The sequence below is a fragment of the Benincasa hispida genome, chromosome 9 (genome assembly GCF_009727055.1).
Source record: "Benincasa hispida cultivar B227 chromosome 9, ASM972705v1, whole genome shotgun sequence".
NCBI lineage: Eukaryota > Viridiplantae > Streptophyta > Magnoliopsida > Cucurbitales > Cucurbitaceae > Benincasa > Benincasa hispida.
In genome coordinates, this window is record NC_052357.1 from 23,478,506 (window position 1) to 23,550,594 (window position 72,089).

The 72,089-nt window shown below is 36.3% G+C and overlaps 1 protein-coding gene across 1 annotated transcript; it reads left to right on the plus strand.

Annotated features, from left to right (window-relative positions):
• The first annotated feature begins 15,614 nt into the window (after positions 1–15,614).
• Positions 15,615–38,498, plus strand: LOC120084627 (protein HUA2-LIKE 2-like). Its single transcript, XM_039040436.1, has 16 exons — positions 15,615–16,047; positions 16,771–16,847; positions 25,302–27,419; positions 28,188–28,614; positions 30,415–30,523; positions 30,631–30,743; positions 30,837–31,024; positions 31,129–31,588; positions 31,678–32,176; positions 32,306–32,485; positions 35,649–35,770; positions 35,900–35,976; positions 36,084–36,145; positions 37,077–37,195; positions 37,829–37,996; positions 38,094–38,498. The coding sequence occupies exons 1-16, from the start codon at positions 15,925–15,927 to the stop codon at positions 38,124–38,126; spliced, it is 4,875 nt and encodes a 1,624-aa protein (XP_038896364.1). The 5' UTR covers positions 15,615–15,924; the 3' UTR covers positions 38,127–38,498.
• The last annotated feature ends 33,591 nt before the right edge of the window (positions 38,499–72,089 follow it).

Below are 72,089 nucleotides of genomic sequence, written 5' to 3' on the forward strand. Positions count from 1 at the left end.
ACGGTGCAAACCAATGAAGAAGACCACAGAACATGTTGACACATATCCTTCACCTACTTACTATAAATACTCTCTCCACCCACCTTGATATTGACTCATGCAAACACCATCCGAAGTGGGATGCTCCCAGGGCACCATGAGACCAAGCATGAATCTCACGGTGTGAACATTCAGGGAGAAACGTGAGTGGAATTGACATATCATATATATCTTTTCCTCCCACTAAGTATTTTATAACCTAGGGTTTAGTTTACTTATAAAAAAACACGGCTAATGATTTCAACTAAGTGACTTTTTAGGTTTGCCCAAAAATAACTCTTACTCTAGAAAGTTGAACAACTTTTGATCATGATTCATTAAATTTTTTAATGAAGTCTTTGATCAATTGTCGCATGCTTGTAGCAAATTTATTTAATTTACCTTTCCAGATAGGTTCCCAGGTAGGGGTGTTTCGTTTTCGTCAGCTTAAATACCCCAGCCTAGACAGAACCCGCTTTAGACAAAAGGTCCCTTATAGATAGATTTAATGCAAATTTAATCTTTTATGGAAATCAATTTAATCTTTTTAAACCGATTCAAAAGATTAAGCTTAGGTATATAATCTCATTAGAACTAGAAACTTAGGTCTATCTCAATCCAATTTTAAAATCCTTTTAAAACATGAGTTCACTTAAGTTCGCATGCAACTCTTTCTTATTGATTTTAGTTCTAATTTTTATTGTAACACTTATAACAAGAAATAACTAAAACCAACCACAATGCAAAGCTACACATACAAGGCATTCATAACTCTTATAAATAAGCCTAAGTGTCATGCTCCATGCATTGTTCATTTATTACTACAGGTATATAACACTTATATAACAAAGCAATGAACAAAGCATACATGCTCTCATACACCCTTATACTATAACTCTTATAATATAAAGATGATGCATGAATATGCTTAATGAATGCATAAATATAACTCTTATATTTCATGATGCATGAGCATGCTTTCTTGTAATTTCATCATGCCAATTACTATATTATAACACTTATAATATATGATGTATGAATAAAATGCATAATCTAAGGTGGGTTTTACATCTATATGTCATACACTATGGCATATAAACTAACATACATCTCATGTACATTAAATAAAAGTTTATGAACCGGGATAATTAGTCTCAAATCCTTAAAAAAACAAAGCTAACTATTACAAAGAGCAATAAGTCCACCGGTTCAAACAGGTGAACTGAGTCTTGAACCGTCCGGGCGAAGATCGTGTCTCCTTGATCGTGTAAATAAATATTTGTGATCGTTTAGCAATGTTGTATGAACATAAACGATCATTTAGCAACGATCGTGTACCTTTGACTATGCGATGAAGCATGAAGGTCACGTGATTGTTTAGTGCACATTGTGCAACAGATGCCTTAAACGATCAAGTAGACGACAACGATGTGGTGAAGCATAATCGTCTAAACGATCACTGAACAAGCATAAGGTATCGTATACCGGGTGATTTTGTAGTCATGACTATGCGATGAAGCATGCTGAAGTACACGATCGTTTAGTGTGAGCGCCTTTTATTAAACGATGAGTATCAAATACTCTATGCGATCGTTTACCTCAAGCGTCTACGCGATCGAGCAACCAACGCTACGTGATAGAGTAAACTCTTTGCCCCATCGTTTAGCATTAGCTATGTGATCGTTTAGTAAATATTATACTGATGGAATACGAGACATACGCAGTGGAATAAGGATCTAATTACACTCTAATTGCTTCTAATTAAAAGGAAATTAGCATGCAAATGTTAAAAAAAAAAAAAAAAAAAGAAAGAAAAAAGAAAAGAGAGAAAGAGTAAATTGAAATGGATAGTGTACAACCTATGTAGCTCCAGAAAAAAAACTTTTCCTCACTAAATCTCGATTCGAACTCTTCCGGACCACCACTAGAGTTTACTCGCTATTCTCTGGACTCAGAACCGGGTTGTGAGACCCGATGAATGAAGGAATGAAAATGGGAAGAAATGGTGGTTCAAGGTTAATGTGAGAAAGATAGGAGAATTTTTTGTGAGAATTTTGGAAACCAAAAATAGAAAATTTTTCCCAAGAAGAAAAGAAAACGATTTCAAAAACCTCTTTTTATTAAACAATTACATGCATCTAATGCATGTAAAAACTCACCAAAATTTAACACCTCACAAAGCATTAAACTAAAGTGGGCTATGTGTCATTCTATAATGTTTACACATAGTCCACTTAAGTTAGTGGGATTATCCAACAAAAATGTTGGATAATTCCACTAACTCTTAGTCAAGGGCAAAATCGTATTTTTCTATTTGGTAAAGTCAAACTTAGTCTTTTAGCTAAAAAGTCAACCCTTTGAATTTTTACAATTTTGACCCTCTTGACTAATTTTGACCTCTCGAACATGAATCTGCATTCATATTTTCAAAATTAAAATCACATTTGAATATAGAGCGTCATGCAAAAAGCCAATAGCGATATCGCATATACTTGTCGGTTTTAATCCATTTTCCTAATTCGAATAATTCGAATTAATCCAACATGCTGTTCTAAGTTTAATCCATATGAGCTAGCAGGGGGACTTAATGGACCTACAGATCATAGGTTCCAACAATCCGAGATTAACCGGTAAAGCACTTAAACCTAATTAATCAACATTTGTTAACTAACGGGTCATTCCACTAAAGCTTCATAGTTGCACTCCCCTCACTATAGATATATTTCTGTCCATCTGATATAACCATAATCAGTAGGTCAATCTTTCACAGGTTGTTCGTGGTCTAGGCTAGGTCAAAATACCGTTTTACCCCCGAGAACACTTCTTGTTCCTTCAGTCCCACTAAACCTCTAAAGAACAATTGATTTGTGGTCCAACCAACAAATCGAGTCCCTCTCAGCTAGTGAGAGGGTGGGGCCCCTTATTCTAATTCTAAAGTCAGCACTTAAGGGAATAACCTATCTACAACACTAGAGATGGGTAGGAGTGAAGTCCGTCTTGCACCCTATGTCCCCAACTATTTACTCGGTCTTATCCCTAAAATGGGAGGCTTATTGAGTCAGCACTGTTGAACTGCTCTCACCCATGCAAATCTAAGAATAATCCCGAATAAATAGAAGTTCAAAGTTAGCTCAGGATTGAGATCGAGTTACCTAGGTCAACAAATTCGAATTAGTCAGTTTTATATAATAAACGGTGTTATAAAGAAAAAGTGACTAAGTCATGGTCCAATCTTATTTAAAACTCATTGCGTAGGATGCCACCACTCACATATCTCTATATGGACGATTCAGGATCACATCGTTTGTACTAACTACAAAGTAACTGTAACACACCGCACATTTTTTTAGCAATAATGTAATTTCAGTAACTCTATTATTTGGAATTTCAGTAATTGTTATTAGTTGGAGGGTATTTTTGGAATTTTGGACTTCAAGTGTAAGTGCGGGAATTTAATTGTTGGCATGAAATTATTCAATTTGAAATTCAATTTCAAAATTAATGGCAGGAATTAATTTTCTTTTGAAACGGAAAGGAATTTAATAGTATAAAGTGAATAAGGAAGATTAAATATAAATCTTATTCCTTTTTAGTTTTTTTTATTATTATTATTTTTAAAACACACATCTCCCTTTCTTCCTCACGCATCTGTGTGTGCACGTCGCTGCACGCGCCGATGTCGGTGGCTGCGCCGCACCAAATCGAAAGAATTCTGTCGCTCGCCGTTCGTACGCACGCGTTCGCGCCTCCCGGATCTGATTCTAGTCTCCCAGCCAGCCGTTCTGCCGCTCGCCGTTCGCCGCTAACCGTCGAGCCACCCATCCCGTCATCCAGCCCGAACCATCTAGCCTAGGTTCGCTTCACCTCACCGTAAGATCTGCGTCGTCACGCCGGATCCGCTGCCTAGCTGTCGATTTCTTCTATCGCTACCACCATTACTTGTGCCAGAATCTCAAAGTCTTTGGGTAAGATAAAAGTTTTTAGAATTTTCTTTGGGATTTTAGATTACCGATTGATTTTGGCTAAAGTTGTGAATGACCATCATGTTTGGGCCATAGATTTGAGTGTTGAAAGAGTTCAAGGTCGAAAGCAGATCGTGCGGCGATGCAAAAGTTGTTTCGGGTTGGTCAATCAAACTTTTGGTTGTGGATTTGATCTTAGACCAAGCCACAACTTTGGTAAGTTAAATTGGGGTTCATTGGATTAAATGTGGTATGTTTTGATTTTGGCTCCAAAGATTGAATTCTAGTGTTTGTGTTTTGTGCTAGGGGAATTGATTCGAGAGTTACTTTATTGAAGATTAATTGCTTGAGTTAATTTTGGATTTAACTTTGAGGTAAGTAATCTTACTACTGGAACTACCCGCGGGCCAGACATTAGATATATGCTAGCATGACAGATGTATGTTATGGCAGAATGTTAGTATGATAGATTGGTAGTATAATATGATCAAAGTATGTTTTGGTACGAAATCTGAATTATTTATTTACACACATAGACACTTGAATGCTAGTATGAGATGGTATGTGCTTCAGTATGGTTGTATTTGATTTGATAATGTTGAGGTATACATGTATGTTGTAAAACCATGATATTGAGGTTTATATGTATGTCATAAATTCGTACAGTGATGATTATGATGTTGAGACTGTGCAAATGTCCTTACTGATTAGTTAGATGGCCATTAGACTTTATGTTTCCTTCAGGATTCACCAGTTTGTGTTTCCTTCGGGATTCACCAGTTTGTGTCTCCTTCGGGATTCACACGAGGTAGTGGGCATACTTAACTACAGTAGGATAGGACTCAGTTTCCTTCTTGTTTCTTGTGCATATGTGTCCTATAAGGACTAGAGCAGTTTATATATTTCACCAGAGGTGGGTATCTAGAGGACATAGATACCCAGCTTGACCCCAAGTAGTGGGGTTTACTTGCTGAGTATTTTATACTCATTCTTTCTCATGTTGTTGTTTCCGGTAAGGGTAGAGATGCACCAGCGATGGACAAGCGGAGTTCGTGATCGAGCCATTGGGACTAGTTTTTACGCTTCTGCATCATGAGATTTAGAGTTCTTTTCATGTTTCTCTTAACTTTTAGTTTTGATGTTTAAAAGTTACTTTTAAGAATTGCTTTTCAGACTTATTTATTATCCTTTATGATTTATAGGTACCCTACTATTATTTTAGTATTTAAATTTAATGAAAGTCTTTTGAACTTACCTTATTTAATTAGCATTTATTTTTCCATAACCGAGTGTCGTTTTAAGTTCCATGCATGCATGTATTTAGTAATGGCCTAACTTAAGTCCTAGGGGGTCGGGTCGTTATAGTAGGCCGCATCCATAGTGTCCCCAGAACAAGGCGCCCAACCTTATCCCTATACTATAGACCATTTTAGGCTATATACTTGAACTTGATCCATGTTTTATGTCGTCACATAAAGTTCACGTCTACATTAAATAGCCTCAAGACCTTAGTTTATTGGATTCAACATTACAATTTCAATAACAATTTTATCGAAAAACAAAACAGAATATGTTATCAATTTACAAACTACGAGTTTTAGGACATAAAATCCAACATATACAATTGGCTAGAACTTTTCTACACGATCGTTTAGCCAAATCTACGAGTTTTCTACACGATCGTTTACAAACTACTGGGCCGCATGTCCAAGTGTCCTTTCCTTACACTATTAATGCAACCTTGCGTCATCGCAATCCAAGGTGTCTTGCTCCCCTTTTTCCAATGTATAGTCCTCAAGTTTGCATGTCTTCTTGTGCATCCACCTCATTTGCTTAAGGCCTAAGATTTCTTCCTAACAAGCCACATGTTCGGATGATGTCTTTGAATGCGCCCATCCTTCATATGCGTTTATCCTTCATATGCGTTCATCTAACCACAAATGCGTCCATCCAAATGCCGCAGCATTCCTATGTCCGGACATCACCCATTGGTACATGCGTCCATCCCATGTTTGCGCCCTTGCGGTGTCACCCTTCAAGACATTGCCGTCTAGCACCTTTCCCCATATGCAACTCACTAACCTCGATTATGCCATTTCCAATTAACACAACCTTACCTTGTGCATCCCATTGACGCAACTTGGTCGCATATACTAGATGCTCTTCCTTGGCTGCATGCCTCTACCGCATGGCTTACCCTTACCATATGCACTCAACTAGGATTATGACCAATATTCTTCCACCGCATACTATTTGCTCAAGCCTTGTCCTATGCATTCACATGTCTCAGATGTCCAACGCATATAGCACATCTCCAACGCATAGTATAGCCGCATAACACCAACGCACAGTATCACCACATACCATAGGTTGCATACCTTCGGCCGCATACCATCAACCGGATACCTTCGGCCGCATGCCATCGACTACATACCTTCGGTCGCATACCATCGGTCATATACCTTCGGCTGCATACCATCGGCCGCATGCGTAGCATCGCCGCATCCATCGCATAGCATCAACGAATCCCATCGTCGCATTCAACGTAGCATCGCCGCATGCCTCTATCGCCGTATGCCTCCATTGTCGCATGCCTTCAATGCGTACTACTGCCCCTTGATCAACCAGCGCGTACACTCCAATGCCCAGCGCCTTTGTCCGCGTAACTTGCAACTGCTGCATGCATTTTTCTAACCTCTCAAGACATAGGCTGCCGCATGCTTGTCTGCGCATAGCCTTTCCTCTCGGCCATACTTCAGCCTCTTTCAATACCCAAATAACCTCTCAAATGTTCATGGCCAACGCATGGCACCACACCAACATTTAGCTCAAGGCCAACGCATTGTCTAGTACTTAAGCCATTTCTGCCTTGGTTTCCAATGCATAGTTCCTTTTTGGCATTATACTTAACCAAATTTTTACTAGTTAAAGCTTATCTCAAAGCTACTTAACAAATCTATTTAAACACTTAGAATTTTCCTTCACTTTAACATAGGATTTAACTTTCACCTAGTTAATCCCTTTTATTTCCTGCTTAAGTAGGAAAAATGGAAATCCAGGTTTCACATGGGCAGCGCAGGAAGCTGCTTCGAACCGGGTTTGGCAGGTGGGTCGTCGGGTCTAGTGGCTGAAACAGGTCTGGAATCAATTTTTTTCTTAAATTTTGAAACTGTCCACTCTCCCGGAACCGAGCAATTACAATCTAATTTCAACTTTAATGACTCTAACAAATTTACAGACCCTTTTCCACATATTAATGCTCATAAACATGTGAGAAATTACAAATTTCCACAAGAAATTTAAAGAAAAACAATGCCAAAACCGTAAAAAATCCACTTTAGTCCACATTTCATTCAACACTGAAAAGAAGGGGGGAAAATACCCACTAAAAGCAATTGAGCGTAATTAAAGCATGCTCTGATACCACATGATGGAATACGAGACATATACAGCAGAATAAGAACCTAATTACATTCTAATTTCTTCTAATTAAAAGAAAATTAACATGCAAATGTAAAAAAAAAACAGTAAACTAAAAGGGATAGTGTGCAACTTTTGTAGCTCCCGAAAAAAGCTTTTCCTCGCTGAATCTCGACCCAAAATCTTTCGGACCACCACTAGAGTTTACCCACTATTCTTTGGACTCAGAACCGGGTTGTGGGAGCCGGTGAATGAAGGAATGAAAAAGGGGAAGAAATGGTGGTTCAAGTTTAATGTGAGAAAGATAGGAGAATTTTTTGTGAGAATTTTGGAAACCAAAAATAGAAATTTTTTCCCAAAAAGAAGAGAAAAATATTTCAAAAACCTCTTTTTATTAAACAATTACATGCATCTAATGCATGTAAAAGCTCACCAAAATTCAACACCTCACAAAGCACTAAACTAAAGTGGGATATGTGTCATTCTATAATGTTTACATATAATCCACTCAAGTTAGTGGGATTATCCAACAAAAATGTTGGATAATTCCACTAACTCTTAGTCAAGGGCAAAATGGTCTTTTTCTATTTGGTCAAAGTCAAACTTTGACTTTTAGCGAAAAAGTTAACCCTTTGACTTTTTACAGTTTTGACCCTCTTGACTAATTTTGACCTCCCGAACATGAATCCACATTCATATTTTCAAAATTCAAATCACATTTGAATATAGAATGTCATGAAAAAAACCGATAGTGATATCGCATATACTTGTCGACTTTAACCCATTTTTCTAATTCGAACAATTCGAATTAATCCGACATACTGTTCTAAGTTTAATCCATATGAGCTAGCAGGGGGACCTAATGGACCTACATATCATGGGCTCCACAATTCGAGATTAACCGGTAAAACTCTTTAACCTAATTAATCAACATTTGTTAACTAACGGGTCATTCCACTAAGGTCACGTAGTTGCACTCCCCTCACTGTAGATATATTTCTGTCCATCTGATATAACTATAATCAGTAAGTAAATCTTTCACAGGTTGTTCGTGGTCTTGGCTGGGTCAAAATACCGTTTTACCCCCGAGAACACTTCTTGTTCCTTCAGTCCCACTGAACCTCTAAAGAACAATTGATTTGTGGTCCAACCAACAAATCGAGTCCCTCTCAGCCTAGTGAGAGGGTGGGGCCTCTTGTTCTAATTTCGAAGTCAGCATTTAAGGGAACAACCTATCTACTATCACTAGAGAGGGGTAGGAGTGAAGTCCGTCTTGCACCCTATGTCCCCAGTTATTTACCCGGTCTTACCCCTAAAATGGGAGGCTTATTGAACCAGCGTTGTTGAGCTGCTCTCACCCATGCAGATCTAAGGATAATCCCGAATAAATAGGAGTTCATAGTTAGATCAGGATTGAGATCGAGTTACCTAGGTCATCAAATTTGAATTAGTCAGTTTTATACAGTAAACGGTGTTATAAAGCAAAAGTGACTAAGTCGTGGTCTAGTCTTATACAAACTCATTGCATAGGATGCCCCCCTTCACATATCTCTATATGAACGATTCAAGATCACATCGTTTGTACTAACTACAAAGTAGGCCGCATCCATAATGTCCCCAAAACAAGGAGCCCAACTTTATCCCTATACTATAGATCATTTTAGGCTATATACTCGAACTTGATCCATGTTTGATGTCATCACATAAAGTTCAAGTCTACATTAAATAGCCTCAGGACCTTAGTTTATTGGATTCAAGATTACAATTTCAATAACAATTTTATCGAAAAACAAAACAGAATATGTTTATCAATTTACAAACTACGAGTTTTAGGACATAAAATCCAACATATACAATTGGGTAGAACTTTTCTACACGATCGTTTAGCCAAATCTCAATGATCGTTTGGCTTGGGCTACATGATGCGACCAACTTTTCCTCTCCTTCCTCGATGAGAACTGCATCTCCATGCTTTGAAACTTCATCACGAACGACTCAAAGAACTTCAAACACTTTAAATACAGACTCGATTGCTTGTTAATTATGCCAAAAAATGCAAGGATTTTTACAAATTAACACTTTGTAAACTTAAAGAAAGCTTTAAATAGAGGCAACCATCTTGTAAACATCCATCAACACATTTAACTCTTAAATGCATTGTAGAACACTTAAAACCCACCACGATTGTAAAAGAAGTTTAATACAGTAATGGAATTTGGAATATCAGAACAACCTGATTCTGATACCAATTGAAGGAAATCTAAAACGGGGGATCTCCATGAGTAGCGGAAGTGGATCGTTCCAAATTCCATTCAGATTGAACACAACCAATTACAGTCTAACTAGAAACTAACAGATTATGCATATATAGAAATTACAGCATGTTATAAGAGAACACAAGGGATAGAGTATGTGTAACTTTAAATAACCATTCTTCAAGTATCTCTCGATCAGTCTCCAATGCATCCAACAATGCACTCGAACACAACGACCGACACAACCAATAGCACGAACTCAAACAAAGCCTCCACGAATGTCGGAATGCTCCTCAAACCCAATCGAGTCCAACTCGATTCACAAACTGAGTTAGAACACTACCACAAGTGTTACCTTAGTATTCTCATTGTGAGGATCAAGGAGTTGTGGGCTCTGTATGATCTTGGCTTGAGAAAGATAGGAGGTGTGTGATCGAGTAGACAATCAAGTAAGTGGGAGATAAGAACACTGTCTATTGCATAGGCGATATACTCGATCGTTTAGTAAATGAAGTCTATCCCATAGACTTTGCTACTTAATCGTGTAGCAACGATCAGTTGAGTAACTATCGTATAGTCAACTCTAAGTGATCGTGTAGACTCTGTCAACGCTATCGCTTAGTAAAACTCCTTTTACTTTATAGCTTTTTTTGTGAGAATTATCCGAATGGATCAACTACTAATTTTGGAAAACAATTTTTCTTTTTATCTCACGGTAACCATAAAACTTCCAATAACTTCCCACTCAAACGGTTATTAGAGAAAAAGAAATTAATTATCATATAATCAATATATTATAAATAAATATGATAACTAACTTATCATATTATATTTATAACATATAGTTTTAATATTTCATCACATGAAACATATAAAACATAGTTCTTGGTACTTAATATAAATCATATTTATATTAATTCCTCCATTTAATGTATCTAATACATCACATCAATTATATCACATATAATTGAATTTCCTTTTGTTAATTTGAATACTTCAAACTAACCCCATAATCTGATTCCCATCTTGAACCCATTGAGTTACCAAGGGGGCCTCATGGACCTATAGCTTGAAGCTCCAACGGTATGTGAATAACTGACTAAACTCTTTAATCACGAGATCCACCATCTGTTAACTACCGGAGACTTCACTAAAGACCGACAGTTGCACTCTTCCCACTACAGATATATTTTTGTGTCCATATTAACCAATCAACAGTGCGATAACCCTTCACAAATTGTTCGTAAGTACAACTGGGCCAATTTACCGTTTTGCCCCTATAGTTACATCTAACTTATTAAGTACCACTGATTCCTTTAATGAACAATAAGTTATAATCCTACTATGACTGAGTCATCTCTTCCAAAGAGAGGGGGTGGCCACTATGTTCAAGACGCAAAATCAGCCTTTAAGGGAGAAATTTATCTACTTACCCCTGCTTCAGGGAAGGAGTGAATTCCATATTGTATAATTGAGTTCCCAGCTCCCCAATCAAACGAATCCCCAAAAAAGGCAGGCTCATTCAGTTGGTAATCTAGTCATTCTCACCTATACTAATAAAAAAATTGTCCTCATAGGCAAGAGTTTCCAAAACACTCAGAATTAAGGTCATGTCACCTATGGTCATTTTAGTGAAATGTAAGTCTCAATTATCAATGACGTTATATAAAGAGACTAATCGTTTCGTGGTCTGGTCTTATACAAACTCTTTATATAGGACACCCCCGCTCGCATGTCTCCACATGAATGGTCAGGATCAGACCATTTGTAACACTTTACAATACTTGTAAATATCTATAAAGCAAGCCGTATCCGTAATGTCACCAAGATAAGGTATCCCTCCTTTATCGTTATACTACATACCATTTAGGTTATTACTTAAGGCATGATCCACTTGTATGTCTCACATACATGCTTAAGTTACATGAAATAACCATGGATCTTAGTTTATTGGATATGAGTTAATGCAAATAAAATAACTTTTATTTTATTAATAACAATGTGTACAAGATGTTTACAAACTACGAGACCACTGAGAGAATTAGGACACCAATCCCAACACTAACATACTTTTATATAACATTATATAAATGTTCATTCCATGCATTAATATAACAACTTATATAAAAAACATGGAATCCTACACATGCATACTATACATTATAACACTTATAAGATACTTGCAATGCATGCTACATGCTTATCCTATGGTGGGATTTTAAATCTACATGGCATACAATATGCACACATTAGATAAATTATTTAATTCATACGTTTACAATGCATAATTAAATAAACACACTAAAACAGACCCATTTTGGCATCCTTAGCTAGCTAAGAGCTAAACTTATTATAATAATAAGTAGAAAATAGCCTCGAACCACCGAACACTTCAAACCAACTTGAATCGCTTGAAAAACGCTTGAACCGACCTCAAAAACCCAAAAAATAGAAGAAAAAAAATCACCCAAAATCGAATCGAACCAGTCAAACCGAACCAGTTTAGACCATGTGGACCAGTTGAACCACCAAATCGGGCTGCAGGTCAACGGAGTAGGTGCGGGTCGGACGGGTCAGCTGGAACGGAGGGTGCAGATGTTGAAGCGGGTCGGACGGAGGGTAGGTGTGAACCCTAGTGTGGTTGGAGCTGAGTGAGGGCATAAGGAGGTTAGGTTGCTAGTTGCCAGATCTAGTCTAGAGCGCCTACACGTGTCAAGCAACAACTCCGCGGGTTGGATCATAACTCCGGGTCTGGCAGCTGAATTCGGGTGTGGTAGTTATTTTTCACCAAAAATGAAGTTGTCCTCTTTCCAAAATCGAGCAATTACAGCCTAAAAACGACTCTAATGATTCTAGCAAATTTATAGAACCTTCACGACACATTAAAGTCCATTAAATACTGGGCAATTACAATAATCATTACAATCTAAGAGAGAATTAGGATGCCAAAACCGAAATTATCCATTTTAACACACAACTATTCATCTCATGAATCAATACCCACCATATGCAAAAATTAATCAAAATGGAATACTTTAAGCATGCTCTGATACCAATTGATGGAACGAACACATATGCAATGGAAGAAAAATAGATCTAAAGTACACTAATTAGATTAATTACAAAGGATAAACATGTTATTAAAACAAACAAAAGGGGAAAAAGAAATACAACCTTTAGAGTCTCTAATATTCTCTAAATCAGCTCCAATAACCTCTCAAACAGTTCGTAGACCACCATGAGAGTCTTCCTGACTATTCTCTAGCCTTAGAACGGGATGGTGAGATATGGTGAGTGACTAATTTAGAGAGGAAAAGGCTGAGTCTTTAAGAGAAAAAATTATGACATTATGACATAATCTCGTAAATTCCACTTTGGCCAAGAAGTTTAAAATTTATTAAACTCTTCCTTTTAAAAACCATTACATGAAAAACATGCAACTTTTAGTTTGATGATAATTTGACACTAAAAAATCCACTAACTCAAAGTAGGATTTAATGGGAGCAAGTGTCTTCAAATGAAGACAATACTTAGCAATGCAAAAGTTGACATTTCCCACTCACAATTGTTAGATCTTTTCACTAACTTGGTCAATGGTCAAAGTTTGACTCTCAATGTCTAAAGTCAATAAATTTGACTTTCATTGCATTTTTGACCTAATCAATAATTTTAACTTTTAATGTAATTTTGACCAATTCCATTTATTCCAAAATTTAATTCTAATAATCAATTTTAAAATTAATTAATATTAAATAAATAATAAAAAATTTAATTTAATATTAAATCCAACATTAATCCCAATCAATATGAATTTCTATTCATAATCTTGATATTTAAATATTTTTTAAATATCTCATATTTTCTCTCTCTTTATGTTTAATTCATAATTAAACATTAGGTTAAATATATCGTATATATTTAACGCTTTGCTCCAAAAATCGAATTTGAACACTTCAAATTCGTTTGTCACACTGTTCTAAGGTTTAGTTCGATATGAGCTAGTACGGGTCTTCATGGAGCTATAAATCATGGGCTCCAACGATCCGAGATTAACCAACTAAACTCTTTAACCTAATTAACCACCATTCGTTAACTATCGGGTCACTCCAATAAAACCCAGTAGTTACACTCCTTTCACGGTAGATATATTATGTCCACTCAATATAATCATGATTAGTAAGTTAACATTTCACAAAAGATCAAAGGCCAAAAGTTGATCATCTAAGAAGATCATGTAAGAAGATCATCAAGCCCAAAAATTGATCATCCAAGAAGATCAACAAATCGAAAGGCCGATCATCCCATAAGATCATCAAGCTCAAAGACTGATCGTCGAAAAATAACAACAAGCCCAAAGGTCGATCATCCAATAAGATTAATAAGCCCAGAGGCCGATCATCTAAGAAGATTAAGCAGCTTAAAGATTAAAATTTATTTTGAAAACATCAAAAGATTATGTATTGGAGATTGTATTTACTATACTAAAATTAATACAAATACAAAAGTTCACCAATTCCACAAAAAAAAGTTTATCCGAAAACTTCATGCGAACCGGTATTATAACTAATAACATTTTACCCATTTTTTTAAAAACTAACATAAAACTTTGGAGAATAAATAATCATATTAAAATGTTCATTAAATATTCACACCTTAATTAAGATAAATTTTGCATAAGTTTAACAAACATGTGTTGTTATAACAAAAAAGAAATAGTTATATATATATATATATAATCAAGAAATTTATTTGTATCGACTAAAATTAAAAAGTATGATGCAAAATTATACATTGCCGTAGTAAGCATACTTTCGTAGGAATTACATGTACTACTTTCCTAAGCATAATCATAAGAATTATAACATGTGAAGTAAAAATAGATTAAATATATACTTAAGTATACAATGTGTGGGTACTTTTTTAAATGATTAATTCTATTACTAGTAGTTTTAGTCCTTATGTTTAAACACTTTTCGATTTAGTCCACCAAGTCAAAGCATGCATGGTTTACATATAGTTCATGTTAGTGATCAAGAGGTTCATGGTCCAAATCTTCCAACTTATGTATTACAGACAAAAGGTAGTCTCTTAATGTTAGAAGTGACTAATAACAAATAGGTACAATATAATATTTAGTTTTTAACGGGACAAAAACTTGAAATTTCTTCAAAATTTCTTAAAATTTGGAAGATAATATAATATTTAGTTTAAAGGAGTAAAAAGTTTGAAAAATTTTCAAATCTCTCAGAAATTGAGGAAAAATTAGAAAAATTTTCTCATAGACGGGCTTTTTTCTCCTTTTTATCTTATTATGTCAGGTAAGCTTGTAGCCAACTTTAGTATTCTCTGAAACTGAAAAACTCAATAAAAAATGTTAAAACGAACTAAATTGAAAATATCAAAATCATGTAGACTAAATTGCAAAACAATCAAACTCTAGGGGCAATAAAACATATATATTTATCCACAAAATATTCAAATTAAATAAGAAGAATATATAAAATTAATCTCAAGTAATTTTTTTAAAAATAATTATATTAAATAATGTTTAAAAATAAATTTTTTTAAAATTTATATGTGCATTGCACGTGATAAAGCATTAAGTATTTAAAAAACTCTGAAACCGAACAGGTGGAAATTTGGACATTAAAAAAAAAGGTACAAAATTGTTTCAACTCTCAATTGAAAATCCTGTTTGGTTATGTGGGCCATAAATCATTCGGCTTCAAATACCGGCCCACCCAAAATCCTGGAAAAAAATGGGCCGAGCCGGGCCGGGCCGAAGGCGAATGATTGATTTGGTGGGTCACGTGTTATTCACACAGTATCTAAAAGTAAGATATTAATTCACACAAAAAAGCGCACATTAGAATAATCAACAAACTTATTTCTTATTATACGCACCGCGTATTTTAGTATCTCGCTCACCTAACAAACTCATATCTCTCTGTGTGAAAGCGCTCCTTCCACGAACCAAAAAACCTCTACAGTCTGTTTTTCCCTTCGCCTCTCTTTCTCTCTCTCTCTCTTGGTGTGGAATTTTAGGGTTTTTTGTCTTCTCACTCTTCTAGTTCGTCTTCCCATCACTGCAACCTTCTTTTTTCAGACGGGTTTTGCTTTCCAATGTCTGTTAATTACTTGAAGTTCTTTTGTCGGTGCAACAACTTCCAATTCGTCGGGCGATTTCTGCTGATTGGTGGTTTTGTGCTTCCAATTGAGTTGAAATAGTGGGTTTCTTTGCTCAATCGAAGCCCTTTGTGGTCGTGGCTATGGCACCGAGTCGAAGAAAGGGTGCCGGTAAAGCCGCTGTGGCTGCCGCCTCTCGCCGGCAGTGGAAAGTTGGGGATCTTGTACTGGCTAAAGTGAAAGGATTCCCTGCTTGGCCTGCTACGGTATGGTTTAGTTTGTTGAACTTTGTGTGTGTGTGTGTGTTTTTTTTTTCCTTTTCTTTTCTTTCCTCTTTTGTGCTGTAGAGGGTTTTGGATTGCATGTTTTTAGGGGTATTTGGTTTTTGGGATGCTTAGTGGTATGGCACGGCGTTGGAGATATTTTAGCAAGATTGTGGTGGTCCTGATTGAGAAAAGCTTTTAACTTTATGGATATTTGATGTGTTTTCATTGCGCAATTCGGAAGCTTTTGGAATTTTAGTTCACAGTTTTAGGGGATACCATGGTTTTGTGGACTATAATTATCTGGTCGTGTTATTGGGAAGTGTGCAATCGATTGTGGAACTGAATGGAATCAACACAGGTTTTTTTTTTTTTTTTTTTTTTTTTTTTTTTTTTTTTTTNGTTCTTCTTGACTTTAATCTTTTGCGGTTGGAAAGTTGTAGATGTACTGATTGATAGTTGCTACGACTTAAAAAATTTACCAAGAAGGCAACAAACTTCTGGAAGATATTGGAAGTCGAACAATCGCATGACACCTTACTGTGAATTGGCAACTTGCAATTTCGTGTTACTAATTTCAGTGTTCATATTTTCTTTTGTGAATATTCATGGATCAGTTGTTTTCTAATCTCTGTGTCCATTTTCAGTAGTTTATTAAGATAGAAAAGATGGTGGATTTTCTGTTTTCATGTGCAATTTAATTGTGCAAGCTCATTTTGATGGCAGGTGAGCGAGCCAGAGAAATGGGGTTATTCGGCCGATTGGAAGAAAGTTCTTGTCTATTTCTTTGGAACCCAGCAGATGTAAGTACTCAACACATTTTAATGCTTCTACCTGAATTTATTTGGAACGTTAGTTTGATATTAGAAACATACCTTCTAACTTTTTGCTATCATTTGAAATTAAATATTTTGGGAATTTGTTGAATCATTGTGTTTGCTTGTTGGGCTTACTATTTATGGTTTTCTGTTCTATTGCTATTCTTTTGGTACAAGTTCTAACTAGATGAGGCATATGAAAAAAAAAGTTCTAATTAGCGGTCATCTTTTATTTGTTCACGGTCAAATAATTTACGTTGACCCTTCACTTTCCTGTGATGCGCTCATCACTTATTACTTGATTACTAGGTTTGGACCAATGAACCAATGTGTCAGGAGATTGAATGAAACAAAACAAGCATAAGTTATAAAGGTTAAGGGAAGGACAGAGTAGGCTCAAAGGGGAATATGAGTTGGTCGTTGACAAAGATGAGATGAATTGGAGGTAGAAGTTAGGAATGAAGTGAGTTCTTAAAGGAGCTTGTCAATTGTAGCAACTTATTCTATGGGATGTTTAGTTTCAGGAGTATGTTGAACTTGATATTGTTTCTTGTTACAGATGATGGACATGTTCTTTTGGGAATAGAGAGATGGAGTGGGTGATGACATTCTTTTTCTCCTCTATGCTTCCCAGGCCATTCATTGACTGCTTAGAGTGGCCTGTTTAGATAGGCACCCTGTTGCAATAGGGTGATGTGGGGTACTAAAGTCCCACCTAGATTCCTTTCCCTTTGAGAGAGATTAAAGAGGTGCGTAGTCTTAAGACTACAGTTCATTGGCATTCTTGACATTCTTCAAGGATAATGGAATGCTATTATGCTAGATTTGATTAAGGTGTTTGTAGTAGTGGCACTTCTCTCTCTTTCTTTTGGTCGTCTATTGCTCCAGCTTAATTATGCTCCAATGGAGGACAATTATGGAGGTGTTCCTTTCATTGAATCACAGGTTCAAGTAGTTTCTGACTGTTAATTATGCATATCCTTTATGAATTATGTGTGGTATTTGTGTATTTGAACATTTAACACTAGTCATTAAAAATGCATACTGTGATCCTATCGAGTGCCATAGTTTCTTTAAGTGGAGACTCCTTGGAATTGATCATGTAGGTTAGATAGTGTAATGACTTTAAAATAAGAGAAGGCCTCTAGAGCTTTGGGGTTGTTCTCAAGAACTAGGTATCAAGACCAACCTTTCATTTGGTGCTCGGTGAGGCTTGAGTTGAACCTAATTATTGAGCTAGACTTGTAACTAATAGTCGAAAGATTAAGGTCACAATATATATGGATTCTAAAATATCCGTTATCTTTTATTAAAAATAGTCAAGTTGTGGATATTCTTTTGCATTCAGCAAGCTTGCCCTCTCTTTCGTTTGAATTTCGCCGTTCTTTGTTCGATGGGGAAAGGGTGGAGGTTATGACCCTCCTTTCTTTGCAGCGAGGTTGAGCTTAGACAGGGAGAAGGGATTTTCATATTTGTGTATTTGAGCATTTAACACTAGTCATTAAAAATGCATACTATGATACTATCAAGTGCCATAGTTTCTTTAAGCGGAGATTCCTTGGAATTGATCAGGTTAGATGGTAATGACTTTAAAATAAGAGAAGGCCTCTAGAGCTTTGGAGTTGTTCTCAAGAACTAGGTATTGAGATCAACCTTTCATTTGGTGCTCGGTGAGGCTTGAGTTGAACCTAATTATTGAGCTAGACTTGTAACTAATAGTCGAAAGTGTATATTTCTAAAAAAACTAAGGTCACAATATATATGGATTCTAAAAATATCCGTTATCTTTTATTAAAAATAGTCAAGTTGTGGATATTCTTTTGCCTTCAGCGAGCTTGGCCTTCTCTCTCATTTGAATTTTGCCGTTCTTTGTTCGATGGGGAAAGGATGGAGGTTCCTCCTTTCTTTGCAGGGGAGGTTGAGCTTAGACAGGGAGAAGGGATTTTAATATTTGGAGTCTTAGCCTTTTTGAGGTCTTTTCTTGTAGATCACTCTTTCATTCTCTGCTGGATCCCTCTCCTCTGATTGTTTTTTCCGATTCTTTGGAAGTTGAAAAATCCACAAAATGGTAAAGTTCTTTGTTTGATAGGTTGTTCAAGATCAGAGTTATTTAACATTGACTTATGATGTTCGTGGGCCAAACACCCCCTAGAGATGACCAAAGTCCGGAAACTTGCTTGTGTAAAACGACATTTGGATGTTATTGTTGGTGTATATCTTGCCTATGAGAAGTAATTGGGTTTACAGGGAACGAGTTCAAACTATGGTGGCCATCCGCATAGGATTTAAAATTCCAGGAGTTTCCTTGGGAATTAAATGTAGTATGGTTAGATAGTGGTCGTTTGAGTCTAGTTGAGGTGTATGTAAACTAACCAAATACTCATAGATATAAGAAAACCAAGAAATAAATATATAACTTTCTTCATAATTTTCGAATTCCAAAGCTTAGAACCTAATGAGGGAGGGCACTTAAACGGAGCACCAAATGGTTTGAGAGAGATTTGGTGGGGATTGTTTCAAAGGAGTTTAAGTCCATCCTTAGTACCCTTAACAATGATTTATTCCTGGTAGTATATTTGAATCGCGACAAAATCTTGATTGATAATTCCTTCTTAAAAGAAAAATATTTTTGTTGGGAGTGAATACAATTGCCCCATTTGACTGATTGAGATACTTTGGAAGTTAGTAAAAAATTTTCCACAGATTTTGTAAGTTGTCGACGGAAACAACACAAGCATCCCAACCTTTAGTGTGGAGAATTGATTTTGGAAAGGCTTATGATGATGTGGATTGAGAATGATCATGGGAAAAAATTGGATTAAGAATTGAGTGTGGGCTTCCATTTGTGGATATAAATGCACATATAGGAATTCCTAGGAAGCTATTCTCTTTGAGTTTTGTTTTTATCTTTCCTAATTTTGTGAGGTGCTTGTATCGGGATTGTTTGAACCCATATTATGGGAAGATTTTGGTTGTGTGACATCCTCCTTTGTGTTTTGTATTTTGTTCTGTTTGCTTGAACCACCATCCTCCTTGGAAACGGTTTCTCGTGGCTCATCTAATCTTTTGGTTATTCTTATTTGTTCAATTTTGGTTTTCACTCTCCTCGATAGACGATAGGGATATGTTGAATTTGTTTGTTCTTCTTGCTTTGCTTTGAAGATTCTATCTTCATTTTTATAGTGGGGATACTCATTTTTGGTCCCTCAATCCCGCTTAGAGGTTCTCTTGGTTGTTCTCTTCTCATTTTGGGTTATCTACGTAGTGTTAGAAATCCTTTGTACTCCTTATTGTGGAAGGTTAAATTCGCAAGAACGTCAATTTTTTTGCTTGGTAGGTTTTATGTGGGAGGACGGACACCATGGGCTATAATTAGAGGCATTTGATCTTCTTGTTGGGGTTGTTATGTTGCAATCAAAGCATATATGGATCTAGGTCATGTCTTTCGGAGCGAAAGTTTGCTCTTGTTATATGAAAATTTCTTGTGTTGAAATGTTTGGTGTTTGCTTGGCTTATAATGGTGATCATTGTCTTATGTGGAGGATGTTTTGTCTCATCTATCTATCTTTTTGTGATAACGGTCACATTCTCGAGCGCATTAGTTATTTTGTTGTTTAATGGAGTATTTGGCCAGGGGATAGTATTGGTTTATGAGGAAGTTGCCTTTCTAGTGGGCCCGTTTACTGTATTCTTTGTTAGAAGGTTGAGGAAGACCTGGACCATATTCTCTGGCATTGTGAGTTTGCGTGATCTATGCGATATTTTTTCTTTCAGATGTTGGTTTTTTGCATGCTCGACACAAGGATGCTAGTGATATGATTGGGGAGGTCCTCCTCCATCCGCCTCTTGGAGGGAAGGGTCGCTTTTGGTGGCTTGCTAGGGTGTGCAATCTTGTAGGCTCCAGTGGAATGGTAGGGTGTTTAGAGGGTGGAGAAGGGACCCTAGTGAGGTTGTTTCTTGTTCGTTTTCATGTTTTTCTTTCGACCAGAGAGGGGGAGGAGGTGGAGGTCCCGTTCACTATGGAGGAAATCAGGAAGGTGGTTTTTGGGAGTGACAGAAGTAAATCTACAGGCCCAGACAACTTTTTCATGGCTTTCTTCCAAGATAATTGGAATATTCTATTGGGGGACTTGGAAAGTGTTTTTTAAAGAATTCTTTAAAAGAGGCATTTCGAATCACTCTTTGTTGGAAACTTTTGTGTGTCATATTCCTAAGGAGGAAATGCTAATTGGTCAAGGAGTTCAGACCTGTCAGCCTTATAACCGGTGTATATAAGATCCTTGCAAAGGTCTTGGCTAGCTATCTTAGGAAAGTGCTCCCGTCGACCATTTCTGAAGCTCAAGGAGCCTTTGTTGTAGGGAGAAATTCTAGATCAGACCCTCACTGTGAATGAGGCCATTGAGGATTACAGAGCCAAGAAAAAGGAAGGTGTGATTTTTAAAATCGACTTTGAGAAAGCTTGCGATCATGTTGATTGGGATTTCTTGGACAGGGTGTTGCAAAACAAAGACTTTGGGTATAAATGGAGAATGTGTATGTGGGGATGTATTAGGGATGTGAATTATTGGATCCTTATCAATGGTTTCCCCGAAGGGGTTGATCTTGCCCTCTAGAGGTTTGAGACAAGAGGATCCTTTATCTCCTTTCCTTTTCCTGTTGGTGGTGGATATTTTAAGCCGTTTCATTCACAAAGGGGTGGAAGGAGGCAGTAGAGCCCTTTAAGGTAGGCTCTTAAGTGGTGTCTCTTTCTCACCTTTAGTTTGCCGATGACACAATTTTCTTTTGTTTTGGCAAAGTGGATTCTTTCTCCATCCTCATCCACATCCTGGGGTTCTTTGAGGGGGTGTCAAGGCTTAGAATTAACAGGAGCAAGAGTCAGGTTCTGGGGATCAACTGCATGCAGGAAAAACTTAACAGATGGGCTAGTTTGGTGGGTTTTGCTGTTGGTCTTTTCCTTTATCCTATCTTGGCCTTCCCTTTGGTGGTAACCTAAGAAAATTGTGTGGTTGAGGATGGAGAAAGAATCCTCTTTGCCAGAATAGAAGAAAATTGTGTCATCGGCAAACTAAAGGTGAGAAAGAGCCACCTCCTTAGAGCCTGCCTTGTTTTGGGATCCTCCATGGAGAAGATTAGGAAGAGATTGGCTTCTTGGAAGAAGAGTTTTTGCTCCAAAGCTGGGAGATTGACTCTTATCAAATTGGTATTGAGTGGAATTCCTATCTATTACCTTTCTCTCTTTAGTGTGCCCATGCCGATTTCAAGAGCATTGGAAGCCGATGAGAGACTTCCTTTGGGAAGGGGTGGAGGAAGGCAAAGGCTCGCATTTGGTTAGCTGGGCTGTTGTGGGGAAACCTATGAATAAAGGGAATTAGAGATGGGAAACTTAAGGCTTCACAACAAAGCTTTGTTGGCTAAATGGCCTTGGCAATTTGCCCTTGATCCTGAATCCTTACGGTGGAAGATTGTTGTGAGTAAACATGGTCCCCATCCCTATGAGTGGGTGGCGCACGGGGATAAAAGGCACACACTGAAACCTGTGGAGAGAGATTTCTTCTCATCTCCCTTCCTTATCCCATCTTGTTTTTTGTGTCGTGAGGGATGACAAGGACATGTACTTTTGGGAAAATCTTTGGGTAGGGGATAGACCCCCTCCTCTATGTTTCCTCGGTTATATCATTTGTCTTCTTTAAAAAATTGTTGGGTGTTGGAGTTTTTGTTATGGCCAAGGAATTTGGTCTCTTTTTCCTTTAGGTTCCGTCGGCCTTTGTCATAGGGAAACGACGGAGGTGACCTCTCTTCTCTCCTTGATTGAGAGTTTTGACTTTGGGCTTGGGAGGAAGGATGTTTGATTGTATAGTCCCACCCCCATTGAGGGATTCTCTTGTAAGTCTTTCTTTAGGTTTTTATTGGACCCCACCCCGCTGTTGAGTTGGTCTTTGACGTGTTATGGAGGATTAAGATTTCAAAGAAAATCAAGTTCTTTTCTTGGCAAGTCTTGCTTGGGCGTGTAAGGCTTATGAGAAAATCAAGTTCTTTTCTGTCCATCGCCTTTCTTAGAGAGCCGTACTTCGACGTTACCGCTCATACAGCTCCCAGCCAGCAAGCAGTTAGCCTTCCTCTACAAGGAATGGAAGTGTGGATGAAGGTGGAGGAAAACTTGGATCACCTTTTCTGGGAGTGTTAGTTTGCTAGATCTGTGTGGAATGACTTCTTTCAGGAGTTCGATTTTGCACTTGCTCGTTAGAGGGATGTTCGTTTGGCGATCGGGGAGTCCTTCCTCCATCCGCCTTTCAAAGAGAGAGACTGTTTTCTTTGGGATGCCAAGGTGTGTGTGNGGGGGGGGGGGGGTAGATAGAGACCCTAGTGAGTTTTCATGTTTCTCTTTGGGTTTCGGTTTCAAGGAGTTTTTGTAACCATTCTCTTGGAAATATTGTACTTAGTTCGAAGCCCTTTCTCTAAGGGGTTTTGTGGGTTTGGTTTTTTTGTGTGTCCTTGTATTCTTTCATTTTCTTATCAAAGCAGTTGATTCTATATAAAAAAAAAGGTTTCTCTTTCAACTTCAATTTCGAAGACCATTTGTGTGTCCTTGTATTCTATCAACACTATTTTGCATGGTTGGATCCCCTTTTTTAGGGGTTGTCTTTGCTTTTTGTAGCTTTTTCGAAGACCTTTTGTAATTATTCTATCGACACTCTTTTGCATAGTTGGATCCCCTTTTTTAGGGAGAGTCTCCGCTTTTTGTAAGCTTTGTTTTTTGTATGTCCTTGTATTCTTCCATTTTTTCTTAATACAAATTGTTTTTATCTTAAAAAAAGGTAAATTTGTACAAGATATTCTTGGAAAAAGGGTGGGGACTTGCCAAGTGTAGTGCCTCTCTTTGGGGTATATGACTAGAAAGATGGATAAATAGGTCGGAATTAGGATATAAAGGGGTGAGGGCTGTAGGGATTGGGTTGTTAGTCATCTTTAGCATGTTTGTGATAATTCTGTTGATGTGTGAGGCGAGTCTGAGAAAACCTTCTATTAGTTCAAAATATAAACAGAGCATAAATTTCACTCTTAGTGAGGATCCATTTACTTGGGTGTGGCTTGGGTATTATCCCAAGATTCCAGCTGGGTTGCCAATAAGACAACAAAGTGTTAGAGATTTCTTATGATGATTGCCTGCTGGATAAGAATGTCCTCTTAGTTAACTGGAAGGCGGTGTCTACATTACTAGGCCTGGGAGGTTTAGGGTGGGAAACTTTAGGAAGAGGAGTGTGGTGCCAATTCCTAAGAGGGCGTGGCTATATCTCGTGGAATCACACGTTCTTTTGTGCAAGAACATTCCTATTAACATTTGAATGGGAGAAATGTGGGCCCCATCCCTTTGAATTGTTGTCCAAAGGGGTTATACCTTCTGGTGTCTATGGAAAGATATTTCTATTGAGCTCCTCTCTTTCTCCTTTCTTGTTTGTTGTGTTGTGGGGGAAGGTAAGGAGACATATTTTTCTGGAAGATCAGTGGGTGGGGTATAAACCTCTTTGCTCTGTGTTTCCTTGTTATATCAACTATCTTCCTATAAAAATTGTCTTCTTTCTGATTTCTTGGTTTGTCCGCGGAGCTTTGTGTCTTTTTTCCTTTTGGTTTCTGTCGTTTTTTTGACTGATAGGGAAACAATGGAGGTTGCCTCTATGTTGTCCTTGATGAAGTTAGTAGAGGAGAAGAGAGATTCACGTTTGGAGTCCTAATCCGCTCAAGGGTTTTTCTTGTAAGTTTTTTTTCAGATGTTGTTGGATCCTTCTCTCACTAGCGAGGTGGTCTTTGATGTGCTTTGAGTTAGCTCACCAGATAGAGGTTCAGGAGATGATTGAGGAGTTCCTTCTTCCATCCGCCTTTCAAAGGGAAAGGCTGGTTTTATGGTTTGTTGGGGTGTGTGCTATATCGTGGGATGGCTGGGGGGAGAGGAACAACATAGTGTTAGAGGTGTGGAAAGGGGCCACGATGATGTTTGGTTCTTGGTGAGGTTTCATGTTTCTCTTTGGATGTCAGTTTCGAAGACTTTTTTATAATTATCATCTATGTAGTATCTTACTTGGTAACTCTTTCTTTAGGTTTGTGGGCTTGGTTTTTGTTGCCCTTGTATTCATTCATTTTTTCTCAATAAAAGTAGTTTCTATAAAAAAAACTGGAGAAATAAAAATGAATCATATTCTATAAGGACATTTGGGTTGAGAACTGACTCGCTTTAGATATTCCCAAAAATCTCTGAACTAAGTCTTAGCCTTCACGGTGGTAGCGACGTTATTCTCTTGGTTGGAATTACAGTATCAATATTTCTTGGGTTTTCTTCTTTTTTTCCTTTTCCTTGGTTCCTCTGACAAGTTGAATCTGAAGAAAAAATGATTTGGACATGGAAAACCTGAAAATTTATGTTATTCTCATCAATATTTCTTGCAGAGCTTTTTGTAACCCTGCTGATGTTGAGGCATTTACTGAAGAGAAGAAGCAATCTCTTTTGGTTAAACGTCAAGGAAAGGGAGCTGATTTTGTTCGTGCTGTACAGGAGATCATAGATTGTCACGAGAAGTTAAAAGAATGTGATAATAATGATGAGATTATTTCATCTGATGATGTAGCTCGAGTAAATGGGGGCAGTGTTGTAGATTCATCTGCCAACGTAGGATCAAAAGACGAAACAGAAGCTCCTGTAGCTAATAATGACAATCTGCAGTCAAATAATTCACTTTCTTCTAGAGACACGAGTGAACCAGTTCTACCTTTAAAATTTGTTTTGGCTAGTGCACAAGGTAATTCTTTGCTTGATAAAGAGGCCCGGCGGGATGAATCTACTGGTGCTGCTGCTTCCGAGCAACCCTTTCCTGCTTGTACCTCCTCAAGGAAAAGGTCGGGAGGATCAAGATTAAAAAGCTCTGTCACAAAGAGAAATGTATCTGTTCAGAGATCTAGAAGCTCATCTAGGGTGGAGTCACGCAGATTACAACACTTGGCAATCCCATTTGGTAGTGGGGACATAGTGGCCAATAACATTCCTGAAGAGTTATTGAGACGGAATAAGCGAAATAGAAAATCACCTGATGGATCTGACTGTGATGATGCAACTTCAGAAGCTTTGGTTTCAAATGTCAGCATTGAAGACAATGCTTCTGAAATTGTTACAGCCGACTCTGATACCTATAGCCTGAATGAATGCAGCACTATTGATTCTGGGTGTAAATTTGAACACTCTGAGACTGCTGTGGAGTGTTTGGAGAGAGATGTTGAGTTTGGCAAAGGACTTGATCTCCATATAAAGGCTGTTGTCATCAAGAAGAAAAGGAAGCCAATGAGAAAACGAGTGATCAATGATGCATCTGAAGATAATGTAGGTGCTCAAGACAGGGAGGAGATTTTGGAAGCTGTGGTGGATAACTCTAATCATTGTTTACAAAACGATTGTGAAAATAAGGCAGAAAGGTCTTCCAAAGAAGATGGTGATGAACATCTTCCATTAGTGAAACGAGCGAGAGTTCGAATGAGCAAAGTATCATCTTCCGAAGAATGTAAAAGACATTCAGATACAGAAGAACAGAATCAAAAGGGAGCAGTAGCTATCAATCTCACTGGGAAAGTTGGCAGTTATTCATACTCTGCTGATGGCAGTAATGATAGAGGCTTGGATACAGCAAACAGTGGTCCCAATTACGCATCACCTTCTAAGGTTTGCACTCAATTCTCTGCAAATTGGTCTCAGATTTGTAATTATAAGAAAGACCAATTGTTTTGTTGCTCAGTTGATGGTGAATCTGTTTTACCACCATCAAAACGCCTCCACCGTGCTTTGGAGGCCATGTCAGCTAATGTGGCTGAAGAAGATCAGGCCGCTGCTGAAACCGCTGTGTCAATGCGAACTTCTACGAATGGGTGCATCATAACTTCTACATGTTGTTCCTCTCATTTCTCAATGGAAATCAAAGATGGCAATTGCTTAGGGCTGCAGAGTAGAACTTTTCATGATGACCCCTCTGAAATGAAAGATGAACTACTCTCTACCAGTGTGAATCAAATGATCACTGAGGAAAATGGAAAAACACCTCTAAAAGTAGACTTTGGTCAACCAGATCAAAATTCGCAGAATCAACGACATGATTTTAAGGATGATGTCATAGTGGAAGGTGGGGAAAATCATATTGATGTTGCAGATTATTGTGATTCACAATTAGGTTGTCATTCAGATAGAACGGTAGTTCATGTTAATAGTGTTAAAAAGGAGTCTCCTAGAGAACCAGCTGATATCAGATCTAACTGTGGTGAAATGGATCAGTTGCCTCCTCTGGAAGACCAAGGCAACACCGATACTGCTGGTCCACATATTGTTATATCTGAAAATCCTGATGGTGATTTGGAATCTTCAGAGAACAGTAGGATGGTTTGTGGACTTGTTGCTGGGCCCAATGATATCGCTAAGCTTTCACATCAGAATGGATTTGATGAAGTGAAGTGTGGTGCAGATGACATCATGATTGCTAAGTCCCCGTCCCTGAAGCCTGCAGTTGCTGAAAATTGTGAAGAGAACATGTAAGCAAAATTATATGTTTTATATTACCTTGTTTTGCAGAAATTTTAATAGAATTAAATTAAACCCTCAATCTATGCCTCTTTGCTGTACCCATGAATTGCTTCGACTTTTCAAGTTTCTTCCCCATCACCACCTCTGTTTGCTGCTTTAAAAATTAAAAGGCATTTTAAGCTTCTCCCTTGCCCATTCCTGACGGAAGTTTTTTTTCCGTCATGTAACAATTAGTTGTGGGAAGTATATTGAACATATATAAGATGGAGAGGATGCAAAATTTCTTGATATATACAAGCCAATAAATTTGAAGGAAAGATGATGTTGAATATTTATGTATTTGACTGGTTTGTCTTAATCTGCTGTGTTTATCCAAAAGAGATCCAAAGATTTAATTCTATATTTCCTTGTCAGTTGGCACATAAAAGTCATTTCAGTCATAGATTGAGAAACTCTTCACAATCCTTTTTTAAACTTGGGGGCGTATGGTTAAATTGCAGCACGTTTGCTCATTGCAACCTTTTCTGAACCATTTTTAATGACTTTCTTGTTAGTCTCATATCAGACATATAGTGCTGATTCTGATTTAAATCTCAGATTCATTATTTTTGGATGCTTGATATGGAGGAAAGTCAAATACGTAAAACAAGAGTTTTTTAGGGACAATGTTTCGTCAAACAACTTAGTTTTTAATATATATATATTTTTAAGAAATTAAATTGGACGATTCTTCTGCCCGGCCTTTTCTGAATACTTGTTTTATTCTTCTGTCCTAGGCTTGATGTGAAAGAGTTCAACAGTAGAGATCTGGTGAACAATCAAACATCTCCCTTTTCTGGTGATCATGTTGTTCAAAAAGATGCGTCAGAAGTACGGTCCAGTCTGTCTGTTGCAGGCACAGATAATTCTCTTACAGTGGATTCAGTTGATCCTGTTTCTATTTCAGATAGGCGTAGTCTTCTACAGAATAGTATCATTCTTAGTCCTAATTTTCAAAAGAAAAGTTTGGGTACCCTTTTGGAGGAAGTTAAATTTGAATCTTCAACGACTCTAAAATTAAAACCTATGGGCAAGGATGTTGAAGCACGTGCTGCTCTTTCATCCTTTGAAGCCATGCTTGGGAACTTGACTAGGACAAAGGATAGCATTGGTCGAGCAACACGCGTAGCTATTGAATGTGCAAAGTTGGGTTTTGGCCCTAAGGTAATATATTTTCTTTTCAGGGTTCTTGTTGCTTCACTAGCTGTTTTCCTTTTCATTGTTGATTGTAATTTGCAAGGGAGAAGGTTTGTCTCACCAAGAGAGTTGCTTGCTGAGAAAAATTCTTTGATTCCGTTCTGTCCATATTTCTAATAAGATAGCTTTAACTATACTCATCCATAAAAGATTGGCCTTCGGATTCAAGGGTGGGCCAATAAGTAGATGAAGAACTGAAATCTTTTAGTGAAAACCCACCGTATATTGAAGACTGATTGTATAATGTAATTGAAAGGAAGTTTTCGTTGCAAAACATCTCAAGTATAATGGCTTTCATAAAGCATAATCTACAAAAGGATATTAGTTCTCTGGGGCATTCAGACTTCCATAGAGTTGTAAGCATCTCTTTCTCCATGGGGATTGAAGATGCCGAATGACGAGTTAAAGTTTCAAAGAAAATACCCTAATCAAGTGACCATCTTTGAGTGTCTCATTAGAGCCGATATGTACTGGTGAGAGTTTACCCAAAAGATTCTGTAAATAAGCAAGCTCCCCATCCTTTGACAATCTGCAAAGTAGTTAATAATCTGCTTAGTAATATTCTGAGAGAGAATTGTTGCATGCCAATGAGATGTCACTGATTTATTGAAAGTGGAAGAAATTGTAAACAGCCGAGGATAACTAAGCTTCCGAGGAGAATTATTTAGCCATGAGTCATTCCAAAATAATATCCTTTGAATGCAACAAGATGAAATGATGTCAAGTATTCTGAAGTCTTTCTAATTAGAAATGAAGTTGCATCTTGAGCATCATATCACATAAGTTTTATGTAGTGATATCCATGTATTTTTTAGTTTTGTTTACATAGTTTTTTCCCCCTTTCCTTCTTCCAGTGCAGCTCAGTTCCTTGATTTATGTACCCTTAAATCGAGTTAATAGCTGTCATTTCTGTTTTCTTAATTTTTCTTCCTTGACCCTACAAAATGTCTTCCTGTATGTCTTAAGCATATGTGTCCTAGATTGAATGTTAACTGTATTTTATGTCTAGTGTATGTCTTAGAATTACACGTCCAGAACCAATCCTGTGCTCAAAATAGTATCTGCTACTTGGATTTGATTGTGAAAATGACATGCATTATCTTACCCTGTCGGTGAAATTTTCATTATTTGAATTCATAAATTAATGCTGAGCTGAAGAGGAACTGCATTCAGCACTTTAACAAGTAAGCATATATTATACCATTATATACCCTTAGAACGGATTCAGTTATAGAATCTATCACGGTTCTTTTTCAGGTTCTCTAGCCTCTCCATCTTTATGATTGATTTGGACGTTAATAGTGCAAATTGCCAAAGTTATCTCTACCCACTGAGCTATGTTGTTGGAAGAAACAAATCCTTCCTGTTATGGATAACTAATTTTAGTCCTTGTAGAGATATCTCTTATTCTTTCTGATGAAAAAGTCCTTGAAGTGATATCTGAAAACGGAGACATACAAATATATATTATATGACGCGATAACTTGTTATAATAACCATCTTATGTTCTTGTACTACTAGACTTGCTGAAAAAGTAAGAATAAGAGTATACTATTTGTCAAGAGATATGACTTTATATTTTTTTTCTTACACAATAATTTTCTAGAAATGTTATGAAAAAGGACCGCATCTTTTGCTCCCTGTTCAGTGAGCAGGTTGAACTGTTCAGATGCTGCGCCATTGGGCACTATGAATTATGTCTTTACACAACTTTTAATTATTATTTGCAATTTCTTTTACATTAGTTTGAATCCAAATTTTCACTAGGTGGTTGAAGTCCTCACTCGGACTTTGGACATGGAATCAAGCTTGCATAAGAAGTTGGACCTGTTCTTTCTTATTGATTCAATCACACAGAGCTCTCAAAATCTAAAAGGCAAGTCATTTGACCTTAATTCTCTACTAGCAGTATTATAACGTTATATGATTAAATGAAGATTTTTTTTTCTTAACTTTATATGAAGATGTTTGTTAATGCTCTAGGCAATCTTGCTGATATTTACCCCCCAGCCATCCAGTTGGTGCTCTCACGACTCCTGGCTGCTGTTGCTCCTCCTGGAAGCAATGCGCAGGAAAATCGGAAACAGTGCATTAAGGTCTCAATAATCCGAAGTACCTGAAATGATATTTAGTTCAATCTCTTTCAATATCCATGTTTTGGCTTACTCACCCATTATTGTCTGCTACAGGTTTTAAGGCTTTGGTCACAGAGAGGGGTCCTTCCAGAACCAATAGTTCGTCAACATATGCGAGAACTGGAATCACTCAGTGGCTCATCATCCGTTGGTGCCTACTCTCGGCGTTCATCCAGAACAGAGCGGTCATTAGATGATCCTCTCAGGGAAATGGAGGGCATGCTTGTTGATGAATATGGAAGGTTTGAACATAGTCAACTTTTTCTAAAAAAGTCTTTGTATTGAAATAATCTATCAGACTATAACTGTTAGAATGTCCCCATTTATAACTTTTACACTATTACAGCAATTCGAGTTTTCAAATTCCTGGTTTCTGCATGCCTCGAATGCTTAAGGACGGAGATGAGGGAAGTGATTCTGATGGTGGGAGTTTTGAGGCTGTTACTCCAGAGCATACATCTCAAGCTTGTGAAGAATTTGAGTCTGTTCCTGTTATGGAGAAACGTAGGCATATTCTGGAAGATGTTGATGGCGAGCTTGAAATGGAAGATGTTGCTCCCCCTTGTGAAGTTGAAATTAGTTCCTCTAATTCCGTAGTTGTTAATGCCGTTGAGGCTGTGGATAATAAGTTTGAGCAGCATTTTCCTCCACCTATGGCTCCTCCACTACCTCAAGATGTGCCACCATCGTGCCCACCACTTCCATCATCCCCTCCTCCCCAGCCTCCGCCTTTGCCCCCTTCATTCTCCAGGAGCGATTCATGTGCCAGTGATTTCGAGTTGGACCGGTCCTATATGGAGACAAATGTTAGCACCTGTTCTTTTGCTTCATTTATTCTTTATTTTAGTTCTTAAAATTTTCTAAATCTTTCCCCTATGGGTAATATATACTGCAGAATGTTCAAGATCATTCAATGCAACCGGTGGCTCAATCATCAAATGCATCTGGGACTACTCAAAGAACAAGTGACGCAGCACATTATCCTGCTTCATCAAATGCATCTGGGATTACTCAAAGAACAAGTGATGCAGTGCAATACCCTGCTTCAGAACGCAGAGATCTTCAGATGCAGATTCCTGAATCTACTTCTCGTTCTTTCAGCAATATCCCTGGAAGAGTATTGAATAATGGCCAGCGAGATGATTCTACTGCATTGCACAACAAGGGTTACCCCTTAAGACCACCCCATCCTCCTCCACCACAAGATCAATTTACCTATGTCCATGGAGATCACCGCATGAAGCCTCGATGGGATGACCCACCTGCTTCTTATTCAAGCAGATTCCGTTATGCAGACGACACGGATAGCGAATGCTTCTACAATGACCATGAAAGAATGAGGCATTACTCCTATGAACCACATGAGAACTGGAGGCTTCCACAGCCGTTCTATGGTAAAGTTTGTAGCATATATGACAGATCAATATGAGAGATTTGGATTTTGTTGTCATGGTATCCATGTATCGCTTTTAAATTTTTTTGTTGTATTTTGATGTGGGTAACTTGTTTCATTTTCGACATAGGTTCTCGTTATCATGATAGAGGTAGAACATCCTATGGTCCTGTTTCTTGCGGTGGAACTCCGTGTGAACCAACAAGATTACATAGCCAGAGGTGGAGATTTCCCTCACGAGATATAAACAGTAGAAACTCCATGCCCTATAGACAACCTTATGAAGGCCCTGTGCGTGTTTCAAATAGAGGTGACTTTAATTCATAGCCATTCTTTTCATCTATATATGAATCAAAGAATATAAGTATGATGCCATATGACATCAATGATGTCACTGCTGGTGTATAAAAAATCATTAAGTTAAGTGCAAACTGCTCGGATTGGACAGTTAATTTATTCTTTGTATTTCAGGTCCTAGCTTTTGGCGACCAAGATGAAGGAACACGATCTAATTACTAGAAACGGTAACTAATTGTTATAAAGTTCACTATCATCATTATTATTTATTTTTGAAGTTCTACGCCAACTGTGAGACCATTGGGGGTTGCAGGTAGAAATGATTTTTTAGCTTACTCCTTGAGACGTTGGCACGGTTCTTCAAAGGTGCAAATGATATCAGAATCCACGTGCCAATGGTGTACATAGGTAATATATCAACCTCTCCTCTCATGCAGATGCTGGGCGGGTAGGCCGGAACCGCTGTAGAGATGGTTTGAGAATTGTAATTATGTAGGCTGTTTATGCAGTTTTTCCATTTTTCTTTTAATTTAGAACTGTTGAGTCCCCAATTTTTTTAGCATAATTTATCACTTGGAAAGCCCTTCACTGGGTAGTTTATTAATATACAAGGGCAGTTGTTAAAAAGGATTCTTACCTCTTTACCTCCTCAGTAACACTATCTCCCCATCCCCATGCGGTTATGGAAGGAAGAACTTAGCTTGTATCTTTTGCCCCTTGCTCCCTCTGAAGCAAAGTAATGGCAAATTCATCCATTAGAAACAAACTCATAACAATGCTTCTTTACAACACCCTGTCTTCTCCTTCTCTCTCCTCCATTCGAATATTTTTTCATAACTCAACATAATGTAAGGTACTTTTGTTAGCAGCTACGTGTTCAACATTAGAAATTCATGGCGGTTGCCGTCGCAACTTTTGTATATTCATTTGTATATAAATCTTCCTCTCTATGCCTGCATAGTATTCTGGTGGACGTCTTGTTAGAGTAAGAGTTTTCTTGAATGGGTTAAAGGAGGCTGTCTCTGTATTTTGATCTAATAATAGATATGTTACATCACATATGTATAAGATTAGTTCTCTAGAAGTTCATTCAGAGGATTTGTTAGGTTTGTTCTGTTTCCAGTGGTCTTTTTATAATAATTAAGAACCTGTTCTTTGTTTATGGTTAGTGTATAAGTGGCTTGTTTGTTTTGATGGGTTTTGAGATGAACTTTTGGGAGTCAATGTTTGCTGTTTTGTACTATTATTAGAGTATTGATATATATTTGAAATGCTTCCTTACCAAGCTGTATACGAAGAAAAGTAGTTTTAAGACAATGTTCGAGTGGGTAAGAATTAGATAATACTGTTTCGAGGATTAGGTACGAAACAGCATAGAAAACCAGAAAGATGTTTGCATGATGCCAGAATAGGAAGACAGTGAACAGGGAAAATTGGGTTTAAACTTTGAACAAGTTAGATATACACCGAATGAAAATGAAATCTTTGCCTCGAAAAAGGAAAAAAAAAAAAAAGTTATCTTTAGAGAAATCTAGTGTTTTTCATATTACTTTTATTTATTGTTTGTGAAAGAAGTATTTACGAATGGTGTGAGGTTGCAAAGTCAGTTTGGGCTAGTGGTATTAGCCTGTTTTATAACCAAGTTCAATCCTGACTCAACATTTGTTGTACTAAACAAAGAATAGTGTGGGTTCATAAAATAAAATAATATATCATTTAATAACGTACAAAATGTTGTATGGAAGAAGTATGTACTACGAACTTTTTTGAATATGTTTATTTTGTGCAGCTACAATGTTAGCATTCCTACTCGACGAATGGGACCAGGGAAAAAGAAGAGTGAAAAAATAATTGCATATTTTCTATTTTAGAAAATAAAAATAGTTAGCTACAATAATGTAGATTGATGACGCACTAAAATGTTTCCACATTTAAACTTAGAGGGTTAAATTATTAGTTTAATTATTGAGGTTGAAAATTTAGTGCTTTCATTGTAATATCATACTTAAATTTACAATGAGCATAGTTCAAATTACTTATTGGTTGTATTATAATCTTAAAATTAGAGGTTCGATTCTCCTATCCTCCACGTTGTGGAAAAGAAAATTACCAATATTTAAATAGTTCAATCTATTTATGTAACTTGTAAGACATCAATTACAATTACCATCTTAATTGGTTTAATTTTCTGCTCTACATTTGTTTTCTATTAAAATAGAATAGATAACAGTGCAATAATAAATTACAAAAAAACAAGCAAGTATTTTATTTTTTTCACGAATGCCTAACTATTGTTCCTTATCACAACAGGCATAATCTAATTGACATACGAATGTGTTAGAGGTCAAGAGGTTTACGGTTTCAAATCATTTTTCCCTTATTATATAAAAAATACTACTTTTATTTGATTCTATTTACCATTAACTCAAATTTACTTCCAAATCCAACTCATTAGGTGAGAAATTTATTATCATGTCAAACTTAAGTCAAAGGTCGATAGTTCAATTTCTACTTCTCATCATACAATTGTTAAATTAAGAAAAAAAAGCTTAAATTTCCTTGTAATAACATTGCTTTGGTCCAAATTTTCTTCCCATGAACAAGAACATTTATTTCATAATCCTTACAAAATTTAATAAGGAACGCAAAGTTTAGAATTTTAATTGATGCATTTTTTTTTGTCAAAATGAGGATAAATATAAAAACTTGTACCTACTGACTTTGAGGTTTTCAATTCTCACGCCACATATATTAAAAAAAAGATTTTTTTTTTCTTTTATAAGTTAAAGTACAAATTTAGTATCTACAATTAAAAAAAGGCTAGCATCTAATCTATATGGTTTTAAAAATTAGAATTATAGTTGTTATCATTTAATAGAACTTTATAAATAGTCATTATAATTTTGATAAAATCCATTTACCAGAATTTTATCGAAGGGAATAAATTTGAACTTTTTCGAACTAGAAGGACTAAGTGTGCAATTTAACCTTATTTTATATTTCCTTAATTTTTTACTCAATTCACATTGATTGATGTCAATCTATAGACACGTGAAGATGACCTATAACATGCAACTGATATAACCATTGAAGCAAAGCAATTAGGTCTCAAAAACCAGTTGGGAATTCATTGAGATCGATTCCAAATTCCTTATTCACGATCAAATTCAAGTAATAATCCCCATTCTCTTCTTCTTCTTCTTCTTCAAATTCAGATCACAAATCTTCGAAGAGGTGCAAAAAGATGGGGGCGTCTCAATCAGTGGCCGAGAAATCCATCCATGAATTCACTGTCAAGGTTTTAATTTCCCTTTTCCCCAATAACCCCATTTCTCTTTTCTTCCTTTTTCTATCTGTATTTCGTCTCTTTCCTCACTGGGACCTCCATTCTTTTTTTGCTTAATGAGATTTTGCTAATGGGGTGCAGGATTTCAAAGGCAAAGATGTAGACCTCAGTGTCTATAAAGGGAAGGTTCTTCTTGTGGTTAACGTTGCTTCTAAATGGTTTGTTTGTCGCTTTCTTTTGTTGGTTGTTTCTTTGTGAGTCTTTGATGCGTCGCTTAATTACTGAATGTTTTACTTGTTTTGTGTGTGTCTTGGTATATGAACAGTGGGTTTACGGATTCGAATTACTCCCAGTTGACTGACCTTTACAATCGATACAGGGATCGAGGTTTTATTTCTTCCTTTTTGATTCCTGTGAGGCTGTTTTGTTATCAATCTTTTCATTGCTTTTACTGATGCTTGATGAATTGAATTGGATACCCACGTGATACAGACTTTGTATGCATATGGTTAGAAGAAAATATCTAAGTATGATATGATGAGGAAGGATTTTGTGAACCACATTTAACAATTAAAAAGGGAAACAATTTAATGGAAAGAGAGAAATTATTAGAAAACAAGGAGTCTACCAAGACCCTATGGTTGTGGTGTGTGTCTGAGTCCTGTCCTGAGAAAAGACAGGGCTTATTCCTTTGACTCTCGAATGGTGTGGTCAATTAAAGGGATTGTGCAAGAATAATATTGTTGAATGGGAAAGAAGGAAACAAATTTTCTCATTTTTGGAGACAAAAGCTTTCTACATAGGTCATTCTCTGTTTTTCTCTTTAGTTTTTCAAAAGGGTGTTCTGTGTGTGGTGCCTTCTGTTTTTCCGTTCTGCCTGGTTTCACCGTGGCAGATTCTAATTTAAAACAACCTTGAACGACCATGGGTTACCAAATGGTTAATAAGAATAATAAGCGGCCTAGAGAGAATGGGTTGATGTCATGTTGGACACCTGTAGGATTTAATGTTTTGTGTTTATTCAATAACCAAATAGAGTAGTGTTGGCAGTTGTTTGTAAGAATAGTTGAGGTGCTTGTAGGAGGGAAGTGGTTTTTTACTTTTTAACATTGTGATTGGCTTGTAAAAATAAAAATAAAAATCTCAAATTGTATGACATATGTATATATCCCTGGGATTTTTTTTACCCCTTTTTGGCTGATCCTTGATGCCTTTTTCTTTGCGACCTAGATTATGGTATTAAAGCATACTGTATCTTCCTTTGGTTTTTATTTGTTCCTTTAATTTGATTCTTACACTATATATCTGCCGTCCTCAGACTTTGAAATACTGGCATTTCCATGCAATCAATTTTTGAAGCAAGAGCCCGGAACGAGCCAGGATGCCCAAGAATTTGCTTGTACAAGGTACAAGGCAGAATATCCAATCTTCCAAAAGGTAATGATGCTTTTCTAAACGTTGCTGAAAGAAGCCTTGTTTTTGCCTTCACTTATTTTTAAGAATCATATTTCTGGTTATGTGCCATTAACTCTTATATTGAACATCTAAACGGTGAGTTTCTGTTCTTATGTCTGCCATGAAGATTTTGAATATATGATAATGAAGTATCACCGTTTGCTGATTACTTCCTATAATTCTTCCTTCATATGGTTTGATGTCATTATTATTTTAGCAGCTTCTTGGAGTTCCTATGATTTAAACTATCACAATAGATAGAATTCATGTAGAGTACGAATGATTAGATTTTTTTGACTTAGTTTTCAACGGCATATGAATTTGGTACTTAAAGTTAGGACTTAGGACTAGGAGCTCTTTCGCTAAACAGTTCTCTAATATCAAATGTGGTTTCTCTTTCTTTTAGTTTGTTCTTACTGATGGTAGGTTACTAGTTCTTCCACTTGTTCTTTTGACAATCATAAATTTTTAAATAGTAATTCCTAGTACAATAACCCATCTCCCACTTTGAAAACCAAAGCAGCAAAACAATACTCCCAAAAGCTTCGGAAAAATCAAGAATTTGGTAAGTTCTCTATTGTCCACAATCACATACCTTTTTTTTGCATCATTTAGGTACGAGTAAATGGTCCAGACACGGCACCAGTCTATAAGTTCCTCAAAGCAAATAGCAATGGGTTCTTAGGCTCCCGGATAAAGTGGAATTTCACCAAGTTCTTGGTAGACAAGGAAGGCGTTGTCATTGACCGCTATGGTCCGACCATCAATCCATCGGCAATTGAGGTACGTCGTCCTTCCCATGAAACCCATTTCCTTCAAAATTGAACTGATTGGTTGTTGATTGTAGTTGTTGTGGTTTTTTTCCTACTACTGAACTCAGGGTGACATCAAAAAAGCTTTGGGAGCTGCTTAAGTTACCTCTGACCTCTGACCTCGTACGATAATGTAAGTTCACATGAATTACATTAATTGAAGACATCAACAGAATATAACTAAATGGTAAAGATCGTCTCAAGAAACTAAATGGTGAAGGTGTGTTGTCCTTTGGCTGTGATTATTGTATAAACAGTAACAATTCAAGGGGTCCGTGTGTGTGTGTGTGTTTCAGTGTTTGTTCTTTTTCTCTTGAATTTGGAGGGAATGTAAGTAGTAGCTCTTCTTTGGGTTGTGTAATATTATTGGAGACTCTTATTTGGTTTGTATATTTGTTTGATCGGTATTAGGAAGTGCATTATTGTTGCCAAATATTTGAACTTAAAATAGTTAAGCTGACATCTTTACTTTCTTTTTGAGGTCTCAGGTTATCTCTAAAGTTATTTAGTTTCCAAATATTTGAACTTAAAATAGAATAGTTTGTCCGCTTTTCAAGGCAAGTGGTGGGGATAATTTGAATTTGAATGAATCAATTGGTCTTTTGCTAGTGTATGCATATATCTGAGTGTATTAGTTTGATGGTATAGTTAAAATTAGGTGTCTCGAGAAAATAGTCGAGGTGTGCATAGGTTGGTCAAAATATACTCACAGATATATGAAAAAAAAAAAGATAAATTCAATTGGTGAATTGAAGTGTGGAGAATTTTAAACTCAATTGTTGAGAATTTACTATTTGATTTATGAAATAATTAGGAAAGAGATGATGCAAGCATGCTCTATTTGTAGTGTTTGATTAAATGAGTGAAATAATACAAAAAAAAAAAAAAAAAAGAAAGAAAAAAAACATGAAAAGAATTGAATTGAATTGAACATGTTCAATTGTGCATTACTTGGAGAAAAAAATGAAAAAAAATACAATAGTAGAAGGGTGCAACTTTAGTCAAGAAAAAGACGACCTAACAAATAATTATAAAAAGAATTTGTCTCAAACTTTTAAAGGGAAACGTAGAATTTCACCAGACAAATGCTTGCTTATTTATTTGGTATGATAATTTGGGATTAAAACAACACTGGAGTCCAAGTGAGCAAAACTTACATGTTGCCATGAAGGTAGAGATTCAATCTTATCTCCATATTTGTTATACTAAAAAAAAAGAACATATTCAAGGATGAAAATATCTCTAATGTTAAGGGTTGGACATCAATATTAATTATCAATTCATTTCTTTGGCATCTCATGTAAATAGCTGTAAATTTAAAAATTATTAAGTTAAATCATACATTTAATCTACGAACTTTTGTGTCTATTCTTGGTCTTTAAATTTTCAAACATATTTAATAAATCCTTGAACTTTTAGTTTGTCCAACAAAAAATTAATTAATAGATTCTTAAAATTTTAAATTATGTCCATTAAGTTCTTAAATTTTAGAAGTTTTCAATAAATTCTTAAACTTTCAGTATGTCTAATTAATCTTTTAATTATTCAATTTTGTATAGATTTTGACCTATTTGACATTTTTTTTTAACATAAATATACTCTTATCCCAAAAAAAATAAAATTGAAGTTTTAGAGTTCAATTAAATAGAAACTTCAATTTTGCATCTAATAGGTCAATCATTAACATTTTTTAAATTGAATATCAAGGATTGGTTAGATACAAAATTACTTTTATCCAAAAACATTAGATACAAAATTAAAAGTAAAAGTCGAAGGATTTATCGGATATAAAATTGAAAGTTCAAGAATCCATTAGATAAAATTTTAATGACAAAGTAGACACAAATATGAAAGTTAATTTTCGGGACCACTAAATATAACTTTGAGCACGAACAATGAATGCTTGAGGAAGTGAAAATAATTTAATTATTAATTTCATTAGTTTATGATTTTTCAAAAAATGATTTTCATGAACATTGGCTGGTGTCGATATTTTAATCTGATAGCTCTCGAAAAACTATTTATTGTTGGGTTGTATATCCTAAAACTCACACTTTGTAAACATTAAACGTATTTTAGTTGCAATAAAGATGTTATTGAGGTTTATTCAATAAAGTTATTGAATGTGTGAATTGCACTTGTTAAAAAGCTTAAATCCAATAAACCAACGAACTCCTAACTATAACATGAATACTTGAACTTTATGTAAAGATATAAAAGTGGACCAAGTTCGAGTATATAGCCAAAACGGTCTACAAGTATACGGATAGGGTTGGGTACCTTATCTTGGGGACACTATGTTGGGTTTTATGCCCTAAAACTCGTAGATAGTAAATGTTATTAATTAACTGTCATCAATAAAGAGTTATCGATGTTAATTCAATAAATGTTATTGATTGTGTTGTATTCTATTTCGTCTTAATAACCCTAAATCCAATAAACTAACATCTAGGGTTGTCTTATGAGTCTTGAACTGTATGTGGAGATATATAGGGATCAATGTTCAAGAAACAACCTAAAGGGTTTATAGTATAGGGATAAAGCTGGGTACCTTATCCTGGGGAACACTATGGATACGGATCAGATCACGAATAGTAACCACTAGATGTAACGTCGTGAACTAGTTTTGTTCCTATTTCAATTGGATGACCTAGGCAACTTAGTCTTAATCCTAAGTATATTATGAAATCATGTTCACGATGGATTATTCTTTGATTTGTATGGGTGAGAGTTGTCAGTTTACCAACTCAATAAGCCTACCATTTTTTGGACAAGACCGAGTAAAGAGCTGGGAACATAATAATACAAGATGGAATTCACTCATTCCCAACTTCAGGGTAAGTAGATGAGTATTCTCTTAAGTGGTGTCTTCGGGACTTGAGCAAAATGCCCTACCTTCTCATTAGTTCGAGAGGGGTTTCTGTTTATTGGTTGGACCATAAAAAGATTGTTCATTAGAGAAGCACTGATACTTAAAGATACAGAGGTAATCTAAGGGTAAAACGATAAATTGACTCAATTGGTGTTATGGACACTCGTGAAAGACTAACTTGCTATTATTGATTATATCCATGGACACATAAATATATTTACAGTGCAAAGAGTGTAACTATCGGTCTTTAATGGAGTGTCTGGTAGTTAATGAATATTGATTAATTTAATTAAAGAGTTTAATTAAATAATCTCATATCATTGGAGTTTCTAATTTTTATGTCCATAAAGTCCCCTTGTTAGCTCACTAAAGAAAAAGAGGAATGATTTGAATTGTTCAAATCAATTGGTGGAATAACATATTAATGAGATTAATACGATATGGTTAATTATAGACCTGATCTATAATTAAGAGAGAAATATTTGAATAGAATTCAAGTATTAAATTCTTATGAATTTGATTCATAAAGAATTAATTAATTAATTTTGAGAGATGGAGGCAAACAAATATATGATGTTTATTAATTAATTTAATATATATGTTAAATTGGATTTAACATGGTTATTTAATTAATGGACTAAGTAATTTAATAATGGTTATTTAATTAAATTAGCCCTAAGAGTAATTTTTGAAAGTTATGGAGAAGGTCTCCATATAAATTTATTATTTTGCTCAAATTAAGGCAAGAGAATTTATTTGGTGAAATAAAACCCTAGCCTCCAAATTAATCTCCTCTCAAAATTTCTCTTCTCCATATTCTCTATTCTTCTTTCTCATCCAAGGTGTAGAAACCACTCTTCCGCCATTGGATTCCTAAGAGAATAACGAGGTTTACTTACAGTGGTGTCCATTATTCGTTGTAGAATCGTTCTGGAGAAGATAATGAGGAAATCGTGAAGAGTTCGGGAATCGACGAAGGTATGTGATGTTCTTCTTCCCCTTTTCTACTCTTCATTTAGCATGCTGGTTTATTACATGTTTATCTCCTATTTGGTTTTTTTTTTTGTACTGATTTTTTTTTTTCATTTAAACCAAAAAATCAAAATGTAAGGCGTTCACACGCTTTTGCTTGTGATTTGATACCAACACACTATGGATGCGACCCACTTTGTATTTAAGAAAAATTTTATGATTTTTAATCATTCATGTAGAGATATGCAAGTAGGGGCATCCTATGCAAAAGATGTTTGCATAAGACTGGACCATGAAATAGTTTTCTTTATAATGCCATTTACTGTTAAAATTGACTATTTCATCTCAATGACTTAAGTAACTCGATCTTAATCCTGAGCTAACCATGAACTCATTATCCTTTAATCTTCATGGGTGAGAGTGATTCAACATCACCACTCAATAAGCCTCCTATTTTAGGGGTAATACTGGATAGATAGTTGGGGACATAGTTTTGCAAGATGAAATTTACCTCTACCCGATTTCAGGCTTAGCAGATAGATTGTCTCTTAAATACTGACTCCTAGTCTTGAACAAGAAGCCTCACCCTCCCTATGACTGAGAGAGACTCAGTTTATTGGTAGGACCATAAACCAATTGTTCATTAGTGGATCAGTGGAGACTTAAGGAGCAAGATGTATTATAGAGGTAAAATAGTAATTTTGACCTAGTTGTAAATACGAACAACCTGTGGAGGATCAACTTACTGATCATGGTTAAATTAAGTAGATAGAAATATATCTACAGTGAGGAGAGTGCAACTATTGGGCTTTAGTGAAGTGTCTCGGTAGTTAATGAATGTTGGTTAATTTGGTTAAAAGAGTTTAGCCAATTAATCTTGAATCGTTGAAGCTCATGATCTGTAGGTCCATTAGGTTCTCCTGCTAGCTCATATTGGACTAAATCTTAGAATAGTATGACAAATGAGTTTGAAGTGTTCATATTCAAATTAGGGAATAAGCTTCAATATATGCGATATATTTAACGACGTATCATTCAATTAGGAATTGAATAGTTAAATAGGATTTAAATATCAAAACTATGAATAAGTATTCAATGGGATTAGTGTTAGGTTTAATAATTGAATATGAAATTAAATTAATAAATTATTTAATATTAATTTAATTTAAAATTAATTATTTGAATTAATTTTGAATTAAATGGAATAATCAAAGTTGGTCAAAGTCAAGTGTTGACTTCACCAAGCTTTGAAGGCCAAAGATCAAAAGTTGACTTCACTATGTGGAAAATTCCAAAATTAATTTTGTTTTTGAATTAAAATTGTATTTAATTAAAATTTAACTAAAGTCAAATGTTGATTCAAAATAGTCAAAAGTCAAAATGTTCACTTCACTCAGTGGAAAGATCTAAGAATGATTTTTAGTGGAAAAATCCAATTTTTAGTGAATTAGTGAGTATTTCATTTGGCAAAGTATTGATTCCACAAAATGTCACTTATCCCACTAAATTGAATGCATTTTGAAGTGTCAAAATTTGGTTAACTCAATTTTGTATGAATTGCATGTAATTGCTCTATAAATAGGATGCTTTGATAAAGATTAAAGTTTTTGGCCATTTTGGTGAATTTCAAGTTAGTTGAAAAACAAATTCTTCTTGGCAACTTAGAGATTCTAAAAGAGTTTTAGAAATTAAGTCTTCAATTCTTTCTCAAATTCTATACTAAATTCATCCCTATTTTAGTCACTCACCTGATCCCACCATCCTGTTCTAAGGTCGGCGAATAGTTAGGAAGACTCTCGTAGTGGTTCACAGTCATATCGCGAGGAAATTGGAGTGGAATTGATAGTCAATTTTGAACTATAAAGGTTGTATTCTCTAACTTTTCTTATTTATTTGCATGTTTATTCCTTATAAATTATCATAATTAGAGTATTAAAGATTCGTTTTACTTCTGCTGTGCATGTGCACGTTCTAGCATTAAGATGTCTTTAATCTAGTTTGCTTGTTATGTATAATGTGTTTAAATGTCTATTTTGTAGGATTCTCGAGCAATTCATGCATTTTGCAATGTTATGTGCCATTCAAGGTTGATTTTGAGCTATTAGGAGTCCTACCGAGGACCGAGGCTTCAACGGACATGAAAAGACAAATTTTCCCCCAAGGAGGTGTAAGAATAAACAACATGCATGTGGAAATAATTTGGATCTTAAACACTCTAAATTTCATTAAGTTTAAAGATAAAACATGCCTACAAATAACTTAGAAATTAGGGTTTGAGTTACAACCTTTGTAGCTCCAAATTGACCATCAATTCCGCTCCAATCTTCTCACGAATCGGCTATGAACCACCACAAGGGTCTTCTCGACTATTCTCCGGTCTTAGAATGGGATGGAGGGGTCTAATGAGTGACTAAATTAGGGATGAATTTATAATAGAAATTGAGAGAGAATTGAAGACTTAGATTCTAAAACTCTTTTAGAATATCTAAGTTGCCAGGAATAATTTGTTTTTCAACTAACTTGAAAATTACCAAAATGGTCAAGAACTTTAATCTTTATCAAAACATCCTATTTATAGAGAAATTACATGCAATTCATGCAAAACTGAGTTAACCAATTTTTGACACTTTAAAATGCATTCAATTTAGTGGGATAAGTGACATTTTGTGGAATCAACACATTGCCAAATGAATTACTCACTAATTCACTAAAAGTTGAATTTTTCTACTAAAAATCATTCTTAGATCTTTCCACTAAGTGAAGTCAACATTTTGACTTTTGACTATTTTGAAGTCAACATTTGACTGTAGTCAAATTTTAATTAAATACAATTTTAATTCAAAACTAATTTTGAAATTTCTCACTGAAGTCAACTTTTGATCTTTGACCTTCAAAGCTTGGTGAACTCAACATTTGACTTTGACCAACTTTGATTATTCCATTTATTTCAAAATTTATTCAAGTAATTAATTTTAAACTAATTAAATTATTCATTAAATTATTTAATTAATTAAATTTAATATTCAATTATTAAATCCAACACTAATCCTCATGAATCCAATACTAGTGCAGATGAATTCTTGTTCATAGTTTTGATATTTAAATCTTATTTAAATATCTCCAACTCTCTCTTTATCATTCAATTCCTAATTAAATGATATGCCATTAAATATATCACATATATTTAATGCTTATTCCCTAATTTGAAAAACTCACTCGTCATACTGTTCTAAGTTTAGTCCGATGTGAGCTAGTAGGGGGACCTAATGGACCTATAGATCATGAGCTCCTACGATCTAAGATTAATTGGTTAAACTCTTCCAACCAAATTGACCAATATAGTTAACTACCGGGACACTCCACTAAAGCCCAGTAGCTACACTCTCCTCACTGTAGATATATTTCTGTCAACTCGATTTAACCATGATTAGTAAGTCGATCGTTCACAGGTTGTTCATATTTACAGCTGAGTCAAAATTATCGTTTTTCCCTTGTAATACATTTTTCTCTCCAAGTCTTCACTGATCCACTAATGGACAATTGATTTATGGTCCTACCAATAAATTGAGTCCCTTTCAATCATAGAGAGAGCGAGACCCCTTGTTCAAAACTAGGAATCAGTACTTAAGGGACCTATTCGCTAACTGTGAAATCAGATAGGAGAGAATTTTATCTTGCAGGACTATGTTAAAGGAACCAATGAAGGTTCTTTAGCAGAAACGGGATCGAACCCAAACCCAAAATTTACAGAATATAAATTTTACAGCAAACAACATATAAATTATGTAATTAAGAAATAATTTCAACATGTTTAAAACAAAATACAGAAGATTAAATGAGTTTAGAAACCCTTACCTTTGAAGAACTTTTCTTCAAGAAAGAAAGCCCTCGAACCAAAAGGATACCATCATAATGGAACCTCTGTATTCTCTGGGTGAGAATCTAAGAGTTTTGTATGTACTCTAGCTATTTTGGAAGAGGAAAAATTGAGAGAGATAAGAGGAGGAGATTGGGGAAGCTTCAGAGAAAATTTTAGAACTCCTTTGTAAATTTTCTTCACGAAGAAGAAGAATGAATAAGCCCTTTTTACCACTCCGCACGATGTAAGGGGAAAAAAATGGGGGGGGCGGGGGGGGGGGGGGGAGTTAACTCCTCCGTAAAAAATGTTTTTTCAAAATTAAATTTAAAAATAAAAGTGTTTTTAATAAGAAAAACTTCAATATATAATTATAGGATAACCACTTTTTCATATAATATATATTAAACTATATGTTATATCAAATATAACATATATCCTATAGTTTAATATTATATCCAATACAATATAACATATAGTTTAATTCTCTCAACAACGATATTTAATATAAATCCCATTTATATTTTATATTAAATTTAACTATGAATCTGATTCACATAATTAATAATATTTAATTTTTCTCAAATAAACTTTATATTATAATGTATCAAATATATTATAGTAACTATATCATATATAATTAAATTAAAATGATTATATCACGTATAATTAATTCTCTCAGTTAATTTGGAAAATTCAAATTAATCAAAAAATTGATTCTCATTAATTCTCGTTGAGCTACAGAGGGGATCTCATGGACCTATAGCTTGAAGCTTTAACGATACGTGAATAATTAATTAAACTACTTTAATTAAATTATTCACCATCCATTAACTGCCGGCCATTCGACTAAAGACCGACAACTGTATTCTTCGCACTACATACATATCTCTGTGTTCATTAGATATAACCAGTCAACAGTATAATGAACCTTCACAAATTGCTCATAAGTATAGTTGGACAAAAATTACTGTTTTGCCCTTGTAGTTACATCTAATTTCTTAAGTATCACTGATCCCTCTAATGAGCAATAAATCATAGTTCAACTATGAACAAATCCCTCTCGGACCAGGAGAAGGTGTGACGCCACATTGTTCAATCCCCGGAATCAACCCTTAAGGAAGCAATTTATCTACTTGCACCGACATTGGAGAAGGAGTGAATTTCTTCTTATGTAGCTGTATTCTCAACTTCCCAATCAGATGAATTCCCAAAATGGTAGACTTATTGAGTTGGTGATTTGGCCATTCTCACCCATACAAATCAAAGGACCGCCTTCATAGACAGGCGTTCATAACTCACTCAGGATTTAGGTTATGTACTTATGGTCATCCTGTTGAAATGTAAGTCTCTATTATAAACGACGTTATATAATGAGACTAGTCATTTCGTGGTCCGGTCTTATACGAACTCTTTTGTATAGAATACCCTTGCTTACATGTCATCACGAATGATTAGGATCAGATCATTTATAGCACTTTAAAAAAATTGTAACATCTATAGAGCGGGTCGTACTCGTAGTGTCATGAGGATAAGGTATCCACCCGTATCCATCTACTATAGACCATTTAGGTCATCACTTAAACATGATCCACTCGTATGTCTCTACATACATGTTTAAGCTACAAGATAACCTTGGATGTTAGTTTATTGGTTTGTGGGTTTAATGCAACTAAATGTCAAATAAAACATCATATATTTTATTAGATAAATAATATGTTTATACAATACAATTACAAACTATAGAACCTTATGATATTTAGGGCATCAACCCCAATAATCTTTATATCTGTCTCTTATACACATCTAGATGTGTATAAGAGACAGGCAGTATCCATCTACTATAGACCATTTAGGTCATCACTTAAACATGATCCACTCGTATGTCTCTACATACATGTTTAAGCTACAAGATAACCTTGGATGTTAGTTTATTGGTTTGTGGATTAATGCAACTAAATGTCAAATAAAACATCATATATTTTATTAGATAAATAATATGTTTATACAATACAATTACAAACTATAGGACCCTACGAGATTTAGGGCACCAACCCTAACAATCTCCCACTTGACCTAGGGGTGTACAATATAAAAGTCAAACTAACATATAAAGTACACAAACAGTAAATAAGGAACAATAAGCCTAGTAGAAATCTCCCACTTGTCCCTGTCTAAACATGGTTTGTCCTATAGACCCATACTCTACAGGTGACCCTCAAATACCTTAGCCATGAGGTCCTTTATAAACGGATCAACAATGTTGTGCTCTAAAGCTATCTACATGACGATCACGTCCCCTCGATGCACAATCTCTCAGATGAGGTGGTACTTCTGCTCTATGTCCTTCCTGCGCTTGTGACTCCTAGGCTTCGGGAATTAGCAACAACACCACTATTATCTCAATAAAGAGTGATGAGCTTTGATATGTCTGAAACCACTTCAAGATCACTCGGAAATTTCCTGAGCCATATAACTTCTTTAACAGCTTCACAAGCTGTTACATACTCCGCATGGTGGAGTCAACAATGCACCCTTACTTAGTGCTCTTCCAGACTATTGCCCCTCCATTAAGAGTGAACATTGATCCTGATGTAGAATTCTTAGAATTCTTATTAGTCTGAAAATCAGAGTTCGTGTATCCTGTAAGGATCAGATGCTTAGAACCATACACGAGCATGTAGTCCCTCGTTCTCCGTATATACTTAAGAATATTCTTAATGGCAGTTCAATGATCATATCCTGAATTAGATTTATATTTACTGACTATCCCCACCGCATAGCAGATGTCAAGTTTAGTACATAACGTCGCATACATTAGGATGCCAACAGCTGATGCATAGGGGATCTGTCTCATTTCCTCAACCTCTTGAGGTGTCTTAGGACACTATTTCTTAGACAATATAACTCCATTCCTGAAAGGTAATAAATCTCTCCTAGAGTTCTGTATCGAATACTTGACAAACATTTTATCAATATATAATACTTGAGATAGAGCTAGCATTTTGTTCTTTCGATCTCTAAAGATCTAAATCCCCAAAACAAATCGAGTCTCTCCAAAATATTTCATTTGGAATTGGGTCGCTAGCTAGTTCTTAACTTCAGTAAGTAGACCTACATCATTCCTAATAAGTAGGATATCTACAATGGAAGATGTTGACCGGGATGAATGGGTCAAGGCCATGGATCTCGAGATGAAGTCGATGTACTTCAACTCAGTATGGGATCTTATAGATCAGTCTGATGGGGTAAGACCTATAGGTTGTAAATGGATCTACAAGCGCAAACGGGGTGCTGATGGGAAGGTGTAAACCTTTAAGGCTTGACTTGTGGCAAAGAGTTATACCCAGGTAGAGGGAGTCGACTATGAGGAGACTTTCTCGCCTATTGCTATGTTAAAGTTGATCCACATCCTCCTATCCATTGCAGCTTATTATAATTATGAGATCTAGTAAATGGATGTCAAGATAAACGTTCTGAATGGTAATCTTGAGGAGACCATTTACATGGGATTCATAGCTCAAGGTCAAGAGAAAAAGGTTTGTAAGCTGAATCGGTCCATTTATGGGCTGAAATAGGCGTCTCGATCTTAGAACATACAGTTTGATACTACGATCAAGTTGTATGGTTTTGACTAAAACGTTGATGAACCTTGTGTCTACAAGAAGATCATCAACGCTTCAATAGTCTTCTTAGTGTTGTATGTAGACGATATACTACTCATTGGGAATGATGTAGGTCTACTGACTACAGTTAAGAACTGGCTAGCGACCCAATTCCAAATGAAAGATTTAAGAGAGTCTTAGTATGTTCTGGGTATACAGATCTTTTGAGATCGTAAGAACAAAGTGCTAGAACTGTCTCAGGCATCGTACATTGACAAGATGTTGCTCAAGTACTCGATGCAGGACTCCAAGAGGGGCCTACTGTCGTTCAGGCATAGAATCACTTTGTCTAAGGACATGTGTCGTAAGACGTTTTAAGAGGTTGAGAAGATGAAATGAGTCCTATATGCGTCTGCCGTTGGCAGTTTTATGTATGTGATGCTCTGTACTCGTCAAAATATCTATATATGTTGTGGGGATAGTTAGTAGGTATCAATCTAACCTTAGGCCAGGGTCACTGAACCGCAGTGAAGAACATCCTCAAGTATCTTCGGCGAACGAGGACTACATGCTCGTGTATGGATCTAGGGATTTGATCCTTACTGGATACACAGATTCTGACTTTCAGACTTATAGGTGTTGAGGTTGATGCCGTAAAGTCTCGTGTCCTGTAGTTTGTTAATAGTTGTTCGAACGCTTGTATTGTTAAATATATGATGTTTACTTCACATATTGTATTTTTCTCAGTTGCTTGTTTTATTGTTTTTAAATAACCAATAAACTAAATTTCTGGTTATCTGTATGTGACTTAAGCATGTATGTGGTGACATACAAGTGGATCATGTCTTGATGATAACCAAAATGGTCTTGTAGTATATGGATATAGGAGGGAAACCTTTATCCTAGTAACGCTACGGATGTGGCCCGCTTTGTGGAATGTCACAAGTGTTGTGACTTGTCACAGATGGCCTGATCCTGATATTCATGTTGAGGATATGCGAGCGGGCGTCTTATACAAAGAGTTTGTATAAGACCGACCACGAAGTGTTAACGTCTCGTATATTTAACACCGTTCATGACAGAGACTTCACTTCACTAGGATGACCATAGGTAACATGACCTCAATCCTGAGTTAGTTAGGAACTTCTGCCATTGAGGACAGTCCTTTGATTTGTATGGGTGCGAGTGGCCAAGTCGCCGATTCAAACCTATCATTTTGGGGATTCGTTTGATTTGGGAGCTGGGAACTCAGCTACACAAGATGGAATTCACTCCTTCCTGAGGCAGAGGTAAGTAGATAGATAGCTCCCTTAAAGTTGATTTCGAGGCTTGAACGATGTGATGCCACACACATTCTCTTAGCCGGAGAGGTGTTCACACATAGTTGGACTATGTGTATTGTTCATTAGAGGAATTAGTGGTACTTAAGGAGTGAGATGTAACTACAGGGGCATAACGGTAATTTGGCCAACTGTACGTTACGAGCATCTGTTGTAGGGTCATCATACTCATGATTGGTTATATCTGATGGAAATAGTATATATCTGTTAAGAAGAGTTCAGCTATTGGACTTTAGTGGAATGCCTGACATTAATAGATGGTGGATCTCGTGGCTAAAGAGTTAGTCAGCTATTCATAGATCATTGAGCGTAAAGCCAACAGGTCCATTTAGGTCCCCTAGGTAGCTTGGATAAGTCGAGAACCATATTTTGGGTTAATTTGAAATGTTCAAATTGACAAAAGGAAGTTCGATTTATATATGATATAATTGGACTGGTTAATTATATATGATATTAATTGGCTAAATGTTTGAGATACATTATTTCTGAGGAAATTAGATATAAATATAATTTATATCAAGTAGAGGAGAAAATTCTATAGTCATATATGATATTCAAACTATAGGTAAAAAATATAATATGATTATATTTATTAATTAATTAGTTGATTAATTATATGATAACTAACCCAATTTTCACGTTCGGACAGGGTTAGTGGGGAGTGTCGGTTAATGTAACCGATCAATTAAAATGAAAAAGGTTTTCATTTTGATCGCTCGTCGTCAGATCGCCCGAAAAATATTTCGTGAAGCGCGCATTGGAGAATTTAAACGATCGCTTGAGAGACTATACGATAGCTCTTCTCCGCCTAAATGACCGATCATCTCGCGCTAAACGATCACATGCTATTTCCTACACGATCGGATAGCTTTCTCTAAACACGTGTAACTCCTTTAAACGATCGATAGTTTTACTAATATATCGTGTACCTTTTACAAATGACCGTTTAGTAAATCCTACACGATCGGTAGCTCCTCCTAAACGAATAAGCATATTTCTGCTATTGCGATAGCGGCTTTTCTCTCCCACTTACTTATCGCCTACACGATTTTTGTTTCCTCCTTCCTCTACCAAAATCACCAAAGCCCACCCTTTTGGTATTCACTCTGAGAATACCCAAGGCTCTTTAGTGGTGGTATCGTCCCCGTTGCGATCGTGAGTTCGTGGTTGTTCATGCTGCTGCAATCGATGCTTCATCGGGCGTTGGTAGATTACTTGGAGGGTTTCGCTGCATTTGGAGTTCCGAAGATTGAATATTGTCTTCAACTGGTATGGAACTCTTTCCCTTGTTATTGTTCTTGTTAAAGCATACCGATAATTAATGTTTGTTTGCATAACTGTTTGTGTTAAATGTATATCATGTATTTCGGTCACTGTGAGATCGGAGCGATTCGAACGCACTCATGGAACTCTTAGATATTGACATCCTTCATAGGGACTCTCGCAAGTCCACATCGGGTTAGTCATTACTCTTAACGGAGGAGTTGTGTGTGGCGAAGCACTAAACAGGGGTGCATCGCTGACTCCACTATGGAGGCGGAAGTACGTAGTGGCTTGTAAAGCTGTTAAGAAAGTCGTCTGGCTCAGGAATTCTTGACAGAACTGAAGTTGTTCCAGAAATGTCTAGGCCCATTACCTTTATATTGTGATTAATAGTGGGCAGTGGCGAACTCCAAGGAGCCTAGGAGTTACAGGCGCGACAAGACATAGAGCGGAAGTATCATCTTGATCCACGAATAGTGCATCGAGGGGACGTGATCATCACGAAGATAGCTTCAGAGCACAATGTTGCTGACCCGTTTACGAAGGCTCTCACGGCTACAATTGTTTGAGGGTCACCTTCAGAGACATGGGTCTACAGGATCGCTGCGCGTGGACTAGGGCAAGTGGGAGATTTTCTATACAGGGCTCTATGCCCTAGTTTTATTGTCTTGTACTAGTTTTATTACATCTCACTTCACTTTAGGACAAGTGGGAGATTGTTGGTTCGTGTCCTGTAGTTTGTAAACAGTTTTTACGAACGTTGTGTTGTATAATATATGATATTTACTTCACATCTTGATTTTGCTCAATTTTGTTTTATTTGCTTACTACCAAACCAATAAACATAAAATCCCTGATTATCTGTATGTAACTTAAGTATGTATTGTGGTGTACATACAAGTGGATCATATCTTGAATGATAACCAAAATGATCTGTATCATATGAATATAAGAGGGAAACCTTATCCTGGTAACGCTACGGATGCGACCTGCTTTGTGGAATGTCACAAGTGTTGTGAATTATAACAGTGCCTGAACCTGATCATTCCGTGTAGGAGGACATGCGAGTGGAGGTTTTCTATACAAAGAGTTTGTATAAGACCTGGACCACGAAGTGTTAACGTCTCGTTATATAACACCGTTTCATGATAGAGACTTCATTTCACTGGATGAACCATAGTAACATGACCTCAATCCTGAGTGAGTTGGGAACTCTTTCCATTGAGGCTTCCTTTGATTTGCATGGTGCGAGTGGGCCAGGTCATCGACTCAACCTACCATTTTGGGGATTCGCTGATTGGGAGCTGGGAAACTCAGCTACACAGATGGTAAATCACTCCTTCCTCGAAGCAGGGGCAAGTAGATAGATAACTCCCTTAAGGGATGATTCCAGGGCTTGAACGATGTGGCGCCACACACACTCTTGGCCGGAGAGGTGTTCACACATAATTGGACTATGTTGTATTGTTCATTAGAGGAATCAGTGGTACTTAAGGAGTGAGATGTAACTACAAGGGCAAAATGGTAAATTGGCTCAGCTGTACTTATGAACATATGTGAAGGTTCATCGTACTCATGATTGGTTATACCAGATGGACATAGAAATATATGTATAGTAAGAAGAGTTCAGCTGTTGTCTTTAGTGGAATGCCTGGCAGTTAACAGATGGTGGATCTTGTGCCTAAAGAGTTTAGTTAGCTATTCATGTATCGTTGGATCTTCAAGCCACAAGTCTATAAGGTCCCCTAGGTAGCTTGGATAAAGTCGAGAATAAGTTTTTTGGGTTAGTTTGAAATGTTCAAATTGACAAGAGGGAGTTCGATTATATATGATATAATTGAACTGGTTAATTATATATGATATAATTGATTAAATGTACGAGATACATTATGGAGGAAATTAGATATAAATATGATTTATATCAAGTGGAGGAGAAATTACTATAGTAGATATATGATATCAAACTATAGGGTAAGAATATAATATGATTATATTCATTTATTAATTAATTAGTTAATTATGTGATAATTGGCGGAAAACTTCTACTCAATCGTGCGTTAGTGGGAAAATATTATTCGGCCATTGTAACTGAAGAATAAAATGAAAATTTGTTTCATTTAGCAAAGTGTTAAAAAAAAAACCACAAAATGTGTGAAAACATATCGTTCGCTTAGTTGAGAGCCTATACGATAGCGCCTTATCACTTAAACGATTACACACCCCGCGTCTAAACAATCACACATATTCTCTAAACGATCACTCAAGTTTTCTAAACGATCGCTTAGTGTGCCGATCTTTCTAAACAATCATTTACTAATTACTAGATGATCCCTTAGTAAAACCTACACGATCGTGTAGCTTTCTCTAAACGATAAGCATCCGCTATACGCTATACGATAGCCTTCTCTTCTACTTGCTTGTCATTCTACACGATCATCCCTTTCCCCCTTCCTCTACCAAATCCAACAAAGACCACGTTTTGGATTCTCACTCCGAGAATACCAAGGGCTCTAAGTGGTTGTGTCGTCCCCGCTCCTGCTTGTTCGTGCGTTGCCGTTTATGTAAACGATCTTGCTGCTGATAGCCGACTGTTTGCTGGGCGATAAAGAATGTAGAGGTTTGCTTCCGCTGGGTTGAGTTCGAAGTGAAGAGAGTCTTCAACTGGTGTATATACTCATTCTCTTGTATTTTATTTATTAAATCATGCCGTTAATTAGTGTAAAATTACATACCTGTTTGGTAGAATGTATGTGTGGTAATTTGGTCATAATGAAATAGAAAAGATCCCAACGTACTCATGGATGCTCTTGTTTAAGAGATTCTTCAATTGGTATCAGAGTCAGATTCTGATATTCCAATTTCATTGATGCAATGAATTGCATATACATTCATGGTGGGTGCATATCTGCTCTGTTTAATTGTTAAATTTTTGTCGATTTGCAGATTAATGGAGTTTTCTGGGATGTTAGCCTCGGTTTGATTTAATTCTTTTGCACTTTTCGGTTAATTTTAAAGGCCTTTGCATTTTTGGGCACAATAAATTAATTATCGAGTCTGTAATTCAAAATCAGTTTGAGTCTTGAGTCGTTCGTGAAGAATATCGGAGCAAGGGTTGGTGTTCTTCGATGAAGAAGACAATCAAGGTTGATCGAGTCGTGTAGACGATGGGGTAAGCGATCGCTGAATATCGGATGCTCGGGTATCGTTTAACGCGTGCGTGTACTAGTCGATCGTTTAGCTCAGCAAACTTCATCGCTTAGTAACTGACTAAACGATCGCTTAGCAATGCACGGTAAATCATTACCTTTCGCCGCATTAAGCGATCGCCTAGATGATTAGGCTTCGTAGCCTCATTGTCATCTAAGTGATCGTTTAGCTTTTGCGCCTATTGTCTAGTGTGCTCTGAGCGATCGTTTACCTTCGATGTTTACTAAACGATGGTGTTCTTCTGGCGGTTCAAGACCCGTTTCGTCTGAGAACCGGTTTGCTCGATGGAAAATGTAATAGATTAAGTTATTTCATTCCCATTTTTTTTTGTAAAGGTTCATCCCGGTCCATTAATCCTTGGTTTATTACATGAGATGTATGGTTTTTGTATGTCATATGGTGTGCACATATAGTAAGTCCCACCTTAGATTGTGCATTGGTCATGTATCATCTCTTTATTGTAAATGTTATAATTTAGAGAAGCATGATTTAATTATGTAAGAGCATGCTCATGCATCATATAATATAAGAGTTATATTTATGCATGCATAAAAAGCATTGACATGCATCATCTTTATATTATAATTGTTATAGTATAAGGGTGTATGGAAAATATGTCTGCTTGGTTATTACGCGTATATAAAAGTTATGTATAGTAATAATTGGACATTGCTTGAAGCATGATACATAGGTTTCATTATAAGCATTATAAACAGCTAGTTGTGCGCGATATTTAGTTGTTTCTTTTTAAAGGTTAAAGAGAAATTAGAACTAAAAACAATTGAAAGACATGCATGCTCATTTAGGTTTAATTCATGTTTTAAAATGTTTAAAACTTGCATCACATAGACCTAAGATCACGGTTCTAATATGATTAGCAACCCTAAGTCTTTAATCTTTTAATCAGTTTAATAGGATTAAATTGACTAATAAAAAGTTAAAGTGTAGGAAATCTATCTATAAGGGACCTTTTGTCTAAAGCGGGTTCTGTCTAGGCTGGGGTATTTAAGTTGACAGAAACTTAACGCCCCTACCTAGGAACTTACCTAGAAAGGTGAATTAGATAGATTTGATGCATGCATGCAAGTTAAGAACAGTCCATTAAAGTGTTTAAATGGACTACTTGAACTTGTTCATATTTCAAAGACAAAAGTTGTTTATGAGTGGTTTTAAAAAGAAAACTTAGACTAAAATTAGTAGCCGGATTGTCTAGGTTAATGAACCCTTAAGTAGAACATTCAGTGGGAGGTACTTGGGGCATATGATGCTTCACTTAAACCTTTCACTTTTCTCCTATATAGTCCACACCGTGAGAACCACCCTTGGCCTTGAGGCACCTTTATCGTGTCCTCATAACGGATGGTGTTTGGGTAGGTCAATATTAAGGTGGATGGAGAGAGTGTTCATAGTAAGTGGGAGCGGGAAGTGCGATAACATATCCCTCGTTCTTCCTTGTTGGATTGAATAAAGTTACTGCGCATCGCCTCGAGGCACCCTGGGAGTGTCCCCCTATAGGATGACAGTTTTGTGCGTTTCTTTATTTTATCTCTTGTAAGAGGATAATGTTACTTAGTCTCTTGTCTTAATCTCCTTCTTCCCTACGGTGGGCTCATTAGGGTAGGACTTTGGCATCGAAAGCGAGGGGTCACACTTACGTGAAATTGTTAAAAGTTAATAGTTATGGACCGAATAAATGGTGGTTGTAGGTTCAGTTCCAATAGTTGGTTCTGCCTAATGGTTGAGAATGTCTCATCCCAGCGAAGGGACATCTAATCACCCCACCACTGACGTTTGTCCTGCCTCACTGGGGCATCAATGCAAAATAGAAGTATTTCACTTAGGGTACTTGAAACTATTTTGCATACTTAATTGGTTAAATTGTGGTTTAGCAAAAATCTAATAAGAGTTTTGTTAGTTTTTTAGCAACAATCTTTTCAAAATGGCCACATCCACTTTAGCTTTACTAAGCGTCGAAAAATTAACTGGTGATAACTTTTCAACATGGAAACACATGATCACGATGATACTTATCATCGAGGATCTCATGTTTGTCCTTACGAAGGTCTGTTTTCCTATTCCAGCTCCCAATGCTGCTCGAAATGTTTGGGAGGCATACGAGCGATGGACACGGACGAATGAGAAGGCTCGAGGCTATATCTTGGCAAGTCTTTCTAAAGTCTTGGCCAAGAAACATGAGCCCATGGTCTCAGTGCATGAGATCATGGAGTCCCTCTGGGGGATGAGTAGCTTATGCACGAGCCTTATAAGTATATATTCAACTCCAAAATGGAAGAAGGCACCTCTGTTTGTGAACATGTGCTTAACATGATGGTCCACTTCAATGTGGCAGAGTTGAATGGGTTTACCATCGATGAGGGCAGCCAGGTTAGCATAGTCCTGCATTCTTTGCCGGAGAGCTTCCTGCACTTTGTTAGCAATGTGATTCTTAACAAAGTGAAATATAACCTTACAACTCTCCTCAACGAGTTGCAGACCTACCAATCTTTACTGCAAAGTAAGGAAAGGAAGAAGAGTGAGGCAAATGTTGCTTCATCATCTAGGATGTTCCATAGAGGTTCAACCTCAGGAACGAGGTTTGCACCTTCTTCTTCTAACTCTACAAAGGGGAAGAAGAAGAAGGGTGGTAAGGGAAAAGGGAAGGCGCTTGCTAACTTGCCGCCTGTCGCCCCAAAAAGGTGTTCACCATCAGTTGAAAAGGGAAAGTGTTTCCACTGCAACCAGGATGGACACTGGAAGAGGAACTTCCTTCCGTGGCTGAAGGAAGGGAAGGCCGCTAAGGCTAAGGCCAAGGCTGATAAAGGTAAATATGATTTACTTGTACTTAAAACTTGTTTAGTGGAGAATGATGATTCTGCTTAGATAATTGATTCGGGTGCCACTAATCACGTTTGTTCTTCTTTTCAAGGGATTAGATCTTGGCGAAAATTGGAGGCTGGTGAGATGATGATGAGAGTAGGCACCAGTCACGTCGTCTTAGCTGTGGTAGTGAAGGGCTCCAGTTAGCTTTATAGAATAGGTTTCTAGTTTTCAATGATGTATATATTGTTCCTGAACTTAAGAGGAATCTTATTTTTGTAAAGTGCTTGTTACAATGTAAATACACTGTTTCTTTCAATGTGGATAAAGCGTTTATTCATAAAGATGGTGTTAATATTTGTACAGCTTATCTAGAAAGTAATTTATATGTGCTAAGACCGTTAGCCATTAATTCCCTCTATAACACAAAATTGTTTAAAATTACCGTAACTCAAACTAAACGTCGACGTATTTCTCCAAAAGAAAATGCCCAACTTTGGCACCTTCGTTTAGGGCACATCAATCTCAATAGGAATGAGAGATTGGTGAATAATGGACTTCTAAATGAGTTAGAAGAAAATTCTTTACCGGTGTACGAATCTTGCCTTGAGGGTAATATGACTAAATGACCTTTTACTGGAAAAGGTTATCAAGCCAAAGAGCCTTTTGAGTTAGTACATTCTAACTTTGTGGTCTTATGAATGTGCAAGCCCGAGATGGCTATGAGTATTTTAGTTTTACTGATGATTACTCTAGGTATAGGTATGTTTATTTTATGCAATGTAAGTTTGAATCATTTGAAAAGTTTAAAGAGTTCAAGGTTGAAGTTGAAAATGCATTGGACAGATGGATTCCAGGACTATTTGATAGAACATAGAATCGTTTCCCAACTCTCAGCATCGGGTACACCTCAGCAAAATGGTGTAGCGGAGAGAAGAAATAGAACCTTGTTGGATATGGGTTGTTCGATGATGAGTTATGCTTCCTTATCGAACTCATTTTGGGGTTTCGCAGTGGAAACTGCGGTATACATGCTCAATTGTGTTCCCTCCAAGAGTGTTGCGAGAACACCTCTGGAGTTGTGGAATGGGCGTAAAGCTAGTTTACGTCACTTCCGTATTTGGGGTTGCCCTTCGCATGTGCTTGAGGCAGATCCCAAGAAGTTGTAACCACGGTCGAGGCTATGCCTCTTTGTAGGCTACCCCAAAGGTACATAAGGGGGTTATTTTTATGAACCATCGGAAAATAGGGTGTTTTTTTCCATGAACGCTACTTTCCTAGAGGAGGATCATATAAGAGAGCACAGTCCATGTAATAAAGTCGGTTTGCATGAGCTTTCCAATGAAACTACTGAAACTTCAACAAGAGTTGTTGAAGAGCCTGCTACATTAGTAAGAGTTATTGATGGGAGTTCATCAAGTAGGTCTGTTCCACCTCAAGAGTTGAGAGAACCTCGACACAGTGGGAAGGTTGCGAACCCGCCCATTCGCTATCTGGGTTTCACGAAAATCCTTGCTATGGTAGCAGATGGCAATGTTGAGGATCCGTTGTCTTATCAGAAGATAATGGAGGATGTTGACCGAGATGAATGGGTCAAGGCCATGGATCTTGAGATGGAGTCGATGCACTTCAACTCAGTATGGGATCTTGTAGATCAGCCTAATGGGGTAAGATCTATAGGTTGTAAAGGGATCTAGAAGCGCAAATGGGTGCTGATGGGAAGGTGCAAACCTTCAAGGCTCGACTTGTGGCAAAGGGTTATACTTAGATAGAGGAAGTCGACTATGAGGAGACTTTCTCACCTGTTGTCATGTTAAAGTTGATCCGCATCCTCCTATCCATTGCAACTTATTATAATTATGAGATCTAGCAAATGGACATCAAGATGACCTTTCTGAATGGCAATCTTGAAGAGACCATTTACATGGTGCAACCCGAGGGATTCATAGCTCAAGGTCAAGAGCAAAAGGTTTAGCTGAATCAGTCCATTTATGGGCTGAAATAGGCGTCTCGATCTTGGACCATATGGTTTAATACTACGATCAAGTCGTATGGCTTTGACTAGAATGTTGATGAACCTTGTGTCTACAAGAAGATCATCAACGCTTCAATAGTCTTCTTAGTTTTGTATGTAGACGATATACTACTCATTGGGAATGTGGGTCTACTGACTACAGTTAAGAACTGGCTAGCGACCCAATTCCAAATGAAAGATTTAGGAGAGGCTCAGTTTGTTCTGGGTATACAGATCTTTTGGGATCGTAAGAACAAAGTGCTAAAACTGTCTCAGGCATCGTCCATTGACAAGATGTTGCTCAAGTACTCGATACAGGACTCCAAGAGGGGCCTACTGCCTTTCAGTCATGGAGTCACTTTGTCTAAGGACATGTGTCGTAAGACGCCTCAAGAGGTTGAGGAGATGAGACGGGTCCCATATGCATCTGTCGTTGGTAGTTTGATGTACGCGATGCTTTGTACTCATCCGGACATCTGCTATGCTGTGGGCATAGTCAGTAGGTATCAGTCTAACCCAAGCCAGGGTCACTGGACCGTAGTGAAGAACATTCTCAAGTATCTTCGACGAATGAGGGACTACATGCTCATGTATGGATCTAGGGATTTGATCCTTACTGAATACACGGATTTTGACTTTCAGACTGATAGGGACTCTGCAAGTCCACGTCAGGGTCACTCTTTTTACTCTTAACGGAGGAGCTGTAGTGTGGCAAAGCAGTAAGCAGGGGTGCATCGCCGAATACACTATGGATGTGGAGTACGTAGTGGCTTGCGAAGCTTTTAAGGAAGCCGTTTGGCTCAGGAAATTCTTGACAGAACTGGAAGTTGTTCCAGACATGTCAACGCCCAACACCTGTCTCTTATACACATCTAGATGTGTATAAGAGACAGGTCTAGGTCCATCACCCTCTATTGTGACAATAGTGGTGTTGTGGCAAACTCCAAGGAGCCTAGAGTCACAGGCGCGACAAACACATAGAGCGGAAGTATCATCTGATCCGCGAGATAGTGCATCGAGGGGATGTGATCGTCACGAAGATTGCTTCGAAGCACAATGTTGCTGACCCGTTTACGAAGGCTCTCACGGCTGCAGTGTTTGAGGGTCACCTTCAGAGCATTGGTCTACAGGATCGCCCGTGGTTGGACTAGGGTAAGTGGGAGATTTTCTAGTATTGGGCTTTTATGCCCTAGTTTATTATTTTGTACTAGTTTTATGTACACCTCATTTTGCTTTAGGACAAGTGGGAGATTTTTGGGGTTGATGCCCTAAAGCCTCATGTCCTGTAGTTTGTAAACAGTTTGTACAAACCTTGTGCTGTATAATATATGATATTTACTTCACATCTTGATTTTGCTCAGTTGTTTGTTTTCTTTGCTTTACCACAAACTAATAAACATAAAATCCTTGGTTATCTGTATGTAACTTAAGCATGTATATGGTGACATACAAGTGTATACGCTATACGATAGCCTTCTCTCTTACTTGCTTGTCATTCTACACGATCATCCCTTTCCTCCTTCCTTTACCAAATCCAACAAAGTCCACGCTTTAGATTCTCACTTTGAGAATACCAAGGGCTCTAAGTGGTGGTGTTGTCCCCGCTCCTGCTTGTTCGTGCGTTGCCGTTTATGTAGACGATCTTGCTGCTGATAGCCGGCTGTTTGCTGGGCGATAAAGAATGTAGAGGTTTGCTTCCGCTGGGTTGAGTTCGAAGTGAAGAGAGTCTTCAACTGGTGCGTATACTCATTCTATTGTATTTTATTTATCAAAACATGCCGTTAATTATTGTAAAATTGCATACCTGTTTGGTAGAATGTATGCGTGGTAATTCAGTCACAATGAAATAGGAAAGATCCGAACGTGCTCATGGATGTTCTTAGTTAAGAGGTCTTTCACCTTCAACATTTGAGGTGGATTTGACTTAGTAGATGATCCAACTTCAACAACTCTTGTAGAAGTGTTGGGTTATTCAAACAACTCTTGTTGAAGGTACAGTAGATTCCTTGGAAAGTTCATTCAACAATATTTTACGATAGGGCTTATGCTCCCTTATGTGTTCTTCTTCTAGAAAAGTAGCGTTTGTCGACCCAAATACAGATTTTCCTTATGGTCGAAGAAGTATCCACCTCTTGCTCTTTCGAGGTAGCCTACAAATAGGCACAGTTTTGAATGAGATTCCAATTTCTTAAGATTTGCCTCAAGCACATGTGTTGGGCAACCCCAGATTCCGAAATGACATAAAGTAGCTTTATGGCCATTCCATAACTCAAAAGATGTTCTCGTAACACTCTTGGATACAATACAGTTCAAAATATATGCTGCAGTCTGTACTGCAAAACCCCAAAACGAATCAGGTAAGGAAGCATAACTCATCATAGACCGAACCATGTCCAATAGGATTCGATTTCTCCTTTCTAATACACCATTTTGCTGAGGTGTACCAGGTGTTGAGAGTTGGGATACAATTCCATGCTCTATCAAATAGTTTTTGAATGTAAGATCCAAAAACTCTCCACCTCGATAAGATCGAAATGTCTTAATTGTTCCATTTAATGCATTTTCAAATTTGACCTTAAACTCTTTGAAATTTTCAAAGGATTCAGATTTATATTGCACCAAATAAACATACCCATACCTTGAATAATCATCAATAAAGGTGATGAAATATTCAAATCATCCTCTTGCTTTTACATTCATCGGACCACAGAGGTTTGAATGTACAAGCTCTAAGAGTTCTTTGGCCCTATGACTTTTTCCAGTAAAAGATATTTTAGTCATTTTGCCTTTAAGGCATGAATCACACACAGGTAAAACATTTTTTTTCTAACTCGCTTAGAATTCTATTCTTTATCAATCTCTCAATTCTATTAAGATTGATGTATCCTAATCTCAGGTGCCATAGTTGGACATTTTCTTTAGGAGAAATTCTAAGTCTTTTATTTTGAGTTATCGCAATTTTAAACATTTCAGTGTTAAGGAGGGCTTTAGTTGCTAATGATCTTAGCACATAAAGATTGTTTTCCAACTGAGCAGAACAATATTAATACCATTCTTTGAAATAAATACTTTATTTATAGAGAATTGAATACTGAAATATCATTCTAACAAACATTTTACAGAAATTAAGTTCCTCTTCAAACCAAGAACAACATACAATTTCAAGTAAAATATATTTATTATGTAAAGTCAGTTGGAGACCTCCCACTACCACAACTAAGACGACGTGTCTAGTTCCAACTTGCATTGTCATCTCCTCAGCTTCCAATTGCCACCAAGAACAAATTCCTTGAAATGAAGAATAAACATGGTTAGTGGCGCCTGAATGAATTATCTAGGCAGAATGATCGTTCTCCACTAAACAAGTCTCCAATACAAGTAAATCATATTTACTTTGCTTGACCTTCTTCTTTTCTGCCAAGTATTTGGGACAGTTCCTATTCCAATATCCCCTTCTGGTTGCAATGGAAACAGATTCCCTTTGCAACCTTGGCCTTCTTGCTCTTTTGGGCAGTAGCTGGTGGGTTAGCTTTCCCCTTTCCACCTTTCTTTTTCTTCCACTTTTTGCTGTCGAAACAAGAAGGCACAAACTTTGTCCCAGAGGTCAAACCTCTAAAGAACTTTTTAGAGGATGAAGCAACATTTGCCTCACCCTTCTGTTCCTTGATTTTTATCAAGGATTGAAAGGTCTATAGCTCATTGATCAAGGTGGTCAGGTTGTAGTCAATCCTGTTCATATCAGCATTGCTACGGGACTGTAGGAAATTTTCAGGTAAAGTTTCTAGGATGAAGGTTCTTGATTGGCTTTATAGATGAAATCATGTTCATCTCCGCCACGTTGAAGTGGACCATCATGTTGAGAACATTTTCTCTAACAGATGCCTCTTCTTTCATACGGGCATTAAAGATATATTTGAGAGCGTCGTGCCTGAGTTGTGTAGATGGTTGATCGAACATTCCCCTCAGGGACTCCATGATCTCACGAGCTGTGAGCATAGGATCATGCTTCTTTGGCCAAGACTTTAGAAAGGTTTGCCAAGATGTACACTCGGGCTTTCTCGTTTGCCCATCTCCAGTGCTCATATGCCTCTCGAACATTTCAAGCAGCATTTGAAGTTGGAATAGGAGGATGATCCTTCATTAGGTCAAACTAGAGGTCATCAATGATCTGTGTTTTTCCATGTTGTGTAATTATCGCCTGTTAGTTTGTCGGCAACAAGTAAAATAAGAGTCACATAAGTCATTATGAATAAATTTGTTGAAACCATACAAATTATTTATATTAGTATATTTGCATTAACCCATTTAGAAAAACTAATCAATTTTAGCAAAATAATTTAGTGTACTTTAAGTGACATCTATTTTGCAATGGTGCTTCAGTGATACAGGACAAAAGCCACCATAGGGTGATCAGGTGCCCCTTTACTGTAATGAGACAATATCAATCGATAAACAGAACAACTCCTTGTTATTGTAACGATCGGTCACCATCGTTCGGTCCAGAAATTGTTGAACTCAATTAACATTTCTTGTAAGTGTAACTCCTCATTTTAGATTCTAGAGTTCCGCTTTAATGAGTGAACCGTAGGAAAAACTGATTGGGACAAAAACTAAAGTAACCCTTATCCATTTATGGAGTTTAAATAAAGCGTTATGCAAAAAATGCCATCTGTAGGGGGCACTCAAGGTGCCACGAGGCCATGCATGGGACTTTACTTCAAACTAACGAGAGAGACCGAGGGATGTGTTGTCACACGTCCCACTCCCACTTACTATAAACACTCTCTCTATTCACTTGTTGGGTTTTATGTCCTAAAACTTGTGGTTTGTAAACAATAAAACTTATTTATGAAAATTCAATATATAGTTATTGAATATATAAATTGCTTATTTCATTTTATAAATCCAATAAACTAAAAGATCCATGATTATTATATGAGTACTTGAACCATATGTGGAGACATAAAAGTGGACTAGGTTCGAGTAAATAGTCAAAATATTCTATAGTATATGAATAAGGTTGGGTGCCTTATTCTGGTAACACTATTGGATGCGACCCACTCTGTAGTTGTTACAAAGAGTTGTAAAGTGCTATAGACGATGTGATCCTAATTCGTATATGTTATGAAAGGAGGAGCGGGGGCGTCCTATACAATGAGTTTATAAAAGATTGGACCACGAATTAGTCACTCTTACTTTATAACGCTGCTTACTATTTAAGACTGACTATTTCAGAGTGATGACCTTGGTAACTTGACCTGAATCCTGAGCTAACTAAGAACTCCTGTTTATTCGGGATTATTCTTAGATTTGTATAGGTGAGGGTTGGCTCAACAACGCCGACTCAATAAACCTCCATTTCAAGGGTAAGAATAGGTAGATAGCTGGGGACATATGGTGCAAGATGAAATTCACTCCAACCCATTTTAAGGGATAGTAGAGAGGTTGTTCCCTTAGGTGTGGACTCTGGATCTTGAACAAGGGATCCCACCCTCTCATTAGCCTGAGAAGGACTCGGTTTATTGATCGGATCACAAACCAATTGTTCATTAGAGGATCAGTGGACTTAAGGAAGAAGAGATAATCTCGGGGGTAAAACAAACATTTGACCCAATCGTTATTATGAACAACCTGTGAAGGGTTAACTTACTAATCATGGTTATATCGAGTAGATATAATATATCTATAGTGAGAGGAGTGCAACTATAGGCTTTAGTAGAGTGACTCATTAGTTAACGAATGGGAGTTAACTCGGTGTAAACTGTTTAGCCAATTAATCTCGGATCGTTGGAGCCCATGATCTGTAAGTTCACAAGGTCCCCCTACTGGCTCGTAAATGGATAAGCCTTAGAGTAGCGTGATAAGTTAATTTGAAACGTTCAAATTAGAATTAAGGGAACTAGTATTTTACGTGTTTAATTTTGGAATTAAACGGAATTGGAGAATCAATTAATATTTAAATATGATTTAAATATTAAATTCATAAATAGGGATTCATGAGGTAGAATTTATATAAAATTAATTTAATATTTGATATTATATTAATTAGAAATTAATTTTTAGTATTTGAATATTAAATTAATTAGAATTAATTTAATTGTTTAATTAATTATTTATTATTAATTTTATTAGAAAATTAATTTATGAAAATAATTTTGTAAAATTTAATAAAGTTTTAATTTTGAAAAATAAAATTAATTTTAGAAATCATTTTGAAAATCAAAATTTGAAAAACACAAAAATGAGAAAAGTTGGATATCTCCACTACCTTCACCAAGTAGCTCACTCAAAATCCACCATTTCTCGATTCAATTCTCCAAGCATGAGCTGCTCCTCATGCAACTTTCTTCATTGCATGATGGTCCTGCAATAAGTATGGAATATTGAAGTAAAAATCAGGTATGCATCAATTGAGTTTTTGCTGAAAAACTTGAATTGAAGAAGGTGTTCTTCAACAGGGTGCAACAATATGCTTCTTCGATAAATTCCTTTCATTCAAGCTTATTTTGAGTCCCACAACTCAATCTAAGGCTCCAAGAGAATAGTAGGGAAGTTCTTGATGTGGTTCACAAGAAGATTTGGAGAAGATTTGCAACTAAAATTCAAGTTTCAAGAGGTTTTACAAAGGTATGTCATGAAACCCTCTTATTATTGTATGAGCATAGTTTATTTACAGTTAAAATTAATGAATTATAATGTTTATTGATCATTGTTTCTTTCGCTGCATGCTGATATACTCCTACACCACCTTGATATTAATCTATATAAACATCATCCGTAGGGGGACATTCAAGGTGTCTCAGGGTTGAGTATAGATCTCATGGTGCGAAATTTTAGGGAGAAATGTGAAAAAGAAAAAAATGAAGTATCATATATCCCATTTTCCTCCCACTGAGCGTTTTACCTAGAGTTAATTAACTTAGAAAAATCCAGCTACTGATTTTAACTAAGTCATTGTTTAATTTGCCCAAAAACAACATTTCTTTTGGATAGTTAAAAATTTTTGATTAAAGTTCATTAAGCACTTTAACAAACGTTAACCAACAATTGTATGCTTGTAACAAATCTATCTAATTCACCTTTCTAGGTAAGTTCCTAGGTAGGGATGTTATGTTTCCGCCAACTTAAATATCCTAGCCTAGATAGAACTAGCCTTAGACAAAAGGTCCCTTATAGATACATTTGTTAAAATGTTAATCTTTTAACTAGAACCAATTTAATCCTATTAAATCGATTAAAATATTAAACTAAAATTATAATCTCATTATAAATGTGATCTTAGGTCTATATGATTCATATTTTAAAACTATTTTAAAAAATGAATTTAACCTAAGGTTTGCATACAATTCTGATTTATTGATTTTAATTTCTAGTTTCATTTTGTTATAACTATTATAAGCAAAAGAAATAAATTAAAACTATACATTACAAGTTAAGCATATCTAGGTAATATTAGAACGATTATAAATTACCCTAAAGTGATGATATGCTTCATGCAATTCCATTTTATTACTAACATACATAACATTTATATATTAAAGTAATGAAATAAATAATAACATACATTTAAACATACATTCATACACTATATATAACTCTTATAATATAATTGATGCACGTATATGTTATTAGTGCATGCATACATATATTATAATATTTCTAGTATAGGATGCATGGGCATGCTATATTAATCAAATCATGCAATGATATATATTATAACACTTATAATATAAATGATGCATGAAATTAAATGCATAATGTACGGTGAGATTTTATACTATATGACATACAATATGACATGTATATTTAAATAAAAATCATACATTAGATGCATAATCAATAAATAATTATTGGACTGAGATTGAACACCTAAATAATTAATTAAATTAATATAATACTTATATTAATTTAGGTTAATAAAAAAAATCTAACTATTACAAATAATAGTCAGCTAGTTTGAAACAAGGGGACCGAGTCTTGTACCGCTCGACTCGAATCGCCTAGCATTATTTGCCCACAATCATCGCAAAGCAATGATCATTCCAACGCCACGCCTAGTGCTATCGCATAACAACGATCGCCCAACGCCACATCTAGCAACAATCACTCAACAATCATTCAAGCGATCACTCTTCTTTTTCCTATTTGGACTTTGTTTTCTCTTAAAAAAACACATCGGGAACAAACACGAATGACTTAAAACTTTAAATTACAGACTTGATCACAAACAAAAAGCCCAAAACAGGGCTCTTACAAACCAAAGAGTAAATTGAAAGCGATAATCTAAAGTATCAATCTCGAAAACATCCAATAATTTAAACAAACACATTTTTAAATATTCATCATATGAAAATTGACAGAAATGTAAAATCCCACCACAACACTGTAAAATTAATTCAAAATTTTGAAAAATTTTGGGCTAAAAACTTGTCTCTGATACCAATTGAAGAAACCAATGAAGGTCCTTGAGAGGAAATGGGATCGGACCCAAACCCAAAATTTACATAATATAAATTTTACAGCAAACAACATACATATTATGCAATTAAGAGATAATTTTAGCATGCTTTAAAACAAAAATACAGAAGAGTAAATGGGTTTAGAAACCTTTACCTTTGAAGAATCGTTCTTCAAAGAAAAAAATCTCGAACCAAAAGGACACAACCACAATGGAAACCTTTATATTCTCCTTGGGTGAGAATCCAGAAGTTTTGTGTGTGTTCTGGCTATTTAGGAAGAGGAAAAATTGAGAGAGATGAGATGAGGAGATTGGGGGCTTGAGAGAAAGTTTTAGAACTCCTCTGTAAATTTCTTCAGGAAGAAGAAGAATGAATAACCCCTTTTTTACCACTCCTACACGATATAGAAGAGAAGAAAGGGATGGGAGTTAAAATTTTTTATCAAAATTAAATTTAAAAATAAAAATAATTTTTGATAAAAATTTTAATATATAATTATATGATAACCACTTTATCATATAATATATATTAAACTATATGTGATATCAAATATAACATATAACCTATAGTTTAATATTGTATCAAATACAATATAACTTATAGTATAATTCTCTCAATAACGATATTTAATATAAATCATATTTATATTAAATTTAATTATATGAATCCAATTCTTAATATTTGAATCATATTCAAATATTTAATTTCTCTCAAATAAACTTTATATTATAATGTATCCAATATATTATAGTAATTATATCATATATAATTAAATTAAAATAATTATAACATATAATTAATTTGAACAATTCAAATTATCCAAAAATTGATTCTCATGGACCTGTAGCTTGAAGCTCCAAAGGTACGTGAATAATTAACTAAACTTCTTTAATTAAATTATTTATCATCAGTTAACTGTCGGGCACTTCACTAAAGACTGACAGTTGCACTATTCGCACTATAGATATATTTTTTTGTCCATTGTATATAACCAGTCAACATACAATGACCCTTCACAAATTGCTCGTAAGTACAATTGGGTTAAAATTACCGTTTTGCCCTTGTAATTAAATCTAACTCCTTAAGTATCACTGATCCCTTTAATGAACAATAGATCATAGTCCAACTATGACTAAACTCCTCTCAGGCCAGGAGAGGGTGTGGCGTCACATTATTTAAGACTCGGAATTAGCCTTTAAGGGAGCAATTTATCTACTTACCCCTGCCTCGGGGAAGAAGTGAATTCCATCTTATGTAGCTGTGTTCCCAGCTTTCCAATCAGACGAATCCCCAAAATGGTAGGATTGTTGAGTCGACGATCTGGCCAATCTCACCTATACAAATCAAAGGATTTCCCTCATTGGTAGAAATGTACAACTCACTCAAGATTCAGGTCACGTTACCTATGGTCATCCTGGTGAAATGAAGTCTCTATCATGAACGACGTTATATAGTGAGACTAGTCATTTTGTAGTCCAATTTTATACAAACTCCTTTGTACAGAATACCCTCGCTCACATGTCTCCACATGAATGATTAGGATCAGATCATTTGTAGCACTTTACAAAAATTGCAACATCTACAAAGCAGGACGTACTCGTAGTGTCACCAGGATAAGGTATACAGTCTTATCCATATACTACAGACCATGTAGGTTATCACTTAACCCGCATGTCTCTACATACATGTTTAAGCTACAAGATAACCTTGGATGTTAGTTTAGTGATTTGTGGGTTTAATACAACTAAATGTCAAATAAAACATCATCTATTTAATTAGATAAATAATATGTTTGCACAATATAATTACAAACTACAGAACCCTACAAGATTTAGGGTACCAACCTTAAAATATGTCCCTAGCTATCTATCTGGTCTTACCCTTAAAATGGAAGGCTTATTGAGCGGCAATGTTGAGCCACTTTAACCCATGCAGATTAAAGGATAATCTTGAATAAATAGGAGTTCATAGTTAGCTTAGGATTAAGATCGATTTACCTTAGGTCACTGAAATGAAACATGCAGTTTTAACAGTAAACGATGTTATAAATAAAAGTGACTATTTCATGGTCCGCTCTCATACAAACATATTTTGCATAGATGGTGCGTTCATACCATGCGATGAGATGAAAAATGATTATGAGGTTATAACGCTTTGTTTTACCTGGTAGATCCCCATTGCAAGTTCAACCAGGGTCCTGGTAAGTCCATGGTCGAACTCAGGGATTCTTACAAGTGTGCGATGAAAATAATAATCTGATCTTAATGCAAATGAAATGTTCACTCAAATGGTTAATTTTTGGTATTATTCTAACTCTAAACTTTATGCGATGAGGGTTGTTCTTTAAGTGAAACAGTGTGAGCGGTGGTTGTTGGATACTGATATGCGATGATAAAGTTGAGAAGAATTTTTACCAACACTTCCTAAGCAACTATATGAATCATGCGTGCAAGCAATGCACTTGATATTACGACCAACACTTCTCAATGTATCTAGCCACACTTTCCTATCTCTAGGATACATGCGATGAGTGCAATATGTAAAAGATGTACTTATTTCTAAGGAGCATCTCCCCTTATTTTATGAGTTCTTTTAGACCTAGATTCAATTTACTCAGAGTAATCTTTCAATTCATTCAAGTGGTGCATGTAGGTCTATATAAAACAAGTAGATCATATAATTCCTTTGTTCCTTAGTTCATTGATAACAGGTAGAAATACACGTTATTACAGCTCAAATAAGTAAAACAATGAGAGAATGTGACGGTAAAAATAAACAATATCATGTCCAAAAGCGCTAAAATGAGGAAATTGCGATCGCATGCACCCATCGCATAAAAGCAGTTAATTTACTTATTTTGTGCAGGAAAAATGTGTTGGTGCAAGTAAAATTGCGATCCAAGGAATTAGGTGTCTGTGCGCTTGAAAGATTACGATTGCAAAGTCATGCGATCGCATGCAATCGTGAGAAGTTGCTAAAGAAGGTGGCCGCATAAAGACTGCTCATCAAGGTGATAGCATAATAAATCATGATGGGATGGAAAGCTAATGACGGTCGAATCCGAATTTAGTTGACAAGCCGTTAAAGCCACACTGTAGCAAGTACACTTAACTTTTGGTGACCATTAATCGGCACATCAGAGCAGGAGATTTAATGACTGCCCATCATTGCAATCATTAGAAAAAAAAGGCTGCTTCACCTTGAGCTCTATAAATACTGAATGCCACCATTGTAACAGGGGTTAAAAGTTAGATCAGATAAAAGTTAGAGAGCCATTAGTCTATTTACGTACATACTTAGATTTAGAGGACGGAGACGAGCTAGGAGACGAAGAAGCCGAGAGATCATTCTCGAATAGATCGAGAGACTGTCGGAAAGCACTACAAAGGGAGAGAGGGCCAACATTTACGAGAGCAAGAATATTCATCTGGACAGAGTTGGAGTGAAAAAAACAATGTAAAAGGCCACGGGAAGCAAGACATTGCTTATTGGGCTTCTTATCTATAAATTCCATTGTTATTTTGTATTCAACACTTTATTTATAGAAAATGGAAATCTCATTTCAATCTATGTTCAATCTCTCCACATTTCGCCTGAGTAGCTAAATTTCCGAATGGGTTGAGAAGTATTTAGTTGGCATGACCTAAGATTCATGTTTT

Coding starts and splice junctions, on each gene's coding strand:
- LOC120084627 (XM_039040436.1), top strand. CDS start 15,925: ATGGCACCGAGTCGAAGAAAGGGTGCCGGTAAAGCCGCTGTGGCTGCC. Junction 27,420..28,187: donor GAAAATTGTGAAGAGAACAT/GTAAGCAAAATT, acceptor CTTCTGTCCTAG/GCTTGATGTGAAAGAGTTCA. Junction 36,146..37,076: donor CAATCGATACAGGGATCGAG/GTTTTATTTCTT, acceptor TGCCGTCCTCAG/ACTTTGAAATACTGGCATTT.